This window comes from Callithrix jacchus, chromosome 11 (assembly GCF_049354715.1).
Source record: "Callithrix jacchus isolate 240 chromosome 11, calJac240_pri, whole genome shotgun sequence".
Classification (NCBI taxonomy): Eukaryota; Metazoa; Chordata; class Mammalia; order Primates; family Cebidae; genus Callithrix; species Callithrix jacchus.
This window is the reverse complement of record NC_133512.1, coordinates 18,819,525-18,891,613: the sequence shown is the minus strand read 5'-3', so window position 1 is coordinate 18,891,613 and position 72,089 is coordinate 18,819,525. Positions and strand designations below refer to the sequence as shown.

Genomic DNA, 72,089 nt, shown 5'->3' with positions numbered 1-72,089 from the left:
ATGGAACAAAACAGAGGCACCGGAGGCAACACAACATACATACAACTATACAATCTTTGATAAACCTGACAAAAACAAGCAATGGGGCAAGGATTCCATGTTTAACAAATGGTGTTGGGAAAACTGGCTAGCCATGTGCAGAAAGCAGAAACTGGACCCCTTCCTGACACCTTACACTAAAATTAACTCCAGATGGATTAAAGACTTAAACATAAGACCTGGCACCATAAAAACCATAGAAGGAAATCTAGGCAAAACTATTCAGGACATAGGAGTAGGCAAGGACTTCATGAACAAAACACCAAGAGCATTGGCAACAAAAGCCAAAATAGACAAATGGGACCTAATGAAACTCCACAGCTTCTGCACGGCAAAAGAAACAGTCACTAGAGTGGATCGGCAACCAACAGAATGGGAAAAAATTTTCGCAGTCTACCCATCTGACAAAGGGCTGATATCCAGAATTTACAAACAACTCAAGCAGATTTACAGGAAAAAAACAAACAAGCCCATTCAAAAGTGGGCAAAGGATATGAACAGATACTTTTCGAAAGAAGACATATATGAGGCCAACAATCATATGAAAAAATGCTCATCGTCACTGGTCATTAGAGAGATGCAAATCAAAACCACATTGAGATACCATCTCACGCCAGTTAGAATGGCGATCATTAAAAAATCTGGAGACAACAGATGCTGGAGAGGATGTGGAGAAAAAGGAACACTTTTACACTGTTGGTGGGAGTGTAAGTTAGTTCAACCATTGTGGAAGACAGTGTGGCGATTCCTCAAGGCCTTAGAAATAGAAATTCCATTTGACCCAGCAATCCCATTACTGGGTATATATCCAAAAGACTATAAATCGTTCTACTATAAGGACACATGTACACGAATGTTCATTGCAGCACTGTTTACAATAGCAAAGACCTGGAATCAACCCAAATGCCCATTGATAATAGACTGGATTGGAAAAATGTGGCACATATACACCATGGAATATTATGCAGCAATCAGAAATGATGAGTTCGTGTCGTTTGTAGGAACATGGATGAATCTGGAAAACATCATCCTCAGCAAACTGACACAAGAACAAAAAATGAAACACCGCATATTCTCACTCATAGGTGGGTGATGAAAAATGAGAACACATGGACACAGAAAGGGGAGTACTAAACACTGGGGTCTATTGGGGGGAAAAGGGGAGGGCCAGTGGGAGGGGGAGGTGGGGAGGGATAGCCTGGGGAGAAATGCCAAATGTGGGTGAAGGGGAGAAGAAAAGCAAAGCACACTGCCATGTGTGTACCTACGCAACTGTCTTGCATGGTCTGCTCATGTACCCCAAAACCTATAATCCAATAAAAAATTTAAAAAAAAAAATAAATAAAGTTTCTTTTCCAAATTCATAGATCTGGTGATTTTTTTAATGTTAGTCCTTTTTAGAATCTTCTCAAATTTGACCTCAAGGAGGACCAATAAAAGTGTTGTATTAGTCCATTCTCAGGCTAAAAAAGACCTACCTGAGACTGGGTAATTTATAAAGGAAAGAGGTTTAATTGACTCACAGTTCCACATGGCTGGGGAAGCCTCAGGAATCTTACAATCATGGTGGAAGGCACTTCTTCACAGGGTGGCAGAAGAGATAATGAGAACCGAGCAAAAGAGGAAATCCCTTATAAAACCGTCAGATCTCGTGAGAACTTACTCACTATCACAAGAATAGTGTGGGGGAAACTGCTCCATGATTAAATTACATCCCACTGGGTCCCTCCCACAACACGTGGGGATTATGGGAACTAAACTTCAAGATGAGATTTGAGTGGGGACGCAGCCAAACCATATCAAGTGCTTACCTGGTTTCACTTTCCTGACACATCTAATTAACTTATCCCAGTTTTGCTGGGTTAAATTTTTGCAAAATGTTAAACTAAGGCATACAAGTGTATAAATGAAAAATCTTCACAGCCCCCCCAAAAAATCATTCTTAAGTTAATAAACATTGAAATAATGGTAGAAGAAAAAAAAGGTCTGAATGAGTTTTTTTCTGCACTCTGCCACCAACCTGTTAGATGCTTTGAGCTTCCTCTGCTCCTCAGTCTCCTCGCATTCTAAGGGAGGCCACGAAGGACCTGCTCCACTGTGTTCCTGGGAGCCCTGCTGTTCCAAGAGCCACTAAGGCTTTTACGAAAACATTCGGGGAAGAAAGTTGCAAACCAAAATGTAACTTTCAAACCTCTATGATCTTTTAAGTCCCTCTGGTATGAAATGTGTGTGATTTTACGGAGTTTCCCAGGGGAGCATAACAGCAGCATGTAAGGCGAGGCTCAACTGTCTGGGCTGAACCAGACTAACCAGCATGAGTCCACTATGCAGGCCAAGCTAAGCTGAGGCTTGGACCTCAGGAGAAAGCAGAAACAAGTTCAAGGGCAGGATCACTGTAGGGACAATGTGAGGTGAGGGTAAGTTGGTGATAGCAACTGTGAGTGAAGTCCCAGGGATGTCCTGGAGGAGGGCCCGACCTGGCAGTCCCAGCAGTGGCTCACCCACAAGGATCACTGCTCACAGGCTGCTCCCTCAGCCAGGATACAGCACCACTCTGTGAGCCCATGTGTGACTGTACGTGCCTGAGCGTGACTGTGCGTGCCTTCATGTGACTGTGCATGCCTCTGTGTGCCTGTTTGTACCTGTGTGTGCCCCTTTGTGCCTGTATGTGCCTGTGTGTGATGGCTGCTTTGTCCTCAGACACTGAGACACTCAGGAAGCATGGATTCATCCCAAAGCTTCTTAAGTCTATCTCTCACAGCAAGCACTTATTTAATGGTGAAGGAAATTAAAATGTATTTAATCAGTGTAAGCAGAAATATGGGAAAACATTTATTTCAGTAATATTCTGATAAAACGGTTGAGGTGCTGAATCTCCCTATTACCCTAATTTGATGATTACACACTGTATAAATGGATCAAAATACCACACGTACCCCCCAAAATACATACAACTAGGATATATCAATTCAAAAAGTTTTTAATTTCATGATGGATGTTTCCATCACTTGATTTTCTTTGTTTTCCAGCAGTACAAAACATTCTAGCTAAAACTGATACTCAGATACTGGATACCACTAAAGACATGCTCAAGGCCCTAGGAGCAGAGAGCTGTGGGGTCACTGACAGGTCCCAGGAGAGGGAGGAAGGCTGGGCTTGTTGGGGCATATGTCCATCCCTCCCTAGGTCAGTGGCCCCAAGGCGTGGAGGCGAGATAGATCCTCAAAAGAAGAGAAAGTGCTGATAGATCATGTTAGCAGAAGAGGAGAGAAGGGTATCAGAGCAGCAGCCCAGCTGTGTGTGGGTGTGACCTCTGCTCGGGATGCACCATGGTGGCAGGAACAGAGGCAGGTAGCCGTCAGGGAGGCACGTGGGAAGCCAGAAGTGACAGGACAATAAGGAGATTCTGCTATCATCAAGGCTGTGGCAAAGATGAGACTGCAAGCAGAAATGGAACCTAGAGGAAGGAGAAAGAGACGTGGGAAGCACTGTGATCTGTGTTATGCCACATCAGTTGGCTCTGCCTCCTGATAAAATGTCCAGTAAAATGATTATCACCAACGAGAGCTTTCAGAGAGGGATTTATTTTCAGACAGATGCAATCAGGGAAGGGCGGAACTGATTTGAGGTGGATACGATGAGAACAGAGGCTGCAGGGGGCTCCTCTCCACCGCACTTCACAGACTTGCCACAGGAACCAGGGGCAGGCCTGTTTTCAGCCTTTCCTTGCCTGGAGGAAAACACTCCATGTTCCTCCCAAACACACAAACATTTAACTTTTCTGGGTTTTGACCTGAACAACTTTTAACTTTTCTCTTCCTGACATTTTAAGTGGTGAGATATATTTAAAGATTTAACTTAATATAGGTTAAGAATTTTGTTTCTATTTCTTAACACAAATGGAATAAATATCATTATTGGAAATACTAAAAAGGTTCATTTTCAGCCAGATACAGTGGCTCACACCCATAATCCTGGCATTTTGGGAGGCCAAGGTGGGCATATCACTTGAGGCCAGGAACTCAAGACCAGGCTGGTCAACATAGTGAGATCCCCATCTTGACTAAAAATATAAAAATTATCCAGATGCAGTGGCCCACACCTCAGCCTATATCAGTTCCCCGTCTCTAGTCATAAAGATGACTCCATGTGCCATCACCATGACAGCAAATCAATTGCATTGTTTCTCATAGTAACACAGCTGAATTCAAACTTACCTAATGCACCCTATCCCTCAGAACCACGTTGATACGAGTGTGTTCCCAATCTCAACTTGAATTGTATCTCCGGATTTCCCCAAGATTTCCCACGGGATGAGGGAGGGACCCAGCAGGAGCTAATTGAATCATGGGAGACAGTCTTTCCCGTGCTGTTCTCCTGAGAGTGAGCAAGTTTCATGAGATCTGACGGGTTTATCAGGGGTTTCCACTTTTGCTTCTTCCTCATTTTCTCTTGCTGCTGTCATGTAAGAAGTGCCTCTCGCCTCCCGCCGTGATTCTGAGGCCTCCCCAGCCATGTGGAACTGTAAGTCCAATTAAACCTCTTTTTCTTCTCAATCTCAAGTATGTCTTTATCAGCAGCATAAAAACAGACTAATGCACCCATCTTCTACCCCAGGCCCGAAAGTTCTGTGATTCCAAAACAGAGTGATCAAAATGAGCCTGAAACCAATCAAACCTGAGAACTTAGTCCTAAAGATGTTCTTCTTCAGGGACTGGGGAAGGTGTGTAAAATTGTGAGCACAGAAATGGAGATCGCAGCAGTGATGGGCCAAAAGAGGTTACCTTCATTTAGCACCTACTGTGTGCCTTGCTCAGGTACAGTTAACCGTCTGTTTCCTCATTTCTTCCTCACGGTGCCTCTGCGAGAGTCACAGTCATCAGCTCTCCCTGACAGATGGAGGCCCAGGCTGTTTGACTCACCTTACAGGAAGCATCAGTGTTTAAAGGCAGGTACATAAGGCCAGAGGAGTATACAGTATGAGAGCTTTGGAGGCCCAGACAGATCTGAGTCCTGTCTCTGCTTCTTAATAGGTGTGAAACCTACTTGATTCATTAAAATACTCTAAGCCCCAAGTTACCTGTAAGGCAACATATATGTATGACAACACACATTAACGCACACCACACAGATGTGTTGTGAAAAACAAGATTTAATAGAGATAGCTTGCAAGGCTCCGACACATTTAATAAAATGGTCCTCATTTGCCACTCCAGATTCACATACCTGTCAACTCTGAGCTCAAGATTCAGCCCATCAGCCTCCAGCACGTCTGAGATGTCTGGCCTATGACACGTCACTGAGTAAGCTCTGTGTGGGCCTCACGGAGCAGCAGCCCCGTGACCAGCACCATGGGGCCAGCCATCACCATGGAACGTGACGGGCACCTCACTGCCTTGTGTTTACAACTTACACAGCTTTTATCACACCGCCCTAGAGAGAGATACACAGCTAGACAGTCTATGAATGCATTTGTTCTTGTAATTGCCAGATTTCTCCCCATAATATTTTGGACAAAGTACTGCTGAGCGAACAAAAATTAATGATTTTCAAAATAAATTTTAGTTGTGAACCTGGCCTCATTCTCTTTAGTACCAAGGTCTCCATCCAGGCCATGGTCTTCATTAAGCATAACCTAGGCTCCCACTGATCATTAAGCCACGTGTTGATCTTATTATAGTTCAGTCACACAACAGGCTTCCCTCTGGTTTCTTATTCTTTCTCTCATCTTCCATAGGTTTGTGCTAACCTTCAAGGGGTCCTAAACAGGGAAATGATTTCTCCCCAGATTGCACAGCTTAAAGTGTTCAGGAATCAGCAAACTAACTCTCAGTGTCGCCTTCATGAGGACTCATGATCAGGCATCTCTTTGTTTTCTCATACTCATTATGCATATGCTGAACTAAAAAAGTAAAATAAGACTGTCAATCAAACACAACAGAACAGGCCAAAGAGGGACATTTACTGTACAGCGTGTGACCACAGGCAAAACCGAATTCAAAAACAAAGGCAGATGGACACACTAATTGGCAAAGCTGACAGCACACCTTTTGTTAAGTCTCCTCATAATGAGTAATTATAGGAATATGTAGAGAATGAAATGAACACTACATGGGGTCCCAAAATTCTTCAGCAAACTACAATGGAGCCTCCTTGTGCCACGTGTCATTTTTCAGAAATACCTTACATAAATGCTGGTTGAGTTGTTTCCTCCAAAGCAGAAGAACCACATAAGAACAAGGATTAGCATTAGTCGTGACAGATGTTTCAGGCAATTCACTTCTCATTCGGCAGGCTAAGCTTCCAGTAGTTTTCAGTGATGTGGGGATGGGCGAGAAGATTCTGCTGTCCAAAAAATGCATCCCCGCCTACTCAATGATGCACTCAATCACTCTATCAGGACCCGTTCCAATTACCTTGTGACTCTGATTTGCAATGCTTGGCATGGGTGGTTCTGCTAATGAGTTTGGTAGGAGATTCATGGGAAGGTTTCAGTGTTCTCAGTTTCTGCATCCTCATGGGGACCGGTCAACCTCTCCAGCCCTTTCTGTCTATTTGCTAAGCTCACAGACCAATCCCAGTGCTTCTCAGGTGGGAGGCAGGTAGAGAAGCCCCATGCATGCCACAGGCGACTCACCATGGGGAACAGGGGCAGAAAGCTCATTCAGAGCAAGACGCAAAGTGGGTTGAGTTGACATGGCCACGGTGGACCTGGAAGCATGGGGTGAAGAGAAGCAGCCGCAGGAGGGAGGGTCTTTAGCTCAGACAGAGGCACACCAGTCAGAACAAGCTGAGCCTCCCACGCACAAGATACAATTGGAAGCTGCCATGCTGAAGAAGTTCAGGGACATGAGAGCAATTAGAGAGCGACTTGCCCATCTTGCAGTTTGATTTTATTACAAAGCTACTGACATTTGTTATATTTAATAATTTAAATTCACTACAAATATGTTCAAACTATCATGACATGGATGTACCATCAGGGCAGCCCCTGTAGGTCTTGGTCTCTAAACCAAGAAGTCAATGCAGAGCCTGGGACATGGCCAGGCCTGATCCCACCGAGCAAACCAGGGACTAAGTGAACGTGTAAAGACAGCAAACGCCACTGTCTTCTTTGCTTTAAGAAAATTGTACAAGACACAACAGAATAGCAGAACTCAAATCTGACTTCTGCTCTGAATGGTGACTGTCTCCTCGCCCCATTCCTTTCTCAGTGTATTCACAGCCTTTGTCCTTTAAAATCTCTCAAGGGTTTCTCTTGGGATCAACACTTTAGCTCACCAGTCTGTAATCTTCCTACTTCTTCTTCTTCTTTTTTTTTTTTTTTGAAACGGAGTTTTGCTTTGTTACCCAGGCTGGAGTGCAATGGCACAATCTCAGCTCACCACAACCTCGCCTCCTGGGATCAGGCAATTCTCCTGCCTCAGCCTCCTGAGTAACTGGGATTACAGGCACTCACCACCATGCCCAGCTAATTTTTGTATTTTTAGTAGAGACGGGGTTTCACCATGTTGACCAGGATGGTCTCGATCTCTTGACCTCATGATCCACCCACCTCGGCCTCCCAAAGTGCTGAGATTACAGGCCTGAGCCCCGCACCCGGCTTTCTTCCTACTTCTGAGTCTGGGAAACCCTTTGGAAATTCATGAGACCCTTGACTAACTCTATGGAATGTTCTTTCTTTCCCTTTGAAAGTAGATTAAAGTATTAAAAACTGTAACTATTTGTATTCTTTTTAAGGTAAATGGCATCAGATGCTGGGTGGCCCTTCTTCATAAACTAGACCTACACTAAGAAAATAGGAAGTGTAGCATAAGAAGGATCTTTCATCAAAGTCATGTTGAAGGCAGTGAGCAGTGTGTTTGCTATGTTTCTTCCGCGCCAGACAAAAAGAAATGTGCCTCTCAGGGCCAAATGAGGAGAGAAAGTGCTAAGAGGGTCACCGGTGAGTCCACCCTGTGGACCATGCACTGCGGACTGTCAGCAGCTCCTCCCACCCTTTGACACAGGTTCCTGGTTCTGCCCACGGAGTTGAAATGAGCTGACAGCCAGCTCTTGGCATCCAGCCCTCCAGCAGATGAAAAGGACCGTACCTGGCTGAGCCAACAAGGCCGTCCCCGGGGGCACACTACTGGAAGCTGTCCATGAAGTACTTGGCACCATCTCGGGGAACAGAGGGCGACTGAGAGCTTTACGACTGAGCTCTGTCTCTTGGTTTTCTGAAACTTCTACAGCCTTCAAAATAGATTCTTTTTGTCCAGACACAGAAAGAAAAACACTACATGACCTCACTTATATGCAGAATCTAAAGAATAAGTTAAATAAAGAGAGTCAGAGAGCAAAATGGTGGTTACTAGAGGCGGGAGGGGGAGAAATGGGCAGAAGCAGGTCAAAGGGTATGACTTGCAGTTAGGGAGGATGAATGATCTAGAGATCTAAGGTTGGATGCCAGAAGTTTGCCAAAAGAGGAGCTGTTAGGTGCTCTTACCACAGATGTACACAGAAAAGTAACTATGGGAAGTGAGAGATTGTTAATTTGCTGGACTATGGTCATCATTTCACTATGATATACATTTCAAAACATCTTGCTGGGCACAGTTGCTCACGCCTGTAATCCCAGCACTTTGGGAAGCCAAGTCGGGCAGATCACAAGGTCAGGAGATCGAGACTATCCTGGCCAATGTGGTGAAACTCCATCTCTACTAAAAAATACAAAAATTAGCTGGGTGTGGTGGCACGCGCCTGTAGCCCCAGCTACTCGGGAGGCTGAGGGAGGAGAATTGCTTGAACCCGGGAGGCGGAGGTTGAAGTGAACTGAGATCACACCACTGCACTCCAGCCTGGCACCTGGTGACAGAGCGAGACTCTGTCTCAAAAAGAAAGAAAAACATCTTGTTGTACATCTCAAATGTGTACTATTAAAACCTGTGAAAGTCACACACACACTCTCACTCCTAAAATTAAATTTGGAGTAAATGCTTTTCTGCAGTAAGTCTATTTTCTGTTAAATCTCTCTCTCTCTCAATCTCTCTCTTTCTGTCTGTCTCTCTCTACACACACACAAACACACACACACAAACACAGTTGGTCCTCCATTTCCATGGATTTCCAGTTGTGGATTCAACAAACCAGGGATTGAAAATATATAAAAAAAAAATTGTGTCTGTACTAAATATGTACACGTTTTTAAATTGTCATTATTTCCTAAACAATGTAGGTTATATGTAAATACTACACCATTAGCAATAGGGATGTGAGCACTCACGTTTGGTATCCTCGAGGGTTCTAGAACCAATTACCCACAGATATCAAGGAGAAACTGGGTATGTACAGTCCTCTGCCTCTCTAAATATGCGCGCGCGCACACACACACACACACACACATACATACACACACTCACACACACAGATACATATACATATACACACACATATCTGTATATATACACATATATGGAACTTATATATATTTACTTATACACACACACACTCTCTTATGTATACATTTATACACATACAAGCCAACCTCAGCCCTGCTGGAGACCTGGACACTCCTTCCCCAGGAACTCCTGTAGCTCCTCACTCCTTTTAGGTCTCATTCCTGGCCACCCCAGGAGACCGCCTGTGGGGACTTTAACCTCTCCACTCTCACCTGATCATCCTCCATCTTGCTCTTCTCCTGGCATGTGTCCTCCCTGGAGACTGGGTATTTTACAGTTCCCTGTTGGCTGCCTGTCTCCTGTGGTTGTGCCTGGCATGTGCTCAGTGCCCAGTAAATGCTGATGAAAGCCAGGGAGGGAGGGCACAAAGGTCAGGGGAGGTTGTTTGTGATTGCTTGTCCAGGCTGCCAAGAGTCTGACCTTCGTGTGGATGGGTCATTCAACTCTACTCAGCTGGGGAAGCTCTTTAGTATCTTCAGTAATTTTTTTTTTAAAGAAAACCATTGTCCAATTATGTGACCTGCAGCCAAAGACCCTGGGTGGACACACCGCTAAGTGTCCTCCTCTCCCTATGACACCTGAAGTCCTTCCTAGCCTGTGCTTCCTTGTCACCCACTCTTACCAGCCCCTGTGTCCAGCCATAACCGAGGTCTTTCCACTGAATGGTGGTATCACCTTGGAAGCCCATGACTGCTCTGTGTCTCAACTCACTTGTCAATCCCATAGAGATGTCAGTCACCTTCCTCTTGGCACTGCTGTCTTGGGTTTAGGGACACATTTAGAAAAATAACTGATAGAGAGAGCTTTATCAGCACAAAGCATTATAAAGTCAGATATGTGAGGTTTAACTGAAGAAAGGAGGTGTATTAGTCCATTTTCATACTGCTGATGAAGACATACCCAACACTGGGCAATATACAAAAGAAAGAGGTGTAATCGGACTCACAGTTCCATGTGACTGGGGAAGCCTCACTATCATAGTGGAAGACAGGGAAGAGCAAGTCACATCTTACATGGATGGCAGCAGGCAAAGAGAGGATGAGGAAGATGCAAAAGTAGAAACCCCTGATAAAACCATCAGACTTTGTGAGACTTATTCACTGTCACAAGAATAGCACGGGAAGGACTTGCTCCCATGATTCAATTACCTCTCACTCGGGCCCTCCCACAACACGTGGCAATTCAAAATCAGATTTGAGTGGGGACACAGCCAACTCATATCAGGAGGGAAAAAGAAAAAGAGTAAGAGCATCATGGGATCAGGGTGAATGGAATTAAGAGGCTGAAATTTCCCACCGAGTAGCTGTTTGTTATAGGCTTAAAGGGTTTCCTATTGTTATGCATCTAACTTTTAAATAAGACCTGGAGTCTACATTTGAAAGGGTTTACACAAAGTTTAGGAAGTGTCTTGAAGAAAGTTGACGCGTCTTAACTTGTTCACTTTTGGCGTTCCTGAATAAGGACAGATGAGGACAGAGGAATCTCAGTCTCTGGTCATCTCATGAAAATACTGACCTAGCTTCAACTTACTAGCACTTCCTAGTCATGGAAGTAATGAATGGGTGGTCATCATTTCACTTGTTATGACAGCTTCTAAGTGGCCTTGCCATACCCACAGAGGGCTTGGAGTGATTGCAGAGATAATGGTATGCATCATGAACCTTTATTTCTCCCAAAAATGATATATTTTGAACAACCCACCTTCAGGGTTAGGCTTGCTCTTGGAAACTGACTTTTGGGACAAACAGCTGCACATGGCCTCCCCACTTTCTCCACAGCCTCCAGCCCAGGCCTATGTGTTGAGCACTATAAAACCCAGCACCAAAATTAAATGTGAAGGAGGCACCCTCACTACTGGATGAGGCTCCAAAGGAAAAATAGTTCTAGTGCCCACTGCCCTTCCTCCTAATCCTACCTGGTCCCCATTTTCTTTGTTGTTGTTAATTACGCTCCGGACTTATTTATTAAGAGTTGATTTGGCTAGATTCTATGGTATTAATCCTTTTGACCAAGAGCTGGTTCTTTCTTCTGTGTGAAGGTCAATATGGACCTCCAGGTGCACCCTGCATCAGAGGCATTCGAACCAGTCTGACTCCACCTTGAGTGAAGGCTAAAAAAAAGAAGACTGGGACTTACCGGGTCACATTCCTAGAAAGTTAGGTATTCCTGGCCCCTAAATGTTTACGGATAAGGGGACAGACTGATAATGTCAACTAAACAGACCCAGACTTAAGAACGTTTTGATATCTCAATAGCTTGAGAACAGATACATTCCTAATTTTGCTTTAAAGATAATATCAATTATTGTAAAATATAGCAATTAAGAAAATTAATCCTTTATCACAACCCTTGTAGCAGAGCACATCTCCCGTGATCTTTTTTATCCTATAGAAACAGTCTTGTTCCTAGGGTGGACGTGCTCCTCCTCTTAGTTTTGGGACCGCCCTACTCCGTCTATGGAGCGGCTGTTCTTTCACCACCTTACTTTCCTAATAAACTTGCTTTTGCTTTGCACTGCAGACTTGTCCCTGAATTCTTTCTTGCATGAGATCCAAGAACCCTCTTTTGGAATCTGAATCGGGATTCCATTTCTGTAACACCTGAACAGAGACAGCACCCACCACCTGGGTCCTGCCTCAGCTGCTCAGTGCGGCACCACGCCCAGCCAGGGGTCTGCTGCTTCTTGGTCCTGGCCTCCCAAAACCACTACCTAATGAGTGGGGAACGTGGTGGGGAAGGTAACTGCCATTGGCTGTAATGTCTTTATATTGCTTAGGGTCAACAGAGCTGGGAATATGAAAATCAAATTGTTTTCTGGTCCTACTGGGGGACTTTTAACACCAAATGTGTCTTCCTAGTCACTAAGCAGGACCCATGAAAGAGAAGCAATGATATCCTTCAGGATAAATTGCTGTTCTCGTTCAATAGTACCGAATATTAAACACATTTAATAGAGATCTTCCAAACAGGCTTTGTGTGGGCGATAAGGCCGTTTTATTTAGCGTTTGGGTGCAAGCTAGCCAAATCCGAGAGAGGACAGGCACGGGGGGCAAGGGTGGGAGTTGCTTTTATAGGTTGGGGCAATTTTTTTGGGGGGGTCAGGATGTTACAGAGTAAGATCAGTTACAGTGGTGGGGGGTAGGGGCAAAGGGTATACATTACCATAAGTTGAGTTACAATGGCAGGTGGGGTAAGAAGGAAGAGTAGTTAAGAAGGTAGGACGGGCAAGGAGTATTTATATTATTATAAGAACAGTTAAGATGGCAGGATGGGGTGAGAAGTATTCACATTATCAAAAAAACAGTTAAGATGGCAGGGTGGGGTGAGAAGTATTCAAATTATCATAAGAACAGTTAAGATGGCAGGGTGGGGTGAAAGGCTCGCTGGGGGGAAACTCTGCTGGGTGATTAGGGATTATGGTAAATGCAGGGTGGTGGGGGGTCTGATCAGCTGAGTCAGACTTTCTGGGTCCAGGCTTGCATATGGAGACCTGACATAAATATTCTATACACAAGTCAAACATGTTGTACCTTTTCTCAAAGCCAAAAAATATTATATAATAACAACAAGAACTTTGAAAACTATGCTCTCCGTATATTCTCAGGAATAGGAAACCGTCCTCTATACTGAGCCTCCCTTTCCGGGACAAACTGATTGTGTGGCTTCCCAGGGGAAAGCCGGGAGGGAGTGGAACATCAAAGAAACTGACTTTGAAACAAAACAACATTCACAAAGGTTGTTCCGACAAAGAACAAGTCTTTCTGCGGCTCTCACGGCTTCCCCAGTGCCCTTTAGCACGGGTGCCGTTGCTGTGTGGGATATCACGGCTGGCTGGAATCAGGTTTGGCAGGCACAGGCAGCCCAGTCACATTAAACCGATTCATTTAACAGTCCAATGAGCCGACATGCACAGCCAACTGGGGGCTTAGTAGGAAGTGGGTCTCTCTGAGCAGACACTAGCCTCTCCCTTGAGACGGGAGGAATCAAAGGCAGACCTTTCCAAGGAAGCTGGTGGCTGGGCTCCACCTATCTCTCCCAAACATCTGGCCCTGTATTGAAATGACACAGACATGCCCCCAGGCACTCCCCCCTCATCCTAGTCCCAACCAAAAGATCACAACAGACAGAGGCCCTAGAAAATCTAAGTCCTGTTTGTTTTCAGGTTAGCATCATGGAAAACTATGTTGACATATTCATAGCAGGTCGATGGCCTTCCCTGGAAGAAACAGAAACTTTAGCCTTGTGAAATCATGTGTAGATTCAGAGAGCGTGAAAGAATAAGGAGGTATCTAATTAGCATCACCTCTCCGGCATCACAACCAAGAGGTTAAACAACACCACGCCTGGTCATGCTGCTCCTTCTCAGGACAGTTCTTTCTATCTGCCATAGATTTATGAAAATGCACTTCCTGGTATTGATTTGAAAGTGCCTTTGGAGTTTCACTACTTTTCTCAAATAGTGGATCTCTCCTTTATTCCATATTTCCTTTACATCTTTTCTTTTTAAGTTCCAAGGTGTTTAGCATTTGCTAATCCAAGTCATTCAAAACTTCTTTTTGATCATCGGGTCCCTCCAGTCTCTATAGGACTTCTTAGTTAGGTACCCTCCACGCTTGCTGTGTGCTCCTTTTTAAGATTGGAGATCATTAGACAGCTCCTGTAACAAGAAGAATCCCAAGGGGAAACAGGATGATTCAAGGAAGGTTATTTACAAAGAGACCGATCGTGATGGCATTTGTGTAGATGGGGGAATGACAGCGCCAGCAGCCACACAGATGCTACCACCCTCAGGCTGGGAAAGGCGATGGGAGGAGGAAGGTGCCAGAACCCTAGAGCCCAGAGAGTGGTGGCCTGGAAGTGGGCAGCAACTTTTGAGGGAGGAGACTAGGCAATGCCAGAGAGAGCCAGGGGAATAAATCCCACCTGACCTGCCTCTCTCCACTGGTCTCCTATAGGGTGACGGGTCTGTTTCATTTGTTTTATGTTATGTTATGTTATTTTATTTTATTTTAATTGACAAATAATTGATCTACAGAAGCACCCCGGTTCCACTTTCCCAGATTTCGGGTACCCATCGTGAACTGCAGTACAAAAACATGAAGATATTGTGAGAGAGAGAAAGACGAGGAAAGACCATATGCACTTAACCTTCATTATAGTCTACTGTTATAATTGCTCTATTTTATTATTAGTTATTGTTACTCTCTTACTGTGCCTGATTTCTAAATTAAACTTCGTCATAGGTATGTATGCACAGGAAACATAGTATATATAGGGTATGGTGCTATTCAGTTTCAGGCATTCACTGCAGGTCTTCGAATGTAGTCCCTATGGACACCGGGGCTACTGTAATATTCATGGCATACAATGTGATGTTTTGGTCCATGTTTATATTGTGGCATGATTAAATCAGGCCGATTAACATAACCATCCACTCATATACTTATCATTTCTTTGTGGTAAGAACATTCAAAATGCATCCTTTTAGCAATTATTAAGTACACAATATATTGTTGTTAACTAGAGTACTCAGTTGTGCAACAGATCATTAAAACTTATTTTACCAGCCTAACTGAAACTTTGTGCCCTGTGACCAACATCTCCCATAATCCATCCCCTCAACCTCTGCCACACTCAACCTCTGATAACCACCAATCTGTTTTCTACTTTCATAAATTCAACTATTTTTGCTTTCATATATAAGTGACACCATGCGGTATTTATCTTTCTGTGCCTGAGTTATTTCAGTACAGGCAGAAGAATGAAATTAGGCCCTTCTCTCACCCCTTCTACAAGAATCAACTCAAAATGAACGGAAGAGTGAAACATAAAACCTGAAAATATAAAATAACTCAAAGAAAATAGGGGTGTCATAGAGGCTCTGTGACACTGGTCTGGGCAATGACTGTTTTGGATAGGACTCCAAAACACAGCAACAAAAGCAAAAATAGACAAATGGGATTGCATCAAAATAAAAACCTTCACAGCAAACGAGTCAACAGACAGAGACAACCCACAGAATGGGAGAAAACATTCACAAACTGTGTATCCAACAAGAGGTTAATACATAAAATATACAAGGAACTCAAACCACTCAATAGCAAAAAACAAAAAATTCAAATAATGTAACTTAAAAATGGACAAGAGACCTGAATAGATATTTCTCAAAAGAAGATACACAAATGGCCAACAACTATATTTAAAAATGGTCAACATCACTAATCATCAGGGAACCGCAAATTAAAGCCACAATGAGATACCATCTCACACCTGTCAGAATGGCCGTTATCAAAAAGATTAAAGGTAAATATTGGTGAGAATGTACAGAAAGGGAACCCTTGCACACTGTTAGTGCGAATGTAAATTGGTACAGCCACTAGGAAAAACAGTATAGAGGTTCCTCAGAAATCTGAAAACATATCTAGCAATCCCTCTTCCATGTGTGTGTCCAAAGAAATTGACATGAGTATCTTGGAGAGATATCTGCACACCCATGTTCACTACAGCATTATTTACAAGAGTAAAGATACGGAGTCAACCTAAATGTCCATCAGTGGATGAGTGGAGAAAGAAAATGTGGCTTATATACACAATGGAGTACTACTCAGTGATAAAGAAAAACAAAATGTTATCATTTCGGACGACATGCATGAACCCAGAGAGATTCTGTTGGTGCCTCCCACAAAGTCCACTGTGAGAGAATTAGGGAAGGGAGCAGTGCATCTGGGGGCAGGTGCCCTGTGCAGCCTTGGACTCGAAGGGGACTCTCCTTGTCACTTCCATGTACCTGTGCAGTAAATTCCCTTCTGCGGATCTTCTCACCCTCTGGGCGTCTTGCTCTCTCATTCCTGATATCGCTGCTTGGAGTCTTGTGTGCCTGTCCTCGAACTTTCTGAAATGTGTCTTCCTGCAGTCCTGGTGACTCAGCTGAGGGGTCCTCTCCCTGAAGATGGTCACTCATCATAGCTTTGCATATTGCCCTCTAGATACCTCATGTCACTGCCCTGTCATCTAATAATGCTGGCCAAGGACAGGGAAGGAGGGGCAGGACACCTGGGTTCTAACTGGACCAAGGCAAGCCTGAGCCTCTGGCAAGTGAGTAGGCCAGCTATTGTGGGAACCCAAGGGCCTGAGTCCATTTAGAAGGAGGAGGTCTTCACTCGGAGCAGAAACAGCAAGAGACTTTAGGAGGAAGACAGGGGCTCCTGCCCAGGTAAATAGTATGTGTCACAGATTGGAAGTGGTCAGCAACTCTGCTTCTGTGAGGATGCAGCAGCTGCAAGGTCCACAGCTCTGACCTCAGGCCCATGGGCAGCCCTGGACAGAACTGCCAACAGGCTCCTGTAGAGACAGCAGTGGTCCAGTGACAGCATGCAAAGGGATGAGCTTGGTGTTGCTTAGGAACACACATGAGACATCTCTGAAGACAGCCGGAGTCAGGGATGGGACAAGAGCTTGGATCAGGGAAGGGGAACAGGTCAACTGTGACAACTGAGAGTCCACCTACATCCAAAGGCAGGTGCATTAGAGAAACACATGCTGGGCTTTCTACTCAGGATCGGGCATGACAACCGTGCCCCTACCTGTCCTCACTGTTGCTGTTGTTTGTTTCATTCACTCTTTGGGAGAAACAACAGGTACTAGGCTAATTTCGTCAGATTCCTTGCTGTTAGCCCAAGGGCATGTCTGCGGACAACTCAAGATGTGACCTTGTCCTCCAGCTACTTTGCGTGGTCTACGCACTAGCACCATGGATGCCCTTCCTAACATACCCAATATTTCTGGTCATGGATTTCTATACAATCCTGCTTTTCCTCACCTTTCAAAGCTACTCTCTCCTCCCTGTGAAACAAGCCCATTGTTTGTAAAATAGCCTCTCATTCCAGTAACACACAGGTCACATCGAAGTCCTGAGTGTCGTTCTCCCCAGTTCTCTCTGGTCACTCTGACCAGATTCTGAGGGGAATTATGCCAGAAAATAGCTCCTTTCCTCTCCTTGGGACCTGAGTTTCCATAACCTCAGAGCTATGGTTTGAATAGTCCCTCCTGAATGCATGTTGAACCTTGGTCCCCAATGTGCCAGTGTTGAGAGATATGGCCTTTAAGAAGTGATTGGATCACAAGAGCTCTGCCCCCATAAATGGATGGATTAATGGGTTATCACGAGAGGGGGCTGATGTCTTCATAAGAAGAGAAAGAAAGACCTGACCTAGCACATGAACACACTCAGCCCACTCACCATGGGATGGCCTGCATGGCCTCGGGATTCAGCAGAGTCCCCACCAGCACGAAGACTCTCACCAGACACAGCCCTCTTGACCCCAGACTTCTCAGCTTCCACAACTGTAAGAAATAAATTTCTTTTCTTTATAAATTTCCCGGTTTCAGGTATTTTGTTGTAAACCACAGAAAACGGACTGAAACATTCATTTTCCACCAACATAAACTGAAAGTGTGTCCAAGTCTCTGGCAGGGAAATGCCCGCAGCTGTTTCTCAGAAAAGCTACTTAACTGCCACATTCCAGTTTCTTATTTGTAGAACCAGGAGATTCCACTAAAGGATCTTTCCCAAAACATGATGGGTGCGCAACCCAGCACACAGAAATGATATTAGAGCACTTTCTGCTGTCCTTTCACTCTCCTACCACTGTCTCTCATTCCACCTGCAGCTTCTGACTCCCAAATCCACCTGCAGAGACTGCATTGAAGTAGGTGACTTGGTGATTCCCATCACAAAGGAAGGAGGGGAAGAAATGCTCCTACAGATGGTGCCCAGCAACGAGGTGGCCCTACCTAAAAGGCTGCCAGCCATGCAGAGGAGAATCCAAGACAATCCCACGTCCCCTCACTGGGATTCCCTGGAGGTGACAATAGATCCCTCTTAATCCCAGGACACACTGTTTGTGACATCCCATTATCTCCTGGATATTGGCTTCTTCACAGAACTCTTCCTAAGGCATGCTTTTTTGTTGTCCTTCTCCCAGGGGACTTCAAAGCTCTTGAAGCACCTGTATCATGGAGCCCTCCTATCATGGCCAGGAAACTTTACCAAAGAAAGCACCTAGAAATTCTGGCAAAAGCAGATGGAAAGATGTATGCGGAAATGTTGACCCAATTTCCTTTACCGTGAAATATTTTCATTTTATTCCACTTCTTCAGAAAGGAAATCCCTCAATACACCAGGCCTGACCTCTCTCTATCTCCTTCAGTTCTCTCCTCTCTCCCACGATCCCAGGGGATGGTGGTCGCAGCCCCCACACTGAGGACACGAACACAGCTGTTAAGGAAGCAGAGATTCGGGCAAGGCAAATATGTCCTCCATTGCCTTTGAACTGTCTGTGTCTCTCTGTCATCCTCAGGTTTAATGAAAACCGCTTCACACTGGCATGCATGTTGGGGCTTCAGAAAATAAGCAAGTCACTGACCATGAGTGCTGGCTGCAAAAGAGCCTCAAACGCCTTTCTGGGCTACACGAAGTCTCTGGACTATTCACAAATTTTCCTATTAAAAGCCCATGAGCTCTCAGGAAGGCCAGGCTTCTCCACATGTGTCCCCGCCTCGGACTTTCCAAAGGGGTGGCTGGCTGTCCAGCATTCAGCATTTGGCCTCAGCTTCCCTCTCCATGATATTAATACGTCTCCATCTGCCCTGCTTCCTGTCTACTGGCTTTTGCTCTTTTTAGCCAAAGCACAGACACCATCACATTTCCCTCCTTTAGTTAAAGATACTCCATGGTCATATCACATGTGCGTTAACCCTCTAATTTTTTTTTTTTACTTCATTTCTACCATTTAATTCAAGGCTTTTGTGAAACCTTTTGACATTTATCCCCCAATTTTCCACTTACCTTACCAGGAAAGAGCCTTTTTAAGGTTTTGCTGAGTGCTCAGCCCAGTAAATAAATCATTTCTCTGCTTGTTGATTTGTTTGGGCACAATGAAGACTCTTGTCAAGAAACAAGCATTTCCCAGCCTGGCATTTAGGATCAATTTCTGTAGCTATTTAACAAGGCCATAAGCTTTCTGGGAAAAGTCTACCTACCTTTTCTGTCTTATACAATTTGTGGTTACTACAAGTTCTTTTCTAGCATCAAGAGTATAACATCAAGAATAATAGACTGGTCTCTGTTTTTTAATTTGTGAATCTTGGTTTTCCTACAGAATAAATGCTCTTGTATGTGTCTTCACTGTGCCCAGTCTCTTATGCAGCTCACTGGGAAGGTAGACACAGGGTCTTTGTGCCCATCCTATAAAGGGCCAAACAGCATTGCATGCTGGGAAGATGTTTAGAGATCAGAGCAATGCAATCCTCATCAGAAAGGAGATTTGTGCAAATTTTGAAGACAGAGACAAATAGGTTTTTCCATATTTCATCTCATTAACTTCTTACAGCAAACACGCTGGACTTGTATCTGGACCTCCAAGTATAGCCATCACCAATGAAGTCATGTTTAAGAATAAATATTAAGCAAAACAAGCCGTTAATGCTGCTCAGTGCATGATGGTTTTTCGAGCTGCGCTTCAGCTGTCGGCTTCTGCTGTCCAACAGTGACTCAGAAACGATTGAATGACCACAATGAATCAAAGACCTGGTCCACACTACATTTGCTAAAACCATCATCCCTCAGATTTGGAAAAGTCAGACCCAAACAGCATGGGTCTCTTTGTGCCTTAATTACTGAGATAAGTGGACAATCCTTCATTTCACTTCAACTGGCCCAAGGAAGCTTGGCTGGAGAGATTGTTTCCACTCTCCTGTAAGCTTATAAACAAACCAGGAATAATCTGTCTCCTTGGCTCAAACTTCATTAGCAGAACCAGAAAAAAAATGGCTCCAAGCCAGGCTCTGACAGTGACCCACAGCTAAGTGCCATGTGGCTCACCAGTCCTGGCAACACATGTACCTGAGTATTCAAAAGCCCACCACAAGGGAAGCCGAGACCGGAGGCAGCGGGGAGCCGGCGGAGACCCACAGACCATGTCTGCAGCCTCTCTGTATAGACAGACGCGGGGATAAACAGAAGAAATAAGATGTAGGAAAGAACTCATCTCAATCCCTCCTAATTCACCCCAAAAGCCAGCAGAATTCAACATGCATGACAAGACTCTCAGAGTGGATGTTTTGAGTTTTCCATGGGCAAAGACATCAGCAACAGGACAAGCTCCCACGACTTGCCAGTCTCTCCCCACCTGCCCTCCCAGTGCTCTTGATGGCTGTGCCGACAGGATTCTACGAGATTGATGAGAGCAGACGCTAGCCCCAACTCAGCTTCCATTTGAGAGGAAAGGCCACGTATCAAAGCACATTTTCATTGGAACCTTGTCTACCCCACTCCATCCTTGACCCCAGGTTTGTGCTCAGCAGTCCCAGCACACCCCAGAGGTCCACCTCCAAATTCAACTCTGAGTTCACTCCTCAAGGGTGTAGTCTCACCTGTACAAACTCATTAGAGGTGGGTTCCTTTTTCTTATAAACCAATAAGAAATAAGTCTATTTGATTTTACTTGAAGAAGCAAATTTAATAACTCTAGGACCAAAGAAAAACAGCGTATTCTGATCAGTTCAAGGCTTTATCCACTGCGTTTAGAACAGTGCCTTTCAATGAGTGTTTGTCTCCTTTTTCGTTTTTCTCTTTATTAGGATTTACAGATAAAGGTCTACGGGCACCCTAGGAACGTCAGAGATGAAGTTCACACAATCCTCACCAGAAAGTAGCTTTGTGAAAATTTTGAAGTAAAAGACAAATGAATCTTTCCTTTACATATGACTTGCCTAAGGCTGCTTGGCTGCACAGCAGTAGAGTGTGGTTTTCAGCTGAGAGCTTTGTGCCTCCTGGTTTGACACTAGTTCCCACTATATCATGTTGCCTCTGTACTGTAGTATTTCAGCCGGTGGTTATCAGGTGGCTATGCTGGACCGTCACTAAGGTAGGGGCTAGAATCCAGAGATAAGTAAAGTGGTTTCATCCCTGTCTCCAGGCACTCACAGCCCTGAGTACAGGGTGGCAAAGGGGCAGGACAGCCCCTGGAAGTAAGAGGTAGCTGCTCCCCGAGTGCAGCCTCAAGTGACAAATCAGCATTATGCAGGTGACTCTAGGTGGTGGCACGGGTGCTTCTGACAATGCCGCAGAAGCACAGTGTGGGAGGGCACTGCGCGGCCTGTTGGGACAGACAGTCCTGGTGCCGGGGTTTGGTTAGGACAGTGTGCACATGCACAGAAGCACCAGAGGATTTGTTAAGGCACAGATTGCTCCCACCTACCCCCACCTCAGATCCCTGATTAGGGAGGGCAGGGTAGGGCTTGGGGAATGTGCATTTCTAAAATGTTCTCAGGGATGTTGATACTGCTAGTCTGGGACCACCTGTGACCCACTGGGATAGCAGGCTGAAGAAGACAGAGGGGCAGAGGCACAGAGCACTGCTTTTCTTCCTGTGTCAGAGGAACAAACTACAGCTCTGACTGACAGGTAAACTGATTAATTAACGTGTGATGTTGTTAGCAAAGAAGAAGGTGAAGCATGACTTTTGCCTTACGCACTGTCTTAGTCTCACCTTCTCTTCTCAGCAATCCAAACCCCACACGAAGGGCATTCAGTAATGTTAGCTTCTTGCTCTCTCTCCCATTCTCTTTGCTGCTGCTGCTGCTGCTGCTTCTGCAGCTTTCCAGAAAGTTTCTGCAAGATGGTGACATTCAGGTGCAGGATTCAGCATTACCATCACTCAACAAAGAGCAATGCCCAGGCAGGACACAGTGGCTCACACCTGTAATCCCAGCACTTTGGGAGGCCAAGGTGGGTGGATCACGAGGTCAGGAGTTCAAGACCGGTCTGGCTAAGATGGTGAAACCCCGTCTCTACAAAAAATACAAAAATTAGCCTCGGTTGGTGGTGGGCACCTGTAATCCCAGCTACTCAGGAGGCTGAGACAGAGAATTGCTTGAACCCAGGTGTCCAAGATTGCAGTGAGCTGAGATAGCACCACTGCACTCCAGCCTGGGCAACAGAGTGAGACTCTATCTCAAAAAGGGAAAGAAGAAAGAAAGAAAGTAGGAAAGAAAGAAAGGAAGGAAGGAAGGAAGGAAGGAAAAAAGGAAAAAGAAAGAAAGAGAAAGAAGGGAGGGAGGGAGGGAGGAAGGAGGGAGGAAGGAAGGAAGGAGGAAGGAAGGAAGCAATCCCCAGGGAAAGAGATAAAATTAAGTCAAAAGAATTAAGCAAGAATGGAAAACACTCAAGCATCAGTGGAAAAGAAATTTGGGAGCCTTTTCCTACTGATTCCACATTAAAACACGACAGGACCAGTGTCTGCTCTGTGGATTTGGTAACAAGAGTAGAAGTGGAAGGTAGCAGTGGTGAAAAGTGGCCAGTAGTCGCACATCACAGCGGCACTCTACTGACGCTACACACAATAATGCCTCCTGTGTGCCTGCTGCACAAGGCCGAATCAACTACCGTCAGCATTGCTGTGCTGTTACTGTGTTTAATAAACACTGTCTTCCTCCTGCATTTGCACTACATGTGCTGTTATTGTTGACAAACATTTTTAAATCTGTATTATATTATCTCAACCTGTTAGCAGCTCTGTCAAGTCAGCTGGAGAGCTGGCTGTTATCTTTGATTAGAAAGACTGACATACAGAAGTTACGTACACAGAATTCCTTGATAGCCTGACCCAGCTGGCTTTGAACTTGGGCCTTGTGACTTCTACCCTGTCGCTTTTTCACTTTGCTATCCATAAACTTGTATAGCAAGAAGATTCATCAACACCATGGCACACTAAAACAGCCTATTGCCCCACTAAAACTCATTTTATTATAGACAAACTTTTCAAAGAGCCAGGAATGAAAGTTGATCCTTGATTTCGCAAGTAATGCAGTCCTGACTTTCGTGCAGGCCTTCAAAGGGGTCTCAGAGAGTGCTCAGAAGCAGACCCTACATGCCTGCCTCAGCCTCCTGAGTAGCTGGGACTATAGGCACGCACCACCACACCCAGATAATTGTTTGTATTTTTAGTAGAGATGGTGTTTCACCATGTTGGTCAGGATGGTCTCAATCTCTTGACCTTGTGATCTGCCCGCCTTGGCCTCCCAAAGTGCTGGAATTACAGGCGTGAACCACTGCACCCAGCCTGCTTTTAAAACGTGAAATGGGATTTCTACCTCACACCAGACACAAAAATTGACCCACATCCATTCATAAAAGATATCAAAAAGAGGCCAGGTATAGTGGCTCATGCCTATAATCCTAGCACTTTGGGAGGTCAAGGCAAGTGTTCACCTGAGGTCAGGAGTTTGAGACCAACCTGGCCAACATGTAAAACCCTATCTCTACTAAAAATACAAAAAAAATTAGCTGAATGTGGTGGCACATGCCTGTAATCCCAGCTACCTGGGAGGCTGAGGCAGGAGAATCACTTGAACCCAGGTGGCAGAGATTGCAGTGAGCCAGGATCACACCATTACACTCCAGCCTGGGTGACAGGGCGTGACTCTGTCTCAAAAAAAAAAAGATATCAAAAAGAGAATATAATTCACATCACAAAGTAGGAGAAGATATTTTCTCTAGTTAAAACAAAGGACTAATATCTAGGGTATATGAAGATCTACAAATCTACAAGAAAAAAACACAGAAAGCAATAAAAATTAGACTCAATGTTTGAACAGGTTTTTTACAAAAGGGGAAATCGAAATGGTCGGTACATATGTGAAAAATAAATGTTACTTGTTAATAATAAATAAAAAACAAATTAAAATTACAATAAAATACAATTATACTCCTACTAGATTTAGAAAAATAGAAATGTCTTTGAACACTACTTATTTATAACATTACAGAACAATGTGAACTCACATTTAATGCTCTTGGGAGTTTGATATAAATACTTCAGAAAACGTCTTGATATTTTCTGCTAAATTTAAAGATGCACGTGCCCTATGGCCAAGCAAGTCCATATTTGAAAATATACAAAGTTATATACATAACACATAACTTTGTATATTTTCAAATATATAAAGAAACTTGTAAGAAACGCACCTAAATATGTGTAAGCTAGTATTCAAAATAACCAGAAAACTAAAGCAGCTCATACTTCTGTCTGCATTAAAGTGGATGTGCTGTGCTATGTTCATACAGTGAAATAATATAAAGCAATTATAATAAATGAACAACACATAATAATATGAATGAATTTAACAAAAGAAATATTGAGAAAAAATAATCTACTATGTGATTTCACTCCTATTGTATGAAATCAATAAAATCATTACAGCCAGCCCTCTGTATCCATGAGTTTAACATTCACAGATTCAATTAATGGTTGATCATAAACTTTTGGGAAAAAATCAATCAAAAATAAAAATACAACAATAAAAAACAATACAAATAAAAAATACAGCATATCAACTCTTTCCATAGCGATGACATTCTATCAGGTATTAATAATTAACTTAGAACTGACTGAAAGCCTATGGAAGAATGTGTGTTGGTTATATAAAAATAATACACCATTCGACTTGAGCATCCTTGGATTTTGGTACCCACAGGATGCCCTGGGACTAATCCCCTGTGTATACTGAGGGAAGACCGTATCATTAGAGATACGCACAGGGAGGTAATGCACCATAAAGAAAGCATGAGATTGATTGACAGAGATGTTCAGGACAGCAATTACCTTTAGTGAGAGGAAGGGTGTTGGATAAAGAAAGAGCACACAAGGGTGTGTGTGCTGTGTTCTCATCGAGCCCTACTTTGTGGCTGCAACCAACACCATTGCACAAAGCCCAGTCTTAGAAGACCCTGTGTTTGGTTTCATGATCTGCCTCTGTCATCTCGAAATTCCTGATAACTTTTCAATAAGGGGCCTCACCCTCTTACTTTGCACTGCATTCCATAAATAGCATAGCCATTCTTGATTTTTGTTACAGGATATTTGCTGTATAAACCTGCCCTTAGTGTTCTATGCACTTCAGGGAATGTGTGTTATATTTAATAAAAGAAGATAATGAGGAAAAACACTATTAAACATTATTTAAATCAGAAGCTTTGTGGATTAGGTCACTGATACTGTGCCAGTAATGTCCTCTAAACTGTACTGAAAATTTTATCAGGGTTACTCTCACTAGTCTTTCCTCGGTAAGGGACTCGGGGGCAAATTGAATTGTTTTCTGACCTCTACAGGCCTGTGAACTACTCTCTTCAACTCAATCAAGTCATTTCTCAACTCATAATTTTTACGTATCAAGTTCATTCTGGAAGCAAGCAGGGAGAAAAGGCAAATAAACAGATCACGGACAAAATGGAAATCGTTACATCCCAAAGAGAAGAGAGAGGTGGAGAACAAGACAGCTCTGGCCACCATTACCCAAGTTAACTTATTACACCTGGAAAGGTTCAGAACAGAGGAGTCTGGGAAAGTGAGTCCCTGAACACATAGTTTTCCCCAGAGTGGGAAGAAAAGAGCTCAGCACAGCCAGCTTTAGACTGTGGAGAAGCACTGAAGGTACCTGGCTCATGCGTTGCCCCAGGAGGATCCTAGAGAGACAGAAATGTCTAATCTAACGCTACAGAACAGGGGAAGGGATGGGGCTGGGAGTCTCAGCACCCCAGGATGTAGAGGCGAGAGCCAGCCTCCAAGAACTTCTGCGTCCGCCTCCCTGGTTTCTCACTAGTGAAGAAGAGCACACCCTCTTCACTTCCAAGGTTAGGCAGCCAGGGCAGCTCCCGGCTTGACTTAGGCCACATGTCCTCTTGGGATTCACATGTGGCCAAGGGCTATGGTATGGTGGTGGTGCAGTAGCCTTGCTTGTCTGCATGAGCTGAACGGAGGTGGGATGGAGCCAAATTGACATCCCTTTCTACTCTCCCCATCTGGGGGTTCTTCAGGAACAGATGGAGAGAATCCGCCTTACACTTGGTTTTCTCCAGAGTCGGTTTAACACCCAAGTCTTGTCCTCAGGAAACGAAAGTAGAAAACTGTTATAAAAGTGTATATGTAGATCTCTGGCTTTTTAGAAACTTCCCCTTCCTAAACTATAAACCCCTCAAAGGTTGGATTTTTCCTCCTTGACCCAAGCCTATAGAACAGAGCCTGCTCCCTAATGAAGGCTCCTTACAGTGGAAGAAGGACCCAGCACTAGTCCAAGTGTCACCCTGGATGAGCTGCGGGAGATGGGCAAGGCATCTATTGCAACTATTTTCCAACACATGGGAATCAGCAAGCAATCTCTCTCTAAGTGCCTTTCCATCCCAGGACTTGGGTCCGAAATCTTTCCACACCTACTTTTCTACAAAAGCCAGGGAAGGCTTGAAAAGGATAAGGAACCACACCTAAATGTGAGTGAGGATCACAAAATATTGTGTGTCCATGTGCCTCTTCATGTATATGCACATGCATGTGTACTTTGTGTGTGTGCGGTTGTGTGCACATGTGTGCGTGTATGCAAGTGTGCATGTGTGCACGTGTGTGTAGGTGTGTTCGTGTATCTGCGCGTGTGTACTTATGTGTGCGTGCGTGCACAGTTGTGTGCGCATGCATGCATGTATGCTAGTGTGCACGTGTGCACTTGTGTGTGCATGTAGGTGTGTTCGTGTAGGTGTGCATGTGTGTGTGAAATGCAAAAAGAAAAGAAAGTCAGCCCCAGTGGAACGAGCTGGAGGTCTGCCCTTGGAGGCAGCGATCTGAACTCACTGTGGATCTGGCTGTGAAGAACAGTCAGGCTGTGGGAGTGAAGCGGGAGGAGGCGAAGTAAAACAGGGAACTCTGCTATTTTAAGTTTATAAAATTTTGTCTTTAAAATCTTTTGTGACTCTAAAACAATTTCTGAGGAAGGAGGCTGCTGAGTATCGGGAAATGTTTGGTGAGCTGAGAGCCAGAGACCTTGCTTCCCACCCACTCAATTACTACCCCCGCCGGGCCACCAAGGACAGGCTTGGGTTTAAGAGGAGTAATCTTAATGGTAAGAGTGGCAATTCACCAGGCAATAAAATGTAACACGTTCCCTCCACCCTCTGCCAGACCTCTGTGGAATCCAGACTCAGTCACCTCCTGCTAAGGGCCACCTGAGCTGTGGGTGAGAAGAGGCCGCCTTAGATGCGCCTTCAGGTTCTTCCAGATTTATGACTCGGCCAAGTGGATTAACTGTGTTGCTTCCGTTTTGTCAACAGTAAAACGGAGATAATGGTCCATACCTCACAGGGTTTTATGAGGACTGAGTCAATACTCATAAAGCGTTTAAAATGGTGCCTGGCACATAGCATGCAGTGGGAGTGGGCACTTTGGCCAGCTGTGTGTCCTGGACTGAAGTTTTTAAACCTTGAGCTCCTCATTTCCCACATTTGTAAAGTGAGGGTTCCCACTCAGCCGCCAGTCACCCCGGCTTCCTCACATACGGCCCCACTCAGCAGCACTGTGAGGGCAGCTGGCTACTGCCAGGCTGCCCCAGCCTGGGCAGGTACAGCCAACACTGGCATCAGGGGCCACATGACCATGCCACCCCAGCCACGGCAGGCACAGCCAACACAGGCACCAGGGGACACAGGGTCACACCACCCCAGCCATGGCAGGCACAGCAAACATGGGCACTGGGGACCACACAGCCCACCACCCCAGCCACAGGCAGGCACAGCCAATGCAGGTACTGGGGGCCGCACGAATAACCCCAAGCAGGCTTCAGCATATTTCCCTTCCATTTTCATGGTAGAAACTAAAAAGGGAAGCTCAGAAAACTTTCCCGCCAAAAAGGCAAAGCACACATGTTAAGATGGTCTGAGGTCATGTCCAGAAATCTTCCATTAACTCAGCCTCAGTCTTCTCATCTTATAAAATGGGATTAAGAAAATGGCAATGGTTCTCTCGCGTTGGGTGTAGAGATCAAATAAGATACTGCAGGTGGTCACGCTCCCTGTGGCTGGCACCGTGTGTGCATTTGATAGAACTGCTCGTATCATCATCGTCGTCATCATCATCGTGCCAGATGCTGATTGGAATGTCCATCTCATTGCTTGCTACCAAATTATCAGCTTTTTGAGGGCAAGGACTGTGTCTTCCTCATTCCAACATCCATCACACTACCCCACATCACACAGTAACTGATTAAAATTATGCTATAATCTCACTAAGTGGAATAGTATATTTAGATAATTTGCCCTATCGGTTCTCAGCACTGACTGTACATTTAAATCACTTTGACCAGCTTATAAAGCATCTGTGACAGTTCTTTACCCCAAGTCAATTAAGTCCGAATTTCTAGGGGAAGTTTTCAGGCATCAATATTATATAAACGCTCCCCAGAGGACTCTAAAGTGCAGCCAGAGCTGAGAACCAGTATGCCTGCCACTCACTGTTCATCTATTTATACGGACTACTAGCTACCAGGTACGGCTGTGGGCAACGAAGACAAAAACACACACAAGAGGATGCTCACTCTCACAGCCTGCAGTGAGCCATGCATAAGTCCTTCATTAATAAATTATCACAGCATGGGTGTGAGTCCTGAGACAGAACCATGTACACGGGGGAATACACCTGCTAAGGGAGAATGCAAAGTTCCTTTAGAGCGAGAAATATTTTCTTTTTTTCAATTATTATTCAAGTTCTGGGGTACATGTGCAGAACATGCAGATTTGTTACATAGGTATATATGTGCCATGGTGGATTGCTGCACCCATCAACCTGTCATCTACATTAGGTATTTCTCCTAATTCTGCCCCTCCCCTCACCCCCTAACCCCCACACAGGCCCCAGTGTGTGACGTTCCCCTCCCCATGCCCGTATGTTCTCATTGTTCAACTCCCACTTATGAGTGAGAACATGTGGTGTTTGGTTTCTGTTCTTGTGTTAGTTCGCTGAGAATGATGGTTTTCAGCTTCATTCATGTTCCCGAAAAGGACGGGAATGAGGAAGACATATTTTTAAATGAGGGAGCAGATTAGGGAAAATGAACTTCCATTAATGGTTTTTCATGATTATGCCTTCAGTGTTTATCCAAGATCACTGTTATGAGACACATCCATGTGGAGTCTGTCTATGAAATAAGCGTATTCCACTGTATAACATGTATATGCCATTGTTTGAAATATAGAAATATCCCATTGTATGTTCGTGAAATGATCCACTAAAAGATTCTCATAAAAAACCTCTTTCAGACTGCTTCTTCCCTCAGCAGAAGTACCAGTTTCCTCCTTTCTAGCTCTGTGACTTATCAAACTTGTTTCCCCACTCCCCTCGAACCCAGAAATCTTGTAGACACAGTTCTGTTCATTAGTGAATGTTATGTTTATGGCTAAACTATGGGAAGTTTCTCTTTTTTTCTTTCGGACCACTACTCTTATTTTTGAAATTACCTCAAATTCTCTGTTTTGGTATGATGGAGAGAAAGAATTACAGTCAAATGCCCTTGCTCTATAATTCCTTCTCCAAAAAAAAAAAAAAAAAAAAAGGATCTATGCTTTGCGTTTATTACTTAAGCTGGGTTAGAAATGGAGAAGGGGTAACGTAGATGTATCATGTGTCAGGCTGTTTGTAATGGGCCTTGTGTATATGATTTAAACTGTTTACTCTAAGAATCCCATGACTGTGGTACTAACCGCCCATTTTAGAAAGGCAGAAGAAAAATGAGATTCAGATACACTAGGGTCAGTTATGAGTAGGCCAACAAGGGGCTGAATGATATGTGTCTTAATGTGGGATCTATTATATTTCCAATTAGTGCCTCTTTGGTCATCAAGTATTTCAAGGTTTGCTTTTTGGTCATCAAGTATTTCAAACCCCCTCTAGCGACGTTTCAAATGCAAACCCTGAGTCTCAGCCATTTCACATCACGGACATGCACTCCTAAATTTAATAAATTAAATATACTGCTAAATGAGGCACATCCAGGGCACTTGGTGTGATAAAGAGATGAATCAGAAATGGATTCTGCCCTTAAGGGAATTTATAAACTGTTAGAGGGAGGAAAACACACATATAATAATTAAAACTTGCTCAGCAAGTACAGCTCTAACCAAGACAAGCAGCAGCTGGGGATTTCTCCTCTGCTCCACACCATGCCGGGAGGCTGCTGTCAGGCAATCCCCATGCAAGTGACTGTAGGGGGCGGAGCGGGTGCTGAGGTGGGGTTGGTGAGAACCAGGAATCAGAGCCAAAGAGAGAGAAATAGTCACAGTGCCCAACAGGACATCTAAAACTGTAATGTGCACAGCAACCTGACTAAAGGACCACTTAGGATTCCCCAAGACTAAGGCGGGCCTGAAACTTCCATGACTCTAACAGACTCATACAAGAGGCCTGGGCTGATATTTCAAGAACCACATTTTGAGTGGCAAAGGTCAACATTTTAAGTACCATCATGTGAGTGTGAAGCTGGGAACAGGCCAGCAGCCTGCAGGTCGTGGAGGGACACACAAGTAGGCAAAGACAAGGACGAAGTGGAGGTCAGAGGACTCCCATTTACACCAATGGGCTGGCCATGACACCGCAAATTCACTGTCCTTCCTCTGTGTCCACTAAAAGGTGGGTGGAGAAGCCAGTTTAAAGCATGGAAAGGATGGGACAAGTCATCACTCAGAGCTCTCATTTAAAATAATTAGTCCAAAAAACTGGAAATGGAACTATTGCAGGAAATCCAGTGATTCTGGCCTCAGTAGGAAACCCCAAAAGATTCAGAACCACGTTAACACACATCAGTGGAGTCTCATTCTGTCACCACGCTGGAGTGCAGTGGCATGATGTCGACTCACTGCAACCTCCAACTCCTTAGTTCAAGTGATTCTCCTGCCTCGGCCTCCTGAGTAGCTGGGACTACAGGCATGTGGCACCATGCCCAGCCAATTTTTGTATTTTTTTTAGTAGAGTCGGGTTTTTACCATGTTGGCCAGGATGGTCTCGATCTCTTGACCTTGTGATCCATCCACCTCGGCCTCCCAAAGTGCTGGGATTACAGGTGTGAGCCACCACGCCTAGCCTACATACACTATTATTTTGGAGGAGTTGAGTTTTGTGCATCTCTTCAGCTTGTTGGTTTCCATGGTGGTGGTTGTGTAGATTTGTCTGGGTTTATTTTTGGTCACAGTGGAATTTGGCCATTACATTTGGGCAGCAGAGAGACTTTGCAGCTAATGTTGCAGAAGGCGCTAACACAAATCTATTTTGAGTAAAAGAGTTGAATCAAAAGTGCTGTGTAAATATGACCTAAGTATTACTCATTGGGTTTTTCTTTTTAAGAACATAAATTGAACAGTTAAGAGTACCCCTGTTGGGGTACTATATTGCCCTATAAAGTACAATCTGAATTCAATACCAAAACTGATTTATTTAGCATTAACACAAATGTGACTAATTTCTGGCTTGTGTCTTACTGAGTACTGGAATTTTGAATTCCAATTTTGAATTTGTCTCCTCTGCTGTTTGCTTTATACTAGAGCATGCGGGCTGATCGGTTTTCAAAAGGAACCTGACTTTTCAGTTCTGAATCATAAGATGAAAGTGGCAGCCACAATAATTTGACAAAATAGTCCCTCACACAAACTTCACACCCTGTCATCTAGTATAGACTTCCAAAAGCTCAGCCATTTCCCCCAGAGAGCTCTGCAAGTGAGAGCCGAGGGCACACTGATTTTAAAAATGAAGTCCCAGCTGTTCTGGGCCAGTCTTGCACTCTGGTGAGTACTAAGCATGCAAAGTAAAGAGTTACTAGGATTTTAATAACCTAAGAGCAAACTCGGCCATCAAGTTTAGTTCTTTGTTCCAGGACAATAAATCAGGTGCTTGTGAGCAAAGAATGGCTGCCTAGTTCCAGAAGAATGAGCCATTTGAACCCTTGGTAAAAAAAAAAAAAAAGAGCTAGATGTCAAGTTCACTCACAGAAAGGACCCAAGAATTCATTCCAAAGTATGCTTTGGTGTCTCAACAACTTGGTTAATGTGACTACTGTGCCTGGACTCTTAAACCATCTCCACACCCCTCCACTTGTGATGGAGTAGGGCCTATGAATGGAGGTGGAGGTGACCCCTACCGGGAGATCAAGAACACTGCACTACTGCCATTGCAATACTAATGGATATGTAAGAGCCCACATCTACACAAGAGACACATGGCCACACGGCCAGCCGGCGGGTAAACCAGCCTTGAATCTCACGTAATCCTTTCTCCACCACACACCAAGACAAGAACAGGGCAAGGAACAGGGAGAAAAATAAAGGTGGGGGGAGGGGTAGTTATTTTTAGTCCCCGTTCTCATTTCAATCAGGGACTATCACTCTCCAGACTCAGCAGATGGCGGGCCAGACAGTTTTGTCTGATGATCTAATTAGTTTCCAGCACCTCATTATCACCTCACAATGGAATCTAGAATAAAAGCCTAAAGTGCAGAATGTGTAACGGGCTTATTTGAATGCAGTAAAGTGAGTTCTTTAAGTTAAATTTTTTCATCAGCAATGGGCTTTATCTACCCAGAAGGCATTTGAAGAGAATGAAGATTTAGGTGAGGACTGTTATAAAGTAGTATGTCTCTAATATTGAAATGTTGTCCAAAATGTGAGGTGTATTCCAGATGTAGCAGAGATAGGCCACAACATTCTGTAGTAAAAAGAAACTGAGAGCCAGAAGAACTGAATTCTAGTTTCATCTCTGCCACTAATTAACCATATGGCTAGAGACAAGTCAATTTCTCTGAGCTCCATCCCTTATCTGTGAAACGCAAACATGAGACCAGGCAGATGGACTCTACATTTTCTTCCGGTTCTAAAATTCTCCTATTTAGCAACACTTCTGTAAGTAAGGTCAACTCCACAGTCTTCTATGACACACTTAGGAGACGTAATCTTTTTCAGATAAAATCATTTTCAAAATTACTAAGCATGAAGGTTTTTCTTTGGAAAAAAAAAAATAAGAGTGTAATTGCTTTGGCAGAGTCGTCTCTTTCCAGCCATAGTGTTCGAAACACCATGCATCCAAATGTGCTGGCCGAGCTGGCAAATGCCTGAATCCACTGAGAATGAGGAGCCTACGGAGGTTCCGCAGCAGCCAACCTCAGAATCCTTCGCAGGGCAGCTGCATCAGTGAGGACTGCTGATGCCTGGGACTCCCCGGACAATGTGAGTCTGCTGAGTCTGGGAGAGGCTGCAGGGCAGATATGACATTCTCTGCTTTCAGTGTCTGACTCCCACTTGCTGCTTGATAATGTTGCATAAAGACATGATACAAAGTACTTTTTGTGCAATGGTTAAATTGTACCCCAGATGCCGGATTTTTTACCTGCTGGTATATTTTCTTTCCAACTTGATATGAACGCTATTAACACTTCCAAACAGCAAATGTCTCTGTGCTTCATAGTGTCTTTACTCCTGACCTGCACTATCTCAAAAGGGTAGCTGCTAGTCACTCGTACCCATTTAAATTTAAATTGACATTAATATTAGATGAAATTTAAAATTCAGCTCGTTCTTTGCACCAGCCACATTTCAAGTGCCCTGTAGCCATGGTACTCACTAGTTGCATTTCATAGATAAGAGAATGGATAGATGCATGGTGGGTGCACTGGGGACCTCACATTGGGACAGTGTGGATCTAAATCATTTCCATCACCAACAAAAGTTCCACTGGACAGTGCTGATCTAGACCAACCATTCCTGACTCCATGAAATTACTTTTTGGCTTTGACTTTGAGTACACAACCAGCACTGAAACAAATAATGTCATGCCTATAATCCCAGCACTTTTGGAGGCCAATGCAGGTGATCACCCGGTCAGGAGTTCAAGACCAGCCTGATGAACATGGTGAAACTCAGTCCCTACTAAGAATACAGAAATTAGCTGAGTGTAGTGGTGCATGCGTCTAGTCCCAGCTACTCAGAAGGTTAATGCACAAGAATTGCTTAAACTCAGGAGACAGGGTTGCAGTGAGCTGAAATCACGCCACTGCACTCCAGCCTGTGGGACAGAACAATACTCTGTCTCAAAAAAAATAAAAAATCATAAGAGATCTGCTGTAGGGCATTTGGGGCTTAGAAAGATGTGATTTAACACGGCATAATTTAGCAATTTCTTTGATTTGTCTTTTGGGGAGCACCAAGTGCTGTCACCCAAAAAGTTCAACTAAAATTGAGAAATCTCAGCTGGGCATGGCGGCCAACCTTTGAACTAGATCGAACACGAACTAGATCGAACACAGCCCCAGCTACTCAGGAGGCTGAAGTAGGAGGATCACTTGAAACTGGAATTAGAGGCTGCAGTGAGCTGAGATCATGATGGTGCCACTGTACTCCAGCCTGGGCAATGGTGTGACAGTCTCAAAAAAAAAAAATCTCAGGTCACAGTTAGATATGTTTTAAAAATTCTAGTCAACAATTTGTACTCTTCATTATTTCATAACCTAAAATATTAAGCTTACTCACATACTTTACATACTTGCATTTATACCCTTTATATCTACACAAGTAGATTTGTAGCTTGTGCTGAAATATCATCTCAGAGGAAGAACACTGCTAAGCGAATCCATACTTCCATCCTCTACCCTCTTATACTCTTTTTGTTTATGTACTTTAGGCTCTTACAGTCCCCCTTCTGTGTTCGATCTAGTTCAAAGGTTGGCTTTTGTTTGCATCATAGCCTTCCCATTGTGGAGATTTATTTATTTTTCCTTTTGATCTCTCTTCCTTGAAAAGGTTAATTCATAAGGAAAAAGAATGAGCTGATGATTATTTCTCATAACCACTAAGACTTGATCTTCATTGTTCTCTTACCAACTTGTTTACGTGAGGTATTCTATTTGAAGCACAAGACACACTTTAGTTGCCTGGGTCAAATGTAGAAATTACTCACAATTCCTGCAAACACCTTCTTTTATAAAATATGGAATCACAAAATATTGATCTATATCAGAAATTATTTCAACACTATGACTAGGCTAGTGTTGCTCTCAGAAAAAAAATAGTAATATATGTAATTTTTTGCAAACAGCTTCTATTTCTCTTTTGCCAGGATTGATTCTTCTCTTTTCTCCTGGGATTCCTGCCTCCTCCCCTCTAGAAAGACATTCAGAAGATCTTACTTGCCTGGGCTAGGGGGACAGAGCTGCTACTGCCGGCTGTGTCCATGAGAATTCAGCCCAATGGGGAATGGAACCAACACAGAAGAGAGACAGATGTGAGATGCAAATGGGGAAACTGTAGGCTGGCGACATCTTCTGAGCCCCCGACTTCAGCCAGCCTGAGAGCTGGTCTCCCTTCACGTCCAGAACCTTTTTCAATCCTGAGCTCTGAAACACCTTTAGAATTTCAGTGGCGCCTGCTTCCTATGGGTTATGAAATTTTTTATCATGCACAGTTTAAATTGTGAAAACCTCTAGAAAAAAAAGTCTTAACTTGGTAATAAGTTCATGCAAATTATTTTTAAAAACTGGCACAGTATTTTAACAGAGGAAAACTTTTTTCAAACTATCCAATTTGCAGTAGCACAAGAAAGCAGTTGTGAGATTCTGCTACAATTAATAGGCACATTGTTAAGTGAATTATACAATATTAAAATATCACCAGGAGGACAGAAGTGGAGATAAATGTCCTCATCTGGACTGGATGGAGCTCTTCTGAGAGACCGTGTTATAAAGTTCTTTAATTTAAAAAATTACATTTCCAGGACCTAATATTGTCAGAAAGACAAATATTCTGGCTCAGTAAGAAATATAGATTTAGAGGATTGTACTTAAGGGCCTAGCACCGTGGCTGTACATCACTGTCAAGCAGGAAGGAGCAGAACCAACGACGTTGCATCCCAGGATCGACTGTGCAAGTGTTAATAGAAAAGGTATCCTTGAACATCCCTAAATCTGAGATGCCTGAGAGCCCAGTCTCTTGCTGATACATTGCCTTGGGATGCTCCCAAGCACATATGCTGTTTTAATATAGGTTTATTACTATGTAGGTATGGGAAGGCCAATAGATTAAGAGATGACTGACACTGAAAAGACAATTATTCTCACAGATCCCAAGAAGACTAACATGGCACTCCATGGAGAGCCACACAGGTAAGCAGCAGAGCCATCCAGAGGCAGAGGAAGTGAGGAAGCATGGGTAGGAACCTTCACTATGGTATCCACTGGAATAAAAGGGTATGGTAGTGTACACAGGCTTAGGATCAGATAGGGCTGTGCCTACTGGTATGGTGCCTGGCCTGGGTGAAAAGGGCAAGAGAATAGTACCCCTGAGTGTCAGAGCCCCATAATGAAGGGACTGGGAGTGTGGGTTCCAGTTTGATTGATGTCTTAGTTTAGGCTGCAGTAACAAAAATACCATACATAGACTGAGCAGCTTAAGCCACAAAAATATTTATTGTTTACAGTTCTGAAGGCAGTGAAGTCCAAAATCAACGTGGCAGGAGATTGGGTGTCTGGTCACGGCCCATATTTGGTGTGCAGATGGCCACCTCCTCATGGTATCCGCACAGAGCAGAGGAAATAAGCGAAGTCCCTCATGTCTCTTCTAAGGACACTAATCCTGTTAGAAGGGGCCCCACCCTCATGACCTAATCACCCCCCCCAAAGGTCCCACTTACTAATACATCCCGTTGTGGATTAGAGTTTTGACATATGAATTCTGGGGTGACACATCGAGTTCACAGCAGTTGGTTTGCACTTGAAAAGCATGCTCATAGGTGAACTGTTTAGTGTCTCTAGGAATTGGCTAGCCCTGGTTCGTGCAGTCCCTCCAGAGTCCTCAAAGCTCCAGATGTCAAAGCATCCAAATACAGACAATAAAAGACATAGTTAATGGCTCCTTCTAAACACCTGCATGGGCATCTGACAGGTGCACCTCATATTAGGTGGCAAAGGAGGTCCCAGACTTCCCATAGGGATGAAGCCCTGCAGAATGTGCTGATAACCGAAGGCCAGGCTGTCCATTTAAGGCATCCCCAAGAAGGTTTCTAGAAGAAAAATGCCTGTCACTCACTGCCAAGACTTTTCAGTTCCCATGCTTGCTACCTGAAACAGATGAAAGGTGTTCTCTTTAAAATATTAATGTTGTGTGAATTCTGGAAAACTTACCAAGGAGCAGACCCTCATTCTCGCTCCCAAATCCCTCTCAAGAGAATTCTAATTTAAAAAATGAACTTAAGATTTGGCTGGAGCTTCCTCTTCTCCTCAAGGATCCCTGGCACTTTTGCAGACTAAAGTTCTTGTGAAGACTTGTAAGCCAGGGAAAGGGCTAGCTTCCCTGTTATTCAACGGTCTGGGAGAAACCACGAGCTCATCACCAAGGAGCCTGCCTCTCGGGAACAGCACATCATCCTAAACGTCCCAGCCAGCAGAACCCTGCGCTCTCCTGGTCAGCGCAAGCACCTGTCCTCTCTTTTTCTACACACAGACTGTTAGCAGAATGCCGGGGATTGGTCTAGGTCCATTGCTCCCTACACAGAAAGCCAATCACTGAGACAGTGTGTATTGCAAGGGAAGAAGGCTTTTTATTCTGGCGATGTCAACAGAGAAATTGGGAGGTAAGTCTCAAATCCATCTTCCCAACTGACTAAAATTGGGGGGTTTATATAGCAGGAAAGGAATGTAGCTACATGCAGTAAGGACTCAGGGAGAGGTAAGGAAGCAATCACGAGGAATGAGGGGTCTGGCGTCTATTGTCTGGATGTCATGAGTCAGTGAGCTCCAGTCCCCTGGTGGGGTCGGTTTCCTGAGGAAGAAACTCAGATGAGCCAAGTGTAAGTTTCAAGCTTTAAAGTGAAGAGTCAATTTCTACATTTATCCAAATACCTGTAAATATTACTTCTATGAAACAATTAGACCGATTTCAAGACCAGTGGGAAACTTGTTGACCCCAATGACAAGCCCCTGCCCTCCAGAGGGACTGCACAGTTCTAAAACAACCTTTCTGCTACAGCCGGAAAAGGACTGCTCTTCGCTGTCCCTGCACCTAGAGAAGCCTGAGAAACCCCCTGCCTCTCCCCCACACCTCTCAATCAAAAAATAAAAGGAAACCAAAAAATGCAGCCTATCAGCCAACAGTTGCCTGTCCCTTTATCTCCAGCCTAAGAAACATGAAAAGAACCCGCATAAACAAAAACTGAACTTTTCTCTTACTTTGAATCTCCCTGTTTCCTGGAGACTCCAGCAGCCTGAGCAAAGATGCAGAAGCCAGGAGAGAGCCCAAATTGCCCTGGAGCTTGTTCACCTGCAGGAGAAGAAAGCCACTGCAGAGGATAGGGCAGGACACAGCTGATGTGCTAGTAGGGCAGGAGGGCGGAGAACGCCTGTAGGGGGCAACCTGGCTGCACGCTATCACCTGGCGGGCAGGGGAATACAAAATAATGATGCAGCTCACACCTCCAGAGATTCTGACTTAATTGGTGTGGGCTGCAGCCTTAGAGCTGGGGTTTTTAAAAGCCCCCTGAGTTTAGCCAAAGTTGAGAAGCACATCTATAAGAAGATATTGCAAAACATTATTTCTTACTTTTTTACTATAATAATAGAATTGGAAAGTCATGAATTCATAACCTGGAAGGACCAAGGGGATGCTTCCTCACAACAAAGTATATTGAGCACCAGAAAACATTTTTATTTATTTAATAAATGCTTACCTAGCTCTTATGTGCAAGACATTGTTAAAATACCTTACCAGTATTAATTCAATTACACTCATAATGAGCCTATGAGATTGGTACTGGCTGTTATCTACTTTTTAAATGTGGTAAACTGAGGTGGGTGTTGGGTAAAGAACATCCACTCAATTCAAACATTCATATCATATGAGCAAAAAGTTGGGATAGGAAGGACAGGCCATGGAGGGTGACATTCTCCATCTTTAACGTGCACATAGGTCCCTTGGATCTTGGTGCAGCACAGATTCTGACTCGGGAAAGGGGCTTGGGAGTCTGCCTTTCTAACAAGCTCCTGGGAATGCCCCGCAATTAGCAAGGAGAACTAATTTGTGAATATCAGTGGTTCAGAAGAGGCATGAAGGATAATAAAGGAAATAGAAGAAATTTTTTCTGAGGTGAAGAAATACTAAACTTTTTAATGTAAACAGCTTATTCCCCCAAAGGATTAATGAAAATAAGGCACTGGCTGACCATCAGGGGCCCTCACTGGTATCCAGAGTGACTAGATGGGTTACCAAGTAAAAAGCCTGTGACCCCCATGGAATCCTGATGTGCTACTGGAAGCTGGAACATGTTGGAATCCACTTGGCTTTCCTGCAAAGAAACCTTCATCTGTCCAAAGCCCCGTCTCCGTGAATGGGAGAAAGGCATTTCAGACTGGTAAGGACTGGAGAGAACGACCACAGCTCATTTTCCGAGGAAACTTCTAGTGGAAGTGCCCAGCCTGCGGAATATTCAGTCAGAACAATGATCCCAAAACAAAAGAACCCAAAGAAAGCAGCGAGTCAACTGTAAAATGTCACAAATGTTAGACGGCAAACTTAGAAGGAGTCAGGAATTGTTTTGGGAGAGTCAGGGCATGGCCCTGAGAGTCAGGTGGGCACCTGGCTGGGTTACCTGAGAAAATGAATGGTTAGGACAAGAGCAGGTTGTAGGCTGTACAAAGCCCATCTCCCCTGTCCACTGGGCCTCACAGCACTGCCTCTTACCTGCCATGGGGCAGCAGTGGGTGCAGAGCCAGAAAGACCCCATGCAGACAGCAGGCCACTGTGCCCTCTCTCCACACCAGGGACTAGCCAGCAACAGCAATGCAGCCACCTCACCCTCAACTTCCCTTATCCCAGCCTCAAAAGTTATTTAACTCAAGATTTATGACAATGAGAAAAAGATTTGCTGAAAATTGCTAAACCCACAAAATTAAATAAGAAATCTAGCAGTTTAATATCCATTAACCTCAACATTCACGAAGATCGAGTCCCAAGACTTTTAGAAATCCCCAAGTTAAGGAACACATAAATGCTTGTCCAGTCTATGGGCTTTCTCTGCAAACTTATTGCTATTAAGAGCCATTTACATTCTGGAAATTTCCTCAAACTACTACATGCTAACCATCTTTCAATCCTCTTTAGGTTTTATCTCTGAAAGAGGACTGGGCAGCATTGGCTGGAGAACTTCCTGGATGGCTTCACTGATCAATCAATTGGCTGTCACTCGTGGGTTGGTAGCAAAAGCGAGGCCAAATCTCTGAGCGCGCAGAGCTCATACCCAAGGCTGGGCCCTGGGGCTTCTGGTTTCGTGGCAGGAACTCACACTGTGACCTTGAGGACTCCCCCCTCACCCACCCTTGAACCCAACAGAGCAGTCAAACCGGGAAATGCTATGCCTGTGGGTAAACTACAGCTCCCAAGAGGTTGCAAAGTAGAAAAACAATGCAGGATTTACAGCTCGATGATTTCTAGGAAGCTGCTTCAACTCTTGCCCTGGTGAAATTTACTCACATTACTATTGTTCTTCTACCCAAATAAATAGATGACTTGGGTATATTAAATCAATCAAGCCAGTTTTTCTTTTGTTTTCTTTTGCACATTACTTGGAGTGAAAATTTGGAGAAAGCACGCCTCACCCATGATTAGTGAATTGTTTTCCTAACACCCATGCCCCTCCCCCCGCCAGCGAATTGCATCAATGGAGTACCAGGAACCATGCCCAGATGACCAGGACACATCACCTGAGGACACTGGAGATGTTACAACGTCTCCAATAACTGAATGGAAAACAGGAGCTTCATGGGAGAGGTGCACTGCTCTTCTGCAGGCAGGGCACACTCTCTCGGATATGGTGCCATGACATGGAGAAGACAGACCCACTTCATGAGTCAAGCTTACCCCAAGCAAAAAGCCCATGCCGCTGGCCCATGCACACAGGCCCCTTTGGGTAAGACTGGATCTAGTCACCACCCTTGCCATTTCCTGGGAAGCCTTACCCCTGCAACTCTGCAATGTGGCCAGGCACCCCACTGCCCCTCAGCCCCTGCACGTGTTCTCTCTGGTGGGTCTGTTGGCCCGGTGAGAGCTCTGTGGGGAAACGTGAGCTATGGACATTTGGTAGACCAGGCAGAGTGAGCAGACATCCCATGGCACCATCCCACCTGATCACTTTGCTTTCCGAGGCTTGGTGAGCCTCTACCTAATAATGTTAATATTGCTATAATGATATAATAGTTAATATTTATTAACTGCCTGCTTTGACACAGGTACAGTTCTACATATTTTTCCAATATTAGTTTATAGCTTCATCTTGTATTACTCCATTAGAAACACAGTAGGAATTATATGAAGATTACCTGGGAAGAAGATGGGCTACAGGCTACATTCACAGGGCAGGGAAGGGAAGCCGGGATGGCAACTTCAAGGACCCTGGGAGGATTTCTAAAGGTAGAAATCATATGCTGATCTCATATGTTTCCATGACTAGGCTGTTGTAGTCATTGGTCCCAATTTTAGCAGAGCTAAAGAACACAGTATCAATTCCAAAACCATACTATCTTACCAAATGTTTACATAACAGCCGTGATGCATACTCCAAAGGTTTATAAGCAAGAACTAAGAACATTGTTCACAGAGAAACTCCACGCACTGCTGCCCCAGCCCAGGGATTCAGGAAGCTCTTGTGGGCCAGCCCTGAGCCCTGATCACCAGCCCCCAATGTTGTGTGTGTGTGAGTGTTTGTGTGTGTGTGTGTGTGTGTGTTCTGCACTACACAGCCAGAAGGAGCCAGAGAAATCTTGATGGATGTGGTTCTTGAGGTCTTTCTTAGGTTTTTTTCTTCCACCTGTTTCAAAGACTACTTTTTCCCTCATAGCTGTCTTGTAGACACTATCTCTCCTTAAACTGATGCTCCCACTAGCTGATACAAATTTTTCCATGGCTTCATCTAGCTAAAATTCATATTATACGTCCTAAATAAATATACCTGCTCCAGACTTATCTCCCGAGCTTCCAGCCTGGAAATGCAATAGCTGGGTGCCTGTGTCCCTTGGGGTACATACACCACAGTCTGCAGTCTCATCGTGTTCCCTTACAAGGCCTGATCTTCCCTCTCGGGGTCTACCTCAGTGAATTGCACCCATTTTCCAAAGGTAGGAACAGGGATTCAGTGCTTCCCTCCTCCTCTCTGTCTTCCACATTACATCAATGACCAAAGTCTTGTTAATTACACTTCTATGTATCTCTTGAAGCTCTCTCCTTCTTTGATCGGCTTACTCTTTCCTGGTTCCATCTTTCAACATTTCTCCCCTGGTTACTCCCATAGCACCCTTTGAGCTTTTCTGCTCTTTTGGAACTCTCCAAATTACTAGAATGTCACATTTACTAATTTGCACGTCTGCTCACACTCCTGTTTAAAATCCTCCTCTGAGCCCCAGACCCTTCAGAATAAAATTTGACATTCTCAGCCCAACATCCTAGGTCCTTCAAGATCTAGTCTGACACTCTCTGTAGCCTTGGCTTCATCGCACTCCTCTTCCCCTTCCACCTTCAGTTACTCTGATAGAAATTCACTGGCCCAAGCACACCTTGCTTTGCCCTACTCTCCTGCTTTGAAGCTCCCTGACTAGAGAGTTAAACTCTGGCTAAGCTCTGTTCACCCTTCAAGACTCACTTCCTCTCTCTTCACATTTACCTTGGCTATCCCTAGAAGATATGGTTATGGATGCGATGAGCAATTGAAAGTAATCAGCTAGAGGGAGCACAGAAGGATGGGAAGCAAGTTTTCCCCATGTCTCCTGATTTACTCTGGCCTCTGACTACCTGCAATGGGCTGCAGGGAAACACAGGCAAAAGAAACAGTGTGTTCTCAAAGGCCTATCCAGAAATGTCAGAAGTGGTGTTAAGCACACAGAGTTGTGTAAGCTGGATATTGGCAAACTGTAGAATTCCATTATTGTTCTTCTAAATATGGGAGAAAAATAAATATCGTTCCTTCTGTGGCTATTTCATGAAACTCTCTCATATAATTCCTTACATGCCATCTTTCATTCATCTAAGCATGTAATAGTCCCTTGTTATCCCTGGTTTCACTTTCCATGGTTTCAGTTATCTGCCATCAACCATGGCCTGAACATATTAAATAGAAAATTCCAGAAATAATCTATAAGTTTGAAATTGCACACCATTTTGAGTATTGTTTTAATTGTTCAACTTTATTATTAGTTACTCTTAACTTCTTACTATGCCTGATTGATAAATTCATCTTTATCGTACATATATATGAATAGGAAGAAACATGGTGTATGTAGGGCTCAGTATCCTCGGGAGTTTCAGGCACCCATAGGGGTGTTGGAAGGTGTCCCCCTGGATGAGTGGAATCTCCTATATGGCTACCACCGTACTGCTGCAGACCAAGCACTAAGACAGAAGCTTGGGAACTATAGGCAAGTATGATCTAATCCTACTCTTCAAGGATCTCCTGGAATTACCATCACCCTGACACTCCCAAACACACCAGTAAACTGAGTCAGACAACAGACGTACTTCCAGAACGGCGTCCAAAGCAGTTCTGAAAATATGCTCCTCCATGAATGCAGCAAGAACACTTGGGAAATTTCCAACATTGATTTATTTAGGACTCTGGAAATTAACATAGGCATGAAACAATCTTATGAGTGTTTACTCAAGAAAAACACCTGAATTTTTGTAAGAAAAGCAAGCTTTGTGTATTTTAACTTGTTCTGTTACCATCCCCTGTCCCTACCTCCACAGTAAGCTGAACACCAGCAGCCTCAACAACAAAGGCTGGAGGCAGAGGCGGAGAATAGAATCTCCAGTTCCCCACATTATGTTATTTTTAATGTGTAGCTTTCCACAATAAACATTACAAGATACATAGAGGAAAAGGAATTATGGGCTATATACACCAGGAAACAATGTGATCACTAGAAACTGACATGGAGGAAGTGCAAACATTAAACTTTTAAGACAAGCAGTTTAAATCAGCTCTTATAAATATGCTAAATGGGTACCAAAAAATGGAATCATTAAGACCTACTATTTGATAGCACAACAGGGTGACTATAGTCAGTAATAACTCAATTGAATATTTTAAAAGAACTCAAAAAATGTAATTAGATTGCTTGTAACTCAAAGGATAAATGCTTGATGGAATGGATGCCCCATTCTTCATGATGTGCTTATTTCACGCTCTGTGCCTGTATCAAAACATCTCATTACCCTATCAATATACACACCTACTATGTACCCACAAAAATGTCAAAAAAATAAGAAATTGAAAACAAATATGCTCAAAGAACTAAAGAAAATCATGTCTAAAGAATTTTTTAAAGTATGAGAATAATGCTCCATCAAATGGAGACTACTACTAAGAAATAGAGGTTATAAAAAGAACAAAATAAAAATTCTGAACTTGAAAACTATAAGAACTGAAAGGCAAAATATAAGGACTCAACAACAGATTTTAACTGACAGAAGAAAGTAAGAGCAAACTTGAAGAAAAACTGAGTTTATTTTGTTCTGAAGAGTATTAAGAAAAATGAACAGAGCCTCAAAGATCTGTGGGACACCATTAAGCATATCAACATACACATGAGTGGGAGTCCCAGAGAAAAGAAAAGGGGAGACAGTAAGGCACAGAAAGAATATTTGAAAAATAATGGTGAAAACTCTCCAAAGGTAGTGAAAATAGTAACGTGCATGTCTGAAATGTTCAACAGAATCCCAGTAAGATAAATTCAAAAGACCTGTACCTAGACACATCATAATCACGTTGTCAAAAGTCAGAGTCAAACAGAAAATCCTGAAAGTATCAGAAGAGACGTGATTGAATATATAGTTATCCTTAATGCAATAACAGCTGAATTCTCAAAAACCACGCAAGCCAGAGGAAGTGGAATGACATACTTAAAGTGCTGAAGAAAAAGACTGTCAACCAGGAACTGTGTTTCCAGCAAAACCATTAGTTAAAAACAAAGAAGAAACTAAGATATTCCCAGTTTTTTAAAAAGCTAATAGAATTTGTTGCTAACAGATCTGTCTCACAAGAAATACTTGGGGGAGTTCTTTAGGGAGAAATGAAAGGATATTCACATGAAGAGGAAATTTATAGGAAAAAATAATTTAGCACTGATAAAAGAAAATGTAAAAGACAGTATAAACATACTTACATAATAACTCTTTTCATCTCCTGTCTTGCAGATAACTACAAAAAATAGTAATTATTAATTAGGATTGATTGGTTAATAATAATCACATGATGATACTAGCCTAAAGAAAGGGAGAATAAATACCATTGGGACAAAATGTATTAAACTTACTGAAATTAAGCTATATTATTCTAATCTAGATGTTTTAAGTTAAGATGTTAATTTGAATCTCCAGAGGAGCAACCATTAATAAAATAACTAAATACACATTACATATACACATAGATACATAAATACATACATAGATATATATGTGTGTATATATATATGTATATATATACACATATATATATACACAAAAACAACAAGCAATTAAATGGTAGACTAGAAAACTCTGTTTAACACAAAAGGAGGTAGTAATGAAAGAATAAACAAAAATTTGATATAAAAGAACAAAAAAGTGAAATGGAATATAAATTCTACCAAAACAATAATTATGTTAATATAAATAAAGTAAATACCCCCCAACAAAAAGCAGATACTGGCAGATAGGTTAAGAAAACAAACAAATGAAAACGTGGTCTCACTATATATTATATAAAAGAGATAGGCTTTAGCTTCATACACTAAAATGAAAAAAAGAGATACCACGCAAACAGTAACAAACGGAAAGGCTAGGCTAGATTACTATCAGATAAAATCTGGTTTAAGACAAAAATTATTACTAGAGACAAAAATGAATATTTTACAATAATAACACAGTCAATCCATCTGTTAGATATAATAACTATAAACATGCATCTAACAACAGATCCTCAAGAAATGTGAAGAAAAGACACGTTTGTTAGGAGAAATAGACAATCAACAATAATATTGGAGACTTCAACACTTCACTTTTAATAACATAGAGAATAAAATAGATAGAAGATCATTGAAGAAACAGACTTGAATAACACTATAAACCAACTGGTCCTAACAGGTATTCATAGAACATTCCCCTGAACGGCAGCAGAAAACCGTTCTCTCCAGTGCACAGAGCACACGCTCCAGAATAAACTGTGTTTCAGGAAATAAGCCTCAATCAATTCAAAACTTTTGAAATTATAAAAAGTATGTTCTCTAACTGCAAAAGAATAAAATTAGAAATCAGTAACAAAAGGAAATATGGTTAAATCAAAAATAGATGAAAATTAAATGACACATTTTAAAATCGTTAAAATAACAAATGGTGCTGGGATAATTGGCTAGCCCCATGTAGAAAATGAAACTGGATCCTCATCTCTACCGTATACAAAAATCAACTCAAAATGGATTAAGGACTTAAATCTAAGACCTGAAACTATAAAAATTCTACAAGAAAACATTGGAAAAACCCTTCTAGACATTGTCTTAGGCAAGGACTTCATGACCAAGAACCCAAAAGCAAAGGCAACAAAAGCAAAAATAAACAGATAATTAAACTAAAGATCTTTTGCACAGCAAAAGGAACAGTCAGCAGAGTAAACAGACAACCCACAGAGTTGGAGAAAATCTTCACAATCTATACATCTGACAGAGGACTAACATCCAGAATCTACAACCAACTCAAACAAATCATCAAGAAAACAAACGATCCCATCAAAAAGTGGGCAAAGGGCATGGATAGACAATTCTCAAAAGAAGATATACAAATAGCCAACAAACATGAAAAAACGCTCAGCATTACTAATGATCAGGGAAATGCGAGTCAAAACCACAATGCAATACCACCTTAGTCCTACAAGAATGGCCATAATCAAAAAAATCAAACAATGGTAGATGTTGGCATGGATCCAGTAATTAGGGAACTCTTCTACACATCTGGTAGAAATGTAAAAAATTACAGCCACTGTGGAAACAGTGTGAAGAGTTCTTAAAAACTAAAAGTAGGACTACCATTTGATCCAACCATCCCACTACTGGGTATCTATCCAGAGGAAAATAAGTTGTTATATGAAAAAGATACTTGCACACACGTTTATAGCAGCACAATTCACAATTGCAAAATCGTGGAACCAATGCAAATGCCCATCAATCAACGAGTGGACAAAGAAACTGTGATGGATGGATGGATGGATAGATAGATAGATAGATAGATAGATAGATAGATAGATAGATAGATAATGTCTCACATATATATATCACATATATCATATTACATATATATATCAGATATATATATATGATGCAATATATATATGAGATGGAATACTATGCAGCCATAAAAAGGAATGAATTAATGGCATTTGCAGTGACCTAGATGAGACTGGAGACTATTATTCTAAGTGAAGTAACTCAGGAATGGAAAACCAAACACCATATGTTCTCACTGACATGTGGGAGCTAAGCTATGAGGAAACAAAGGCATAAGAATGATACAATGGACTTTGGGGACTTGCGGGGAAGGGTGGGAGGAAGCGAGAGAGAAAATACTACAAGTATGGTGCAGAATATACTGCTCAGGTGATGGCTGCACCAAAATCTCCCAAATCACCACTAAAGAGCTTACTCATGTAACCAAACACCACCTGTACCCCAATAACCTATGGAAATGTTTTTAAAAATTAATTTAATTTAATTTTAAAAAGAAATGGCAAATAATCACATGAAAAAATGCTCTTCAGCATCTGGTCATTAGGAAACTCAAGTCAAAATCATGATAAGATATGAGTTCGCACTATCTTTTTAGCTATCTTTTTTTACTTTAGGATAGCTAAAATTAAAAAGATGAAAGGTTTGTGAAGACCTGAAGAAAATGGAAGTCTCATACATTGCTGGTGGGTGTAAAACGGAACAACCACTTTGGAAAATAGTTTGACGGCTCCTCAAAATCTTAAATATATACTTCATATGACTGAGAAATTTCCTTCTTGGTTTTCAAGATAATTAAAAGCATATGTCCAGACTAAAACTTGTGTATCAAGAAGTCCACCATGTGAGAGTTTAATCCAACCACTTTCCTTGTCTGCTTACTCTGTATACTACGTGGTTAGTCCTATCACCACACTCACCTGTTTCCACCTCCTCTTCTACTTCCAGTGAAATCCGTGGATGTCACTGCAGCCCTGGTTACCTGACAGTTCACATCTGTGATCAACCCGTCTTCTCACTGCAAAGCCAAGGTTTACACAGTAGAGCTCCCCACACACACACAAGATTACATGTGCCACCTGCACAGTGACAAATGGGGTTTAAACACGTGATTGGAGTCAGAGCGTTGGCTTTGGCCACCTCATATGAGTGCTTGAATTGGAAGTTTTAAGCAAGGCCATGTCACCTTTACTTAGTGTTCAACATTCAAACAATAAGCAGGTCTATTTTTCACTTGTGGGAGTGCAGATGGGAATAATAACATAGCCACGTTAGTTATGTGGGCATTTGTAAGTGAGAAAACTACTTCAGAAAGAACAGGTCTATTAAATGGCAACAGATTAGACTTGGCAGGTCTTTCTGGCCTGAGAATGAGAACATTATATTACTTGAAAGGGCATACATTTGCCCAGAAATTCATATAGTACAGATAAACCAGAAGCTGGAAATTGGTAAACATAGCAGTGCTTTTTGCAAATAACCTGGCAATACACTAAGATCTAAAAATAGAAATATGCGGAACAAGAGCCCAGCACAGAAGCATCTCCGATCCTTCTCTGTCTCCCTGAACCACTGCTATTGTCTCAGCCCAGTCCTTCACTAGCCCTCTCCTGGACTGTGAAAATTGCTTCTTAATTGTTTTTCTGACTACTTTTGAAGCCCCTTGAGCTGATCTTCTACACAGGCTGTCAAGATAATGTCTAAACGGAATCGCGTCCATAATCCACAAGATTCAAGTTACATGACACAGGGAGCTCTTTCTCTTGTCATCCTTCCTACCGTCACCTCGCGATGCTGTCTGGATGAAATCCCTTGCAGCTCTGTTGCAAGTCATTCACTAATTTAGCACTAACAGGTACCCTCCTAGAGGCCTGATTTCATTTCACAAATTTAATCTTTCCAACCGAACTGCCCCACTTAACAGGCGAAGACATGAGATAAATTGTCAACGTCACCTGGATGGAAAGGGTGAGGCAGTCCAGATCCTCCAGTGTGCACACCACACCCAAGTCCCTTCACTGCTTTATTGCTGGATCACCTGTGCTCTTTGGGGTCCTGCATGCCTTCACTCACACGTGTTTCTCTCTCTGACATGTTTGCATTCCTTCTCTGCCTGGTAAACTTCTCTCAAGGCCCAGGTCAAGTGCCAGCTCTGCTGTGAAGGCTCCATGACTCCCCAGAAGCTGCTCCCCCGACATCCCTCCCTGGCCTTCCCGTATGATGTCCCTGCGCTGCTTCTCGCATCACTGCAGTGTATCCTTTTCATCGTGGTGTGACATGCGGTAGAAACACAATAATTTCTATTTTTGCTTTTTAAAACTTTGCCATTTTTATTGCATTAAAACACATGTAACATAAACTTTACCATCTTAGCCAAATGAAGGGCACAGTTCAGTAATATTAAGTGTATTCATAATGTTGTGAAGCCATCATCACCACCCACCTGCGTAACTTTTCATCCTGTAAAACTGAGACTCTGTACCCGATAAACACGAACTCCCCATTTCTTTCTCCTCCCTGCTTTTGGAAACCGCCATTCTATTTTCTGTCCCTTATGAATTTGACTACTCTAGAGAGCTCATATAAGTGGAATTGCACAGTATTTGCCATTTTGTGCTTGGCTTATTTCTCTTAGCGTAATGTCAAGATTAATCCACGTGGATTATGACTCAGAATTCCCTTCCTTTAGGGCCAAATCATTTGTATACACCACGTTTTGTTTATAGAGTCATCTGTTAATGGACACCGGGGTTGTTTTCATTTTAGCTATCGTAAGTAAGGCAGCTATGCACACGGCATGCAAATGTCTCTTGGATATGCCGCTTTAATTATTTTGGGTATGTACCCAGAAGTGGAATTATTGGATCACAAGGTAATTCTATCTTTTAAGTTTTTGAGATACTATCATGTTGTTTTAGTGGCTGTAACATGTTACATTCCCGCAGGGTATACAAGGGTTCCAGTTTCTTCACTTCCTCACCCACACTTGTTACTTTCTGATTTTTGATACCAGCCATCCTCGTGGATGTGAGGTGGCCTCTCACTTTGGTTCACACTCCCCTAATGACTAGTAATGTTGAGTATCTTTGCATGTGTTGATAGACCCTTTGCATGTCTTCTTTAGATAAATGTCCATTCAAGTCCTTCAATCCATTTTTAATAGGGTTGTTTATTGTTGTTAAGTTTTAGGAATTCTCTATCTATTCTAGATATTAATCTCCTATCAAATGTATGACTTTCAATTATTTTTACCCATTCTTTGGATTGTCCTTTTACTCTGTTAATATTATCTTTTTTTTTTTTTTTTTTTTGAGACTGAGTTTCGCTCTTGTTACCCAGGCTGGAGTGCAATGGTGCAATCTTGGCTCACCGCAACCTCCGCCTCCTGGGTTCAGGCAATTCTCCTGCCTCAGCCTCCTGAGGAGCTGGGATTACAGGCATGCACCACCATGCCCAGCTAATTTTTTTTTTGTATTTTTAGTAGAGATGGGGTTTCACCATGTTGACCAGGATGGTCTCCATCTCTTGCCCTCGTGATCCACCCGCCTCGGCCTCTTAAAGTGCTGGAATACTATCTTTTTATGCAGAAGTGTTTTCATTTTGACCAAGTCCAATTTGTCCACAATTGATAGTTACAGAATAACAGTTACAAAGATAACACAAATTTTCTATTTAACTCCTGCATTTATCTTTTGTGTTCTGAACAGATCTGGCATTGTCATTAGAATCCATATTCTGCCTTCCTGAAGCTTTAGGTTGAGGATGACCCTGTGCCAAGAGGCAGTCATGGGGGATGGGGTACAGTAGGACAGCATCAGCACCCCAGTAAACCCCAGAATGTGCAAGTCTAGGTACGCTCTGACAAGGAAGAAAAGGAAACCTGGGTTAAGGGCTCCAACCAACATTCCTGGGCAGGGGGGATCTTTACTTACTTACTTACTTACTTATTTATTTTACAGAATTTTGTTCTTATCACCCAGGCTGGAGTGCAATGGTGTCATCACAGCTCACTGCCACCTCCACCTCCCAGGTTCAAGTGATTCTCCTGCCTCAGCATCCCAATTAGCTGGGATTACAGGCACCTGCCACCATGCCTAGCTAATTTTTTATTTTTATTTTTTGTATTTTTAGTAGAGACGGAGTTTCACCAGGTTGGCCAGGCTGGTCTCGAATTCCTGACCTTAGGTGATCCACTCACCTCGGCCTCCTGAAGTGCTGGGATTACAGGCATAAACTGCTGCACCTGGCCAAATTTAAATTCTTTAGAGTATACATGTAAAATATTTTAGCACATTTAGAAAATACAGAAAAGATTTCGCAAAAAATAAAATAAAAAGATCACTTAAAACTCATGACCTGGATATAATTGCTGTTAAGTGCCAGTGAAATTTCTCCCAGGGTTTTTTGCTTGTTTGTTTTCCTCTTCTCTGTGTATTGTAAGGGATGTGGTTTTCCGCTAGGCTACTGTTTCAAAGAAAAATTTCTGGAGGTGATTTTTCTCCTTGGGGACACTTAGCAATGGCTGGAAACACTTTTGGTTGTCAAAGGTACTGCTGGCATCTAGTGGGTAGGGACCAGAGAAGCTACTAAACATCCTACAATACCAAGGACACACAAACACACACACACACACTCAGAGTAAAGAATTATGTCCACAAAATGTCAACAGTGCCAAGTTTTGGAAGTTCCACTCTGCAGCTGCATCATCTGGCAGACTTGTTAAAACACGGGTTGCCAGGCCCACTCTCAGAATTTCTGATTCCACTGGTCTGAGTGGGACCAGAGAATCTGCATTTCCAACAAGCTTCCCAGTGACACCCCCACTTCCAGAATTAGGGAGAGCCTAGGAGGACCACACCTCCACCTTTCTCTAGCTCCCCACTCACCCTCCCAAAGAGGCGAGGATGAGCTGCCCCATGGGGTGGCATCCGATGACTACCCTTCCCCACTTACTGGAGGCCCTGCGCTCAAATCCACCTCTCTCTTTCCCGCTGGAGAGGATCCCGGCTGAGAGGCATCTGCTCTCTTTAAGCCCAGAAGGCACAGGGGCTCCCTTCTTCAAAGGTGCCGATTCCTGCCTCGACCTGGGTGAGAAGGGAGAGAAACGCACCTAGTCCCAGAAGCCGGTTCACGCTCTGTTCCACCCAGTGCTAACACAGTAATTTCATTTTTCACCCCTTCTCATGTTGGTCAATTTCTCATTCATTTCTGAATTTAGAGGAAAAGGGCCTTTGGCTTATGGGTCTCTTTAAGCTTCACCACAAGGGGGTTTGACTGAAAATTGAAAAGGAGACGTGTCCTTGCAGCTAGCAACATACAGGAAGTGGAAGGTCTCAGTGGTGGCCAAGGAAGGAGAGTGGCTGTGGGGGCTGTGGACTTTTGCTTACCATTTGGGGACCCAGCAGCCTGTTGTGTCCAGCAGCCTTAGGTACCCAGTGTGCCGTTAATAGGCCCCTGGCTGTTTTTAAAAGGTACAAACTTTAGTCAACTCTGGACAAGCAATGCCAACCGCTGTCTTGGACCTAAGCCTGTGAGGTGAGACGAAAACGAGATGAAAGGTTTGTCTCAAAACAGACCACAGACTTTTGAGTCATTGCCGTGGAACGATTTTTGCTCTGTTTAACATGTATTTTCAGCCAGGACTGCAGAAGGGGGCCTTAAAGAGCCTCAGTGGTTCCTTTCAGGAGGGCTGCAGAGACCCCACCACTGAGGTTCCTGCCTTTAAATTGTGAATGCCAACCAGTCCGTTGCATTCCTCAGACATCTTACTGGTCTTCATCTCATTTCAAACTGCTTCGCAGCTGGGCTTTCAAGGATGCAGGACAGTCACCCTCTAGTGCCTGGGGTTTGTCCTCAGAAAAATTTGAAAAAAAAAAAGGCATACAGCCCCTGAGGACTCCACTGTTGAAGTGTTTGTTAAAAATAAACAAACTATAAGCCTGAAGCCTGTCCTTGGATTTCAAGGACTCAGACAGTGAGCTCAGCCATGCAGGAATGATCAATGTTATCAAGGGGCAGATAACGACAAGGGGCCAATTACACAATTATAGGGGAATCTGCTTCTTTCTCTAGGGCGTGGCTGTTTACCCAGCTAAAGGCTGGGTAAACAGGGTATGGGTCACACATTTTCTCTAGGAATCCTGCTTCCTCAGGAGATCAGTGAGAGGCTGGATTGGCTGTGAATCTAGATTTTGTCATTAGCGTCAGAATAGGGGCAGTTGCAGACAAAAGGAGAAGCCCCAATTATACTGGAGAAAAAAGCGGCTCCTTTAGAAGGATGTGAATTTCTTTTTTTGAAAGGAAAGAAGAAAAGAAAGAGAAAAAAGGAGTGAAGGAGAGGAAGAAAGAGGAAGAAAAAGAGGGAGAGAGAACGGGAATATTGCTTTATTCTAAAAATGGGTATTAATAATCCTTAGAAGGATGTGAATTTCAAGGCAGCCTCCAGTCACGTAGAAAAGGGGCACGCAGGGGCGCTTCACCCCACCTGCTTCTGCTGTTTCAGGACGACCGAGGAACAAAATGCAGTTACCATGACGTCCTCAGCATCACTGCTGCCTACAGAAATCCACCCAGAGGGCGCAGTGGCAGCCTGGCAGCGGCTCCTCTCCAAATGAGAAAGCAGAGGTCACGGGATTGATTTGGACAGCAAATGTTTTTGGTACACCTAGAAATTGTTGATTTCACATTTTTCATTTTGGGGGATCCATAACATGAAACCTAGAAGAAAAACAAAAGTCTAGGCCTAAAGGCAAAAGGAGAGTTTAAAAGAAAAACAGCACTGCAATAAAATGACAGCAGCCCCACAGGGGAATGGGGTCACCTTAACAAGCAGATGACCATGGTGGACTCCTGGCAAGGCCGCCTGAAGAAACGAAGGGGACAGGGACACGTGATACGGAGGGTAGATCCTGAGGGGACAAGGACAGGTGATACAGAGGGCAGATCCGGAGGGGACAGGGACACGTGATATGTAGGGCAGATCCAGAGGGGACAGAGACACATGATGTAGAGGTCAGATCTGGGGGGACAGGGACGCGTGATGTGACAGGGAAATCCTGGCACCAGGCTTCAAGGCAGCCATGCTGAGAAAGAGTTTAAGTGACTCAAATGGATGCTAAAGGCCTCACCCCACGAAGGCACCGAGGCGAGGCTGCAGTTTTATAGGGTGAGGAGGAGGGGCCTTATGGTTTGGCTCAGAGATCAAAGCTGGATGGGTGGGGGAAGGAAAATAGATTAGACTTTCCTGGAAATGACCTCATTGCCTGAGCCTTATAGTTGTGAAGGAAAATCTAGAAATCTCAGGATTCCCAAACTTACATCTGGAGGCTGAGTCATGCAACACCCCCTTCCAAATGAATAGCTGTGACCAGTGCTGTGCATCAGCCAGGTCCTCATGGAAAAGTGAAGGGCCTCGGGCATCTGCACAGGGCTGTCCCCACAGAACATTCATGAATCAATTCTTTGCCTTCCCATAAGCAAGGATGCGCCAATTGTAATGTTAGGCCTGCAATCGAAGGCTCGCTCCCATAACTAAAGTCTCATCCACACTAATGTCAATAACAAGCTTCTCTTTCCAGGTGCAGAACCAAGTCTAGATGAGATCAGCCCTTCCTCTCCTCATTCCTTCATGCATCCACCTTATCCATGTAAAAGGTAGATTTACCAGGCACTGGCTAACGTCTCACAGGAATGTAACCATTCGCCTTACCACCTGCTGGCCCCTCTCCCTATATGCCTTCCCCTCTTTATGGAAACGTGTAAATATGAAACCTCCTGAAAACCTCTTTGGAAAAACAGCCACGCATGCATCTGTGGCTCATGTTATCCCCAGTGCACACTGAAGCTGGATGAATAAGACTTGATGATTGAGGCCTTTGCCTCACTCATTTTATAACCAGTTCTTCCATGCCATGGCCTCCCCTACATGGTCCTTTTTGCATATGGCCAAGGGTTGGGGAAGAAAATTGGGTTTCTGTTGGATCTGAGATTCAAGTTTCTGAATGGACACAATTCGACTAGGCCCTTAGTAACTGAGGGGGCCTACAAATGAGGAGCCTCTGCCTGGGATGAGAAGGGGTGTGTGGAGTTACAGCAGTGGTCTCTCGGGCTGGGAGGGCCGACGGTCTTCATTCTATTGTCTCATCAGGCTTCTCTGTCCAAAATGCCTATGATCTGGAGCTGGAGTTCTGAAATGCTTTTCCTAGGACATCTTGGGCTGGCTATAAAACAAAGAGGTTGAGAAGGGAAAGCTGGAAAAGTGCTGGAAAGAGGAGCTCATAAAAGTAGTGTTTCATGCTGGGACAGAATGTGTAATATATTGGTGGTCATGCAATGAAGGTCCGTCTGAACAGGAGCTGGGGAGACTGGGGAGGGTAAGGCGCGCCTGGGAAAAGGCTGATGACCCCGGTCCCAGCAACTGAGCCAGAGAGCAGCGAAGAGCAGAGAGAGCCAAGAGAGTCACAAGAGAGGCTGGAGACAAACCCCTCTGTGAGGCCCGAGGGCCTCATAAAGGCTGCCGGACACTGAATGTGTCGACATGGAGTTGTCCTGGATCATGACCTACTCAAACTTTTGGTTCTGAGACAGTGGAAGTCAAATTAGTGTGAAAATTATTTTATTTAAATAAGCAAGGAACGTGAGTCTTGAATGTTGGATAGAAAATTCCCCTAGACCTTAATGGAGCCTGAAAGAAGATGTAGGAAATTTCCAAAATCCTTAGTAAGTGTACTCGAGTGACCTTAAGGGATGCCAGAATCTGTGAAACAGGAAGAAAGGGTCTTTGCATAATCCCGGAAGAATCCAGAAAATTACACGGGGAAGCCAGGAAGTCACCACTGTTCATAACAGGCCATGTATATGTGGAGTGTCCGAAACTGGTCAGACATCTCCAAAGAACCATCATGGACATGGGGTTCTCAAAAGGGATATGGTGTCCAAAAAGCAAGCAGCAGAGAGAGCTTGCTGGGAACAAGATGGAAACAGAGGAAGATTGTTTGTAATGTACAGTGTGAAGCTTGAAGAGGGAATAAATCATTGGAGGAAGTATGATGTATGAAAATAAAGGAAAAAAAGATTTGAAGGGCAAAGGGAAATGTATTTTGGAAATCCCCTGAAGGTTCAAGGGCTGAAGGGCTTGTATATTACAAACAGGCACTGAGCTCCACCCAAAAATATTGGGGCCAGGATCCACCATCAGGGATTAGAACCGTAACACCCTGCCCATTGATTTGGCATAGGAAGGGGAGGTGCTCAGTGTGTATATACATATATATAGAGAGAGGGAGAGAGAGAGAGAGGAGAGAGTAAGAGAGAGAGAGAGAGGGAGTTTATATATATATTTATATATATATATATATATATATAATATATATATATACATATTTTTTTTTTTTTTTTTGAGACGGAATCTCACTTAGTCATGCCCAGGCTGGAGTGTAGAGGTGCAATCTTGGCTCACTGCAACCTCTGCCTCCTAGGTCCTGGTTCAAGGAGTTCTCCTGTCTCAGCCTCTGGAGTAGCTGGGATTACAGGCATGTGCCACTATGCCCAGCTAATTTTTGTATTTTTAGTAGAGACAGGGTTTCATCATGTTGGCCAGGCTGATCTTGAACTCCTGACCTCATGATCTGCCTGCCTCAGCCTCCCAAAGTGCTGGGATTACAGACGTGAACCACGGCGCCCAGCCTCAGTGTATATTTTAAGTTTACTCAAAGTTTAAATGATAGAGATATTTTTGGTTGATAGAGACACATTTTACTCCTTAGTATCATAGCTACCTCCTCCCAGAGCCTCACACTCTGGCAGCAAAGGCCGAATGACACTGCACTGTGAGTCATTAATGTTCATGAGGGAATCTTCTCTAGGATGAAATTGGCAGAGTTCAGACTTACAAATGTTTTTATTTTATTTTTTTTTTTTATTGCATTTTAGGTTTTGGGGTACATGTGCAGAACATGCAAGATAGTTGCATAGGTACACACATGGCAGTGTGTTCTGCACGAATGTTTTTAAAAATGTTAATCTTCATAATTTTTCTGTCTTTATTGTGGAGATGGAGACGCAACCATCCGTTATCCAGCACATGAATCCAAACACCTTTATTAGCTTTACCCTTCTTCCCCATCACAATCTCCCTTTTAGAGTTGCCAAACTCTACAGGTCCTGGATGCAAAGAGTATAGTGACAGCCACAATTTACAGAGTCTACTGATTATGTGCCAGTACTCACCGTTCAGACGTTTAATTATATGAGGTAGGTACAAGTCCCCCATTTTACAGGTGAGAAAACTTTGTCTTCTTGTCCAAAATACTAAGCTAATGCATGTTTCCTTACTTGAAACTATTAGGTTGGTGCAAAAGCAATTACTCTTGCACCAGCTGAGTATCATTCTCTCTTATTTTTTACATGTTTCTAAAATGCATTGTCACAGAAACTCTTCCAATTGTAATATAAATAAGATGAAATAAATCTCTTTCATTTGAGTTATAGTCAGAGCCCTTGAATGGGTTATAAGAGACATCAGGCAGGCGCGGTGGCTCACGCCTGTAATCCCAGCACTTTGGGAGGCCGAGGCGGGTGGATCACGAGGTGAAGAGATCGAGATCATCCTGGTCAACATGGTGAAACCCCATTTCTACTAAAAATACAAAAAAATACAAAAACTTAGCTGGGCACAGTGGCGTGTACCTGTAATCCCAGCTACTCGGGAGGCTGAGGCAGGAGAATGCCTGATCCCAGGAGGCGGAGGTTGCGGTGAGCTGAGATCGCGCCATTGCACTCCAGCCTGGGTAACAAGAGTGAAACTCCGTCTCAAAAAAACAAAAGAGAGATAGACATCAACCCTAGGGAAAAAATTGATACTGTCCATCTGTTAAATCACCTTCTTGAGTGCACCTTACCTCCCTCCTCCATTGTCCCTAGTGTGAGCCCCTTGTGGGAGGAGAAAACACCTTTAGAAAACAGTTGTTTTCTCCTCCCACAAGAAGACTTTCATACTCACTGAAAAAGTGATAACATTTTCTGCAGATCTGCTTATTTGCAAACAATGTCTTTCCAAATCATTACTGGAGTAAGTGTAGTTGTTTCCTTCAGAGTCAAACAATAAAGCTATATGATATATTTGTGGAAAGCATTTCATTTAAAAGAGAAACAAAGAAAAACATTCGGATAATCCTCATGGAAAAGGCTCATTTCTAGACTATCCAGCATTGCGTTTATCCTCCAGTGGTTTATGCGGGTGGCACAAAAAATCTTTGAGGCAGAAAAACTGCTACAGAGAAACCTCCTTTGTATCCTGCTAGGCATTCCGTCTGGCTGGACTACCATAGCTGGAACCTGCTTTCAGCTATAAAATTTTGGAAAGCACACTTCCACTTGCTTGGTTCTTTTTCTTTTTTTTTTCTTTCTTTTTTTTTTTTTGTAGGAGTCTATCCTAACTCTCAAACTATACAATTATTTATGGAAAGGTGACCATCTGATAAGTTTGTTGAAATCTCATTCCCCATCACATCTCCTGCTCAGTGCTCACCCTCAGGTCTTGAAAGTGCAAACCCTCAGTCATTCTTGAATGAAAGAATGAACAAAAGCAGAAGAAAAGAGAGGATCAGCACCTGCAAGACTGTACTTTATCGTGAGGTTATCTATTCATCCTTTTGGTTGTATTAAGAATTGTATTAGTCTGTTCTCACACTGCTATGAAGAAATACCCGAAGCTGGGTAATTTAAAAAGAAAAGAGGTTTAATTGGCTCACAGTTCTTTATGGCTAGGGAGGCCTCAGGACGCTTATAATCATGGCAGTAGGCACCTCTTCGAGGGCGGCAGGAAAGTCAAAATAAGAACCCAGGAAAGGAGGGGTCCCCTTATAAAACCATCAGATCATAGGAGAACTCACTCACTATCATAAGAATAGCATGGGGAAAAATGCCCCACAATTCAATTACCTCCCACTGGGTCCCTCCCACAACATGTGAGGATTATGGGAACTAATTCAAGATAAGACACTGGTGAGGACACAGCCAAACCATATTATTCTTCCCCTGGTCCCTCCCAAATCTCAGGTTCTCACATTTCAAAACAAATTATACCCTTCCAACAGTCTCCCAAACTCTCCACTCATTCCAGCATTATCCCAAAAGTCCAAGTCCAAAGTCTCATTTGAGACAAGGCAAGTCTCTTCTACCTGTAAGCCTGTGAAAGCAAAAGTTAGTTACTTCCTAGATCCAATGGCAGTAGAGGCATCAGGTAAATACACCTGTTCTAAATGGGAGAAACTGGCTGAAACAAAGGCCCCATGCAAGTCCAAAATCCAATAGGGTACTCATTAAACCTTAAAAATTCCAGAATTATCTTCTTTGACTCCATGTCTTACATCCATATCACAGTGATACAAGAGGTGGGCTCCCATGGTCTTGGGCAGCTCTGCTCTTGTGGCTTTGCAAGGTACAGCCCTTCTCCCAGCTGCTTTCACGGCTGGCATTCAGTGCCTGCAGCTTTTCCAGGTACACAGTGCAAGCTGTCAATGGATCTACCATTCTGGGGTCTGGAGGATGGTAGCCCTCTTCTCACAGCTTTACTAGGCAGTGTCCCACTGGGGACTCTGTGTGGGGACTCTGTGTGGGGGCAACCCCACATTTCTTTTCTGTATTGCCCTAACAGAGGTTCTTCATGAGGGCTCCACTACTGCAGCAAACTTCTGCTTGGACCTCCAGGTGTTTCCATTACACCCTCTGAAATCTAGGCAGAGGTTCTCAACCCTCAGTTCTTGACTTCTGTGCACCTGCAGGCCCAACACCACATTAGTCATCAAGGCTTGGGGCTTGCACCCTCTGTCTGAAGCAATGGTCCAAGCTGTATGTTGGCCTCATTTAGCCGCTGCTGGGACTGAAGCAGCTGGGATGCAGGGCACCATGTCCCAAGACTGCAGAGAGTAGGGGGACCCTACTCCTGGCCCACAAAATCAATTTTCCCTCCAAGGCCTCCGGGCCTGTGATTGGAGGGGCCACTGTGAAGGTCTCTGACATGCCCTGGAGACATTTTCCCCATAATTAACATTTGTCTCCTTGTTACTTATGCAAATTTCTGCAGCAGGCTTGCATTTCTCCCCAGAAAATTGGTTTTTCTTTTCTATTGCATCGTCAGGCTACAAATTTTCCAAACTTTTATGTTGTCACCTCTTGAATGCTTTGCTATGATTTCTTCCACCAGATACCCTAAATCCTTCCTTTCAAGTTCAAAGTTCAACTGATCTCTAGGCCAGAGGCAAAATGCTGCCAGTCTCTTTGGCAAAGCATAACAAGGGTCACTTTTGCTCCAGTTACCAGCAAGTTTCTCAGCTTAATCTGAGCCCACCTCAGCCTAAACTTCATTGTTCATAACACTATCAGCATTTTTGTCAAAACCATTCAACCAGCCTTTAGGAAGTTTTAACCTTTTTCACATTTTCCTGTCTTCTTCTCAGCCCTCTACCTCTCTAGAAAGTTCCAAACTTTCCCACATCTTTCTGTCTTCTTCAGAGCCCTCCAAACTGTTCCAACCTCTGCCTGTTACCCAGTTCCACCTTTTTAGGTATCCTTATGGCAGCACCCCACTCCCTCAGTACCAATTTACTGTATTAGTCCATTCTCAAGCTACATATTTCTCATTTTGGGTATGAAGAAATACCGAAGACTGGGTAATTTATAAAGAAAAGGGATTTAATTGACTCACAGTTCTGCATGGCTGGGGCAACCTCAGGAATCTTACAATCATGGCAAAAGGCACTTCTTCACAGGATGGCAGGAGAGATAATGAGAACCCAGTGAAGGAGGAAGCCCCTTACAAAACCATCAGCTCTCATGGGAACTTACCAACACAAGAATAGCATAGGGAAAACCAGCCCTGTGATTCAATTACCTCGCACTGGGTCTCTCCCACCACACATGGAGATTACAGGAACTACAATGCAAGATGAAATTGGTGTCAGGATACAGCCAAACCACATGAAGAATGATATGGTTTGACGTTTACTTTACATTACATTTACTTTAATGATAAAGTTTTACCTTGGTGATTCATCATGGCCCCTACTGGACATAACACTGCAGCTGGCATACAGCTGACTCTCAGCAAACATACATTAATAGTGAGCCATGAACAAAACATTCACAGTCAATGAAAGAGAACTCTTCGTGCCTCTACTTCTACTGTGTGGCACCTGACACAAGCTGCAGAAGGCAAAGCTGAGAAGAGGGTGTCCAATGCCTTTGATCTGCTCCACCACCGCCAGGCTGGGCCCCCATTCTCTCACCACCTTGATTCCTGCAAACCAAGCAAATATCCTGGGTCCAGTCAATTGTGAGCAGATGTCCTGTCTCTGTCTTGTAGTCATCATTCTTCATTTCAGAAGAGCACATTCATCATTCCATAAATGTCTAGGCAGTATCCAGCCTTTGCCAGACCACGTGTGAATCTAGTGATTAGGACAGGCTTTTAATTCTTCTAGGCTTTGGCTTTTTGAGACATAAAACGAGATCATTAGGCTCCATCCTTGTGGTCCATCTGGCTCTTAGTTAAAATAATCCTGATACAACGTAAGGCCTTTCCCCTAGTACTCATGAGTATTTGTGTTTTTAAAAGTGCCCATAAAGTTTAAGGGGTTGGGGAAACAGGGAATTCTTTGCCCCGCATCTCACCAGCTGGATGCCTGTGGCAGTCCCACTGAAGGCACAGGTGGACGTGGAATATTTCCTCTAAGCCTCATATCTGTGGAAACAGGATGGCACTTTTCCAGCTCAACATGGCCAGAGGACACTGGGGAACATCGGCTCACCTCTTGTGCTAGTCTCTTGCAACTGTAAACTGACAGGGATTGTGCTGCATACATATTTGGAAAGGGTGCTGAGGTGGCCTCAAAGGTGCTCTGACAGGGCCATGGTTTCCACAACCGGACTGGTGATTCACGGCAGCCAGGCCTTTCTTCCCTCCTCTCCCCTACCTCTCACTCTCTCCTCGTCTGTCTTCTCTGATTTTTCTCTACTTAACTTTATTCTGTAGAAAAGCTTTTGCATGGGATGGGCAAGGTTGCTGCTAGCAGCCCTAGCATCCCATTATTCCAGATTAGCAACTCTACCTAATTGTTTTCCAATATCTATATCCATTTATTTAAAAAATATTTATCACACTCCTCTGTTCTGGATGCTTGGACTATGTCAACAAAATAAAGAACAAGGCACAAAACAAAACCAAACGAAACTAACTTTCTGGGAATTAAACACTTGACCAGCTACTTGCTAAGGATGCTAGGATTGGCCGGGCCTGGGTTGTATGCTCATTGCTGAGGTGGGAATTGGAGGGTTGCTGAGATTGACAGCCCAACAAGCACATGAAAATTTGAAAACAACCACAACAACAAAAAGAAAATATATAAATCTACCCAGAGAAGCACCTTCCTCTCTTATCCCCTTCTCTCTCCTGTGGACTCTTCTCCATTCCTTTGTGGGTCAAGATGGCTGGGGGAGACCTATGTTAATGCTAGCTAGATAACTGTAAGTTTGCATGACTTAGAGTACAGTGAAGTTTATACACCAAACTAAACTATATTATTGCTGCAGTTAACTCGAAATCAAGTGGCAACAGGAGGCCTCAGGTAAAGACCAGCCGAGAGCTCAGTAACACCAGGGAACACCTCGGGGCGGTTGCAGAGCAGAGAATACTGCTGTGGTCTCACAAATGCCTTCTCAACATGGAGACTGCATGAGGGCCTCGTAAAGAGGGCTTATGCAACAATCTCTGAGAAGGGAGGCGACCTCTGCTCACAAGATCCAGGAGGGTCTCTGCAGATGGGAGCTGGCAAGGAGGAGAAAAGCCTTGCAGGGCTATCACGGAACACCTCAGGCTCTGCCTAGGTTCTCGGGATATGGAGTGATATTAATTGCTCTACATCCTCAGTGCTGGGGAGATAAAAGCCCCTTGATGCATTGGGTGTGGTCAGACTGGGCAGCTCCTCATCCGCTACACTTCCTATGCAGCCCCACCCTAATAATAATCTGTGATACTCAGAGTACTAATTTAGCATGTTTTAGAAGGATCTCAAGTGCTCCCCCCCACCCACATCTTACCCTCCCCTTCCATGCCCATAAGATCAATGAGGTTATGTACATAATAAAAGTGTTTGGAGCCCAGAGCTTGGGGCCTTCACGGTTCCCATGCTTGCGTTGGTCCCTGGACCGCTGCCGTAAATTCTACTCTTGGGTCTCTGTCTTTATTTCCTTTTCTCAATCCCTCATCACTGCTGGGACTCAGGGCACCATGTACGGATTTGGGGCTGGTTCCCAACACCCTTGCTGTAGAATTTCCTGTACAATTGTACTCTTACATCCTCCAAGGGCCATGGCTCCTGTGCCATTTCCCTGCCTGTCTTTTCTTATCCCCGACCCTGAATAACTTCAGCAGCCCCCTGAGTGACGTACCCAACACTTGCCTTCAAAACTCCTCTACTTCTAGTCACGTGTAAGCTGCAGTGTAACTCTATCTTTGAACTTGGCTGTGACTCAGAATGACTCTGCTTCACAGACACAAACTTGAAAATCCTGCCCTCTGGCTTCACTCTCCCATCATTTGCATCTATGTTCTTGAAACTCATCAACATTTTTGTCATAGTCCCCTATTTTCAAGAATCTCCTTGGGTTTGTTTTTCAGCCCTACCCAGGCTAAACCAAGGTATGGCTGCAACTCTGCTAGCAGTAGCACCGCATGGCCAGGTCACCCAGCAGTGCCTTGTATACCTGGGCATCGCTGCTCCCATGATTTCTCGGCAATTATAAAGAGAGTCTGGGAAACCCCCTGACCTCTTCTCCAGAGTTTCCTGTTTCACCATTTTCTCCTCTCTCTCTCTTTCTTCGCTCTTGTGGCATCCTGTCTCTTTCAGCGTTGCGTCTTGCTGGCTTTCTTCCCTTACCTTGTTTTCAGAACACGTTTCCCGCAGGGACTTGCTTCTGTTTCTCATATACTCACCTTCTTTCTTGCTCAGCACTTAGGAAGCATCACCCCTCTCCACTTGCCCAGGCCCGGTATCCCTCTGTTCTCCTGTCTGCCCTGGAAGGGGACTGGGTGTGGTGTGCCCATCAGATGGACTTAAGTGCAAGGGTAATAGCCATTTGTATATTCCCAGTGTGAGAGTCGTTTCTGGCACTTAACAGGCACTCTCCAAAATAAAACTGTGGAGTCGAAGAAAGCTGAATCCTGCCGGGCTGGATTAGATTAAATTGCACTACAGGACATTTCTGCCAGAGTTGGAACGCTTGAGGGCACTCATCAAAGATCAAGTTAGATGGGAAGTGAAGAGATGACCTGGGCGCAGCTTCTGGCAACAGCACAGAGGAAAAATGCAACAACTCAAGTGAGAGCTCACCTGAAATTGCTTCTATTTTTCAAATCCTATCACTTTAGAATCAGAATAATTCAAAGAAATCCAGAAAGTGCCGAGATTGGCTGCAGACAAATCCTCCTACTCCGAAAGAAGTTAACAATTATAACTGGCAAGAGGTGAAATAATGGTAACAAGAAAAAAAATAACTTTTCAGCAAGCTACACTCACTCAAAATGTTTCACAAATGCGTGCACAAAAAAAAGAAATAAACTGAAGTCACTAAGAAAGGAACCCTCAGCTCATGAGCTTGACACCAATTAATTCAGTCCGTCATGTTCTTTCGCCCACCACTGCCTCCCCTTTACCTACAGATTTTTTAGTTTGTCCTTAACGCCTGAAATAGCTGAAAGTCATGGAATTCACAAACTAAATGTACTGCTTCAACTTAAGATGCTCTCATTAAGCATCTACCCTGTATAAGTAGAGCAGGGGCTGTGGAAGATGCAAAGGTGAGCACATCACCACTACCAGGAAAGGGCTTCCAGCTTGCTCTATGGAGTGGTCCCATCTGAAAAAATGAGGGCAAGATTGTGGTGTGCTCTGAGCAATCTTAGAAATAGACCCTCATTTGCCTATCTCAAATTTGAAAAAATTTCATTTGAGACTCACTGTGGGGAAGGAGTCTAATTTGTACTTCACAGAAATCTTTCTCTTTCAAAGAACCTGGGATGAACTGGGATGATGGCAAGAATCGCATTCTTTCTATCAGAGTATGTTCTAACAAGTCCCTGAGAGGAAATGGTATTTTCCAGCAGATAAGCAGCAAATGAAGTGTGCTTCACAGAAGGTCAGGAAAATCTTCAGCATGGGATGTCTCTCAGAAGGGCTGGAGCTGGCATGGCCTTGGGGTAATGAGGGCACGGACATTGCTGGAAAGGATGGGAGAAGAGCGCACAGGGCCACTGAGCCTCCACCAAGGAAAATGTACCGCTCCCAGAGGCCGTTCCTACTGTGTCTGGCAAAAAGTGTTAGCAGCTCTGAAAGAAACTGTAGAGAACATTGTGTCTAATTCTCTGCTTTGCAAACCAGAGAAGTGGCTTGTTGCAGAGTACCCAGAAAGTTAACAGCAGACATCTGGCTAAAATCCCAATTTATGGCTTTCCAGCCAATGCTCCATCCACAGAATCAGCAAAAAACTGCTCAGACACACCTCTCCTCAGCTTTGCAGCGGCTCCACGACAGATCTGCTAGGCCTTGGTAACTTTGATCCTTCCAAAGGAACCAAACTCTCTGAGCCAGAAATTGACACTGAAACTCCCAAATATTGTTTTGATGAATGACTATTAAAAACAAATGTAGAGTTCTTTTCTGGTAAAGAGAGAGTGTACGGTGATGAAGATTACAGTGTAACCCATTAAGTGATATCAGTAAAATTAGTATCAGAACCATGGGGAAAAAATAATATTAATAATAATAAATCATCTAACCAACTCCTTTGAAAATGAGAAACCACTAACGCTGTAGACTGGCTCTTTCACTGTGTGGGTTAGACTGTCAGCTACACCAAGTCCTTTGTGAAATTAACACGTCACCTACCAGCTTAGCATCTCCTTTTGTGTGGTCAGCTCCAGTGACTCCTTGACCCTGCAAATCAAGAAGCACATCTCAAATACTCACGTAGCATTTCCAAATTGCACAGAGAAAATAATCCCAAACTCCTATAGTATATAGAGCAATAATTCATAAAATTCCTTCTTATTTTATTTATAGGCTTTTAGCAGTAAATAGTAAAATATGAAGTAAAAGCTCAGGGTGAGTGGAAATGCAACAGAAAGTCCAGAGAAGAGAGAAATAATATATTGCAGAAATAAAGCCCATTTGAGCCTACGCCACTGGTACAGATGAGCCACTAGATTGGCTCTGAGGCTTCTAGTGGCCAAAGCAAAAACAGAAAGAGAGAAAGAGAGAGAATTAGTTCTTACAATGAATGAGGTACTCTGCATCTGTTTAAAATCTTTCATCAACTCTATTACGGAAAACTGTCCATGTCCCTTATCTTAAATGAGGAAGCAGGTTTAAAGAGTTAAGCTATTTATCTAAACTCAAAAACCTAAGGCAGTTGAAAGCTGGGATTCCAGCCTAGGTCAGCCCAAACTCAAAGCCCACAATTGTGATGCACACAGGAGTGGAGACAGAGCTGCCTCCGGTTATGTCATATTGACAGCAAATAGAATGAGCTGATCGTGTTATATCATATTGAGTGCAAATAGAATGACTTCTTCATTGCAGTGTTCAAAGGCTATCTAAACAATGTGGACCCTGTGCCACAGCTCTGCTGTGTCCCAAAATTGTCCTGTGTATGCAGTCCTGTGTAGACAAGCCTCACAGGTAGCATTACTAGAAACAAGGTAATGTGAATGAGTGCAGGATTTAGAGACCCACAGCCTTGGGTTAGAATCTTGGCCTCATCCTTTGGGTAGGGCATGAGCTTCAGTTCCCTCATCTATAAAGCAATGACATTGTAAGGAAGAAAATACTTTTCCTTTACCCTCTTTATTCTTTGACCAGGGCCTGGAAATTAAACTGACAAACTCAGGAGAATGTGCACAAAGGCCTTCAGAAGAAAGCAGTAAAGACCCTAAATAAGTAGTTAAATTTGGTGGATTCATATACAATTTCAACAAAGAGTGATAAATTATGAAAAAGTAATAAGACAAAGGAAAAGGGACTTGGATTTCTAGGGGTGGTAAATTGTGAGCGAGTAAATATATGAGAAAAACTAACAGAAAACAAGGGTGACTACAGTTAGGTTTGTTTACACTGACCTATCTGCATGCTAACCTTCTCTCTCCAGTGATATATAGTGGTTGTTCTTCCCCCTCCAGGTATGAAGTAGGAGGAGGGGAAGACCTTCACACACAAAAAATTTACAAACTGCTTTTAGGAAGATACAGGGAGAGTGTGCTGCTTCTTAACTGCCTTCAGCTCAAAACAATCTCCATGCTAAGGCGATACAGTTCAAGGTGGCATGTTTCTATTTTCTCCAATGTCAGCCCTGCTGATCAGAGATTGGGATTAGAAGTGATTGTGTGTATGGTATCTAACAAAGGGCAAGTACTCACTTAATGCCGCTGATGCCACTGTAGCCTCCCCAGCTCTGCCATTCACTGTGGGAAATTTATTTTTAAAAAATATTGACATAGGTGCTAAAGGAAAATTCTAGAATGTCCTCATAGGGTTTTCAGGTATTCTCTCACCAAACTTAATGTTAACCTCTTAATCAAATCATAACCCACAGCATTGCTGAGTTTTGCTTAGAAAGAAAAGAGGGCATGTGCCTCCCTGGAGGTGTGCCTGTTCTTTTTGTTCTTACCTTGCCCTGAGTCAAGCATGCTTGAATCACCAATCTCTTCTCACTCTCTTGTCATCTCAGCAGAGGCAGGCCAAGTCCTCAGCAAGACAACTTCTTTTTGCAAAAGTTCTGCTCCTCAGGAAAACCTGGTTTCAAAAGAAAGCCATATGCCAGTCCCCTGGAGGACAACATTTATAGACACAAACCTTCAAGAAATACGTGAGAGAGAAAGGAGCCCTGCCTGGCACTTCCAAATCAAGTGAGCAGTGCTCTTAAAGAGCAGTTGAAAGAAAACAGAGGCTACTGTCATTCCCACACCTGATCCTGAATTCAAAGAAAAGATTGTGTCTGATGCGTTAACAAAGGTGAGAAGTTGGCCAAGAGGAAAGGAGAGGAAGCTTCTCAAACCTCAACCCAGCCCAGCTGAGGAGTGAGTGCATCATGCAGCTGCCAAGCCCCATTCAGAACACACTTCAACACCCATGTCAGCACAGCTCTCCAGGCCTCCCTTTCCTTGCAACAGGGCCATGAACACAACAGGGCCATATCCAGGGATGTGCCCAACAACCACAGCTACACCATGCTCTGGCACAAACAAATAGAATGAAAAATAATTTTGGCTCAAGACTCAATTCTCTTTCTTCATATATATCTGAACAGCAGCCATATATATATATATATATATATATATATATATATATGTTGTGATACTATATATATACAAATTTGAAAAGTCAAATTTTAGTTGATGTTAATATTTTAATTAACACACACACACATATACATAAATATATAGTGTCACAACATTAGCTCCATACCAGGCTCCAAAATACCTTTGAGTTCAAAAACATTTCCATGGAGGAAGCTCCATCAGGAGAAAAACAAGGTAGTACAAGGCTTCTTTCTGCCTTGATTCAGAGGTCATCTCTCTTAGAAACTGACACAGACCCAGTCTGTCACCCAGACACCATCTGTTCATCACCGCCACCTCCAATCATTCAGCTCAGTGTTTGCATGTTAAGGCATTTGTTTGGAAAACCTCATGTTCTCTTAACAGGTTTTAATTGAGAGTAGTAGGGTTGAAATTCCAGTACTTGTGATATGAGGTTGTTGCATCATCTCCCCACATTCAAATATAGTCAAACAATTCATTAAGGAAAAATGGCAGATAAGAGGCAGGACTAACAACTCCCACTCAGACCCACATCATCAACTTTTGCTCCAATACTTACCACAGGAACATACCAGGAAAGTTGAGAGAATCCAAAGACCCTTTGAAGTAGGTGGATTGCTGCTTCAGGCTCTATGGGACAGCTGAGGCACTGTGCCCCAGCTTGCTTTCTCAGCTGGGAGTCTGGTAGCCTGGGGCAAGTTCTCAGCCCTGCTCACTGGCTGCCTGGAAATAAACTCAGTGCTGTTGAGGGGCCACAGTGGGAGTAAAACTGGCTTTTCAGGTTGTGGGCTGTGTAGGAGCTGGGTGAGGCCAGTGGCTGCTGGTTTTCCCTCACTTCCCTCAGACCTTTGTGACATAGCGGAGGCAGCCACAACCCTCTTGGGAACATAACTCCAATTGTTGGAACCGAGTGAGTACGAAATCACCACTGAGACAAAGACTAGGCCAAACTGCAGGGTCTTTATTGCCAGTAGCCATGGAGGACTCGCATCTCTCTAACCCGTGGCCTGAAAGGAGGGTGTCAAGACATTTTATGCCCATAAACCACCTCCTGGGAGGGGGTGAGGGTGAGAGGCTTTGGACATTCCGAGGGCCATGGGACTTTCAGGGGACTTTGAACATTCCGTAAACCACCTTGTGGGCGGGGGTGAGGGTGAGGGGCCTCGGACATTGTGAGGGCCAGGGGACTTTGGACATTCCGATTATTACTTAAGTGGTTCACAGAAGTCAAGATAAGTGTTAGTTTACACACTGTCTGGGTAGGGTGGAAAATTACAGACCTTAGTTATTACTAGTCTTAGTTTTTCTTAAAATGGCACAGGGGCCAAAATGTAATTGGTTTGGACTGCTTGCCTGTCACATTAGGGTTACAGAGAGCAGTTTCAACGGAAAGCCGAGGTATGTTTGAGGTATGCAGTTTATGGGGCAATTACCATGTCAAACAATGGCCTGGAAACCATACCCTCATCCCCCACAGCAGCCACAGCAAGCCCTGTCCAAGGGGAGTCTGAGCACAGACATGCCTAACCCTGCCCCACCTGGTGGTCTTTCTCTAGACCTGGTAGCAGAAGACAAACGGCGTAATCCCTTACAAGCTCTATGGCCCTGCCCACTGCCTGAGAAATCTGAATACTGAACCAGCCCACCCTAGGGCAAGTTTGCTTCCTCCCTGTAGTATTGCAGCTAATGCATTCTTGAAAGCGCCACCTCCTGGCTGGAGGCCAACTAACACAAAGCCAGCACACTAAACAAAAATACAACCAAAGACCCTCACAGGGTCCGTTTCATTCCCTGCTACCTCTACCAGAGCAGGTGCTGGTATCCATGGCTGAAAGACCTGAAGACAGATCACATCGCAGGACTCTTTGCAGACACTCTCCAGCACTATCCTGGAGCCAGGTAGCTCCACTGGGTGGTGAGATCCAGAAGAAAAAATAACAATCACTGCAGTTCAGCTCTCAGGAAACCCCATCCTAGGGGAAATGGAAGAGCACCACGTCAAGGGAGCACCTTGTGGGACAAAAGTCAGGGGGAACAGCAACCTTGAGTTCCCCCTGACATAGTCTACTCATATGAGAAGGAACCAGAAAAGCAATTCTGTTAATATAACAAAACCATATTATTTAACACCCCAAAAAGATCACATTAGCTCACCAGCACACCAGCAATGGATCCAAGCCAAGATGAAATATCTGAATTGCCAGAAAAAGAATTCAGAAGGTTGGCTATTAAGCCAATCAAGGAGGCACCAGAGAAAGGTGAGATCCAGCATAAAGTAATAAAATATATAATACGGGATGTGAATGGAAAAATCTCCAGTGAAATCCCGGAGTGCTGGGATTGCAGGCTTGAGCCACGGTGCCTGGCCTTCTTTCCTGCTTTTTCAGGAGCTAGGCTGTGATTCTTGGGATGCAGAGGGAGTTGATTAAGTCTATTATATATTTTATGTACCTATTATTTAATATGGGAAGTTCATGTATATGTTCTTAGGCAGCATGTGTTTTCCCCCACTTCTGAAGCAAATTGTGCATTACTTATACTCAGAAAGAAAGAAGAACCGAGGCAGAAGAAAGAATTTCAGAGCTCAAAGCAAGTCTTTTAAATTAACCCAATCTGACAAAGAAAAAAGAATTTTAAAAATTAAACAAAGCCTCCAAGAAGTTTGGGATTATGTTAAACAACCAAACCTAAGAAGAATTGGTGTTCCTGAGGACGAAGAGAAATCTAAAAGTTTGGAAAACATATTTGAGGGAATAATTAAGGACAACTTCCCTAGCCTTGCTAGAGATCTAGACAGCCAAATACAAGAAGCTCAAAGAATACCTGGGAAATTCGTACCAAAAAGATCAACTATGCACATAGTCATTAGGTTATGTAAAGTCAAGACAAAGGAAAGAAATTTAAGGGCTATGAGGCAAAAGCATCAGGTAACCTATAAAGGACCTATTACATTGACAGCAGATTTCTCAACAGCAACCCTACAAGCTAGAAGGAATTGGGGTTTTATCTTTAGCCTCCATAAACAAAACAAGTATCAGCCAAGAATTTAGTATCCAGTGAAACTAAGCTTCATAAATGAAGGAAAGATACAGTCTTTTTCAAAG

General features: G+C 43.5%; 2 long non-coding RNA genes across 3 annotated transcripts; both read right to left on the bottom strand.

Moving 5' to 3' along the window:
- Positions 1–45,526: 45,526 nt before the first annotated feature.
- LOC103794722 (uncharacterized) lies at positions 45,527–53,593 on the bottom strand. The gene is made up of 3 exons (XR_004728343.3): positions 52,569–53,593; positions 48,536–48,633; positions 45,527–45,562 (listed from the first exon to the last, which is right to left on the bottom strand). It is a non-coding gene; the product is annotated as an uncharacterized LOC103794722 (long non-coding RNA).
- An 8,014-nt stretch (positions 53,594–61,607) lies between these two features.
- Positions 61,608–69,722, bottom strand: LOC103794723 (uncharacterized). Of its 2 annotated transcripts, none has more exons than XR_004727864.3 (4): positions 69,545–69,722; positions 68,334–68,458; positions 66,557–66,604; positions 61,608–61,911 (listed from the first exon to the last, which is right to left on the bottom strand). It is a non-coding gene; the product is annotated as an uncharacterized LOC103794723 (long non-coding RNA). The 2 variants fall into 2 exon arrangements; XR_013523692.1 differs by having other exon boundaries at positions 61,797–61,911; positions 69,558–69,722.
- Between the last annotated feature and the right edge of the window lie 2,367 nt (positions 69,723–72,089).